Source organism: Antennarius striatus, chromosome 12 (assembly GCF_040054535.1).
Source record: "Antennarius striatus isolate MH-2024 chromosome 12, ASM4005453v1, whole genome shotgun sequence".
Taxonomy (NCBI): Eukaryota; Metazoa; Chordata; class Actinopteri; order Lophiiformes; family Antennariidae; genus Antennarius; species Antennarius striatus.
In genome coordinates this window covers 17,174,090-17,244,933 of record NC_090787.1, presented here as the reverse complement: position 1 = coordinate 17,244,933, position 70,844 = coordinate 17,174,090, and the positions used below count along the sequence as shown (strand labels likewise).

General features: G+C 43.6%; 3 protein-coding genes across 19 annotated transcripts in view; all 3 read right to left on the bottom strand.

Annotated features, from left to right (window-relative positions):
- phf11 (PHD finger protein 11) overlaps positions 1-2,707 on the bottom strand; it is a 6,072-nt gene extending 3,365 nt beyond the window's left edge. The window contains exons 1-9 of the mRNA XM_068328419.1: positions 2,703-2,707; positions 1,972-2,185; positions 1,128-1,232; positions 901-1,034; positions 764-792; positions 609-685; positions 254-266; positions 100-179; positions 1-15 (exon numbers count right to left, since the gene is read on the bottom strand). The exon at positions 1-15 is cut by the window's left edge and continues 8 nt beyond it. Of these exons, the coding sequence (XP_068184520.1) occupies positions 1-15; positions 100-179; positions 254-266; positions 609-685; positions 764-792; positions 901-1,034; positions 1,128-1,232; positions 1,972-2,185; positions 2,703-2,707 (672 nt within the window). The remainder of the gene's footprint in view (positions 16-99; positions 180-253; positions 267-608; positions 686-763; positions 793-900; positions 1,035-1,127; positions 1,233-1,971; positions 2,186-2,702) is intronic.
- Positions 2,708-3,036: 329 nt separating this feature from the next.
- mcf2lb (mcf.2 cell line derived transforming sequence-like b) lies at positions 3,037-30,593 on the bottom strand. 8 transcript variants are annotated; one of them, XM_068329831.1, is made up of 34 exons: positions 30,186-30,593; positions 21,765-21,848; positions 20,484-20,598; positions 16,627-16,717; positions 14,344-14,463; positions 14,138-14,254; positions 13,725-13,874; positions 13,501-13,625; positions 12,106-12,220; positions 11,907-12,026; positions 10,932-11,123; positions 10,645-10,836; positions 10,255-10,414; positions 10,037-10,098; positions 9,778-9,863; positions 9,547-9,613; positions 9,344-9,459; positions 9,085-9,154; positions 8,903-8,995; positions 8,727-8,819; positions 8,497-8,622; positions 8,166-8,387; positions 7,970-8,062; positions 7,445-7,523; positions 7,216-7,288; positions 6,975-7,081; positions 6,749-6,841; positions 6,359-6,418; positions 5,895-5,960; positions 5,662-5,739; positions 5,203-5,312; positions 4,294-4,406; positions 4,111-4,214; positions 3,037-4,026 (listed from the first exon to the last, which is right to left on the bottom strand). In XM_068329831.1, exons 1-34 carry the CDS (start codon positions 30,334-30,336, stop codon positions 3,947-3,949), a joined length of 3,723 nt encoding a protein of 1,240 aa, XP_068185932.1. In that variant the 5' UTR covers positions 30,337-30,593; the 3' UTR covers positions 3,037-3,946. The 8 variants fall into 8 exon arrangements, with proteins under 8 accessions (XP_068185932.1, XP_068185933.1, XP_068185928.1 ...); XM_068329832.1 differs by lacking the exon at positions 30,186-30,593 and adding an exon at positions 29,616-29,732; XM_068329827.1 differs by lacking the exon at positions 30,186-30,593 and adding an exon at positions 27,025-27,513.
- A 4,355-nt stretch (positions 30,594-34,948) lies between these two features.
- LOC137604802 (phospholipid-transporting ATPase IH-like) lies at positions 34,949-64,551 on the bottom strand. 10 transcript variants are annotated; one of them, XM_068328882.1, is made up of 31 exons: positions 63,635-64,549; positions 55,833-55,955; positions 55,484-55,573; positions 54,272-54,352; positions 53,510-53,617; positions 51,146-51,274; positions 50,261-50,364; positions 50,101-50,151; positions 49,914-49,978; positions 49,749-49,830; positions 49,500-49,650; positions 49,204-49,401; positions 48,934-49,107; positions 48,283-48,449; positions 48,113-48,184; positions 47,565-47,638; positions 47,338-47,441; positions 46,583-46,764; positions 46,018-46,251; positions 45,463-45,640; positions 45,279-45,381; positions 44,513-44,658; positions 44,027-44,086; positions 43,238-43,365; positions 43,004-43,139; positions 42,445-42,468; positions 40,880-40,945; positions 40,582-40,685; positions 40,317-40,482; positions 38,568-38,797; positions 37,795-37,934 (listed from the first exon to the last, which is right to left on the bottom strand). In XM_068328882.1, exons 1-30 carry the CDS (start codon positions 63,671-63,673, stop codon positions 38,612-38,614), a joined length of 3,525 nt encoding a protein of 1,174 aa, XP_068184983.1. In that variant the 5' UTR covers positions 63,674-64,549; the 3' UTR covers positions 37,795-37,934; positions 38,568-38,611. The 10 variants fall into 10 exon arrangements, 9 of the variants coding, with proteins under 9 accessions (XP_068184980.1, XP_068184981.1, XP_068184984.1 ...); XM_068328886.1 differs by lacking the exon at positions 38,568-38,797 and adding an exon at positions 39,467-39,578 and having other exon boundaries at positions 37,801-37,934; positions 63,635-64,550; XR_011037668.1 differs by having other exon boundaries at positions 37,873-37,934; positions 38,531-38,797.
- Positions 64,552-70,844: the final 6,293 nt, after the last annotated feature.

The following is a 70,844-nucleotide window of genomic DNA, read 5'->3' as shown; positions in this document are numbered from 1 at the left end:
GGAGCTTAGCCGTCTCTGTTAGAAAAGGAGGAACAGAAAAAGTCACATCGGTAAAACGTTGAACGAAATGTAAAAACCTGTGGAAACCTGCCGATGTACCTTTCGAGATAAACGCCTGAAGCTGCCGGACGCGCTGGAGTCGCTGCTGTTCCCGGATAGCATCTCTGCTGTGGAGTCACCTGCCAGGAAAGGAGACCTTCAGTCTCCATGACAACGGATGCAAGTAAAGTACGATGCTCAGAGCTGAACTCACCACAGGCCTTCTTCTTAAGTGATGAAGGAACAGGTTCGTAACGATAAATTCTAGAAACACAAAACGCAATGCTTAGAGAAAATCACAGCTAAAGGTTCTAAATCAGATATGAAATGTGAACATACTTACAAGAGAATAAAATTAGATTAACGCCATAATTCCCTATGTCTTCTCACAAGCAGGACGATACACCTCATGAAAATAAAACATGGATATCAGGACTTTGTGGATACGGTTTAGGACCAAACAAAAACCTTCTATATTTGGAATTTTATAGCTCAGCTCCAGCTTCAGAAAGATTGAAACACTTGCCACCATCATAAAAACTACTTCCAGATAGTCCCATCAGACAAACCTTAGACAGTCCGGCTTCACTGGGACGCTCAGAGGAAGAGGAGGAGGACGCACATCCGTCCGCAAAGGTGCTGTTTTCTGAAAGTGAAGAGGAAACAGTGAACACAGAAGGTGGGACGCAGTAACAACTATTAACAGGAAGACAGAGACTTTTACCTCGTGGAATGTGATGGAGACAGAACAGCCTGCAGTAAGAAAACATGATGACATTTTGGCTTCAGCTACGGCAACGCAACAGTTAGTTACGACAACAATTACACGAGACACACAGCAAACAATTACACTAGACCGACTTGTAGGTCCCCATGACTGGATCCTCGACGATCACGGCTCCGTCTTGGACAGCACAGGGGTAGTGGTAGGACTTTTTGCATCGTCCAACTTCACATCCAGCAGTAGCGCCTCTCTTCTTACATTTAGAACATTTCTTAAAGCACAAAAAAGTTTTTTTTAAATTTCTGAACACAGATTCCAGCAGACAATTTATGGATTAGGCCCATTCCTAATCACTCATATTTACCAGTTTGCTTCCTCGTTTCACCTCTTCCACAACGTCCTCCACAGCAAACCCAAACAGATCATCAAACTGTGGAGAATTCTGACAGCAAATACCAGAGGAAAACAGCTGGAGAAGAGAAACAAAGATGAATTCTGGACAGTATTAAACAATCAAAAGACATCCAAGGAAACTATGATGCAAACAGCACAATTTATGCAATGAATGAAATCAGCTGACAGGATCTATTGACTCTAATGTTCAACATGAACCTGTGTGTAACTGCACCGCATGAAGCGTCATGTTTGGTGTGAACACAGCATTATTATTAATTATCACTATTATTAATTATTATTATCACAGAGGAATGTAGATCTCTGTACATTGATGAGTGACAACTTGCATTGGTTTTTCTTACTATTTCCATGTGCAGCCTGTGAATTTATCCCCACCTCATCATTGTAGAGAATATTTAATGAATGACCTTTCGTTAGTTTGTCCACTAAATATCTGCGCAACCGTTTCTGATAGAAAGACGAAACAAAAAGCAAATTACTCTGGCAGCAAAGGGGATGAAAATGAGACGATGACCTTAACCTTTAGACAACTGGGTCAAGGTCAAATTTCTACTTTTGTACACTCAGGAAACATGTAAGATATAAAGAGGAGGGAGGCCAGTGTGAATAAGACCGTAGATCAAAGCTAGTGCTTTGATCACTGACAGCATGTCAGAGCACTAGCTTTGATCTTTGACCTATGCAAGTAGGTCAGGGTAAAATTTTGAATTCAGTGGTGTCGCGGGAAGTTGCAGCCTGTGACTTCCTTGTTTCTAACTGTTGTCATGGGAGATGAAGACGGAACTATTTACCAGACAGTTCTGATGGGCTGTGACCTGCTTCTTAGTCGACAAGGTTCCGGTTAGTTTTGTCTCCTCGGACCGCTGACAAAGGACACAGAAGACCTTGTAATCGTAACTCATATCTGGACTAATGGTCTTGCAGTATCGGGATGGTCTTCTCCTCCGCACGGCCAGCCACTTCCGGCTTTCCCCCTGGACGTGGTTGCCAGGTTTTGAAAATATCCTGCATTATGAGATATGGACGTCATCATACGTAGCTAACGGATAAGATCGATTTTTTTAAAAATGGTTTTATAATTGTGTGTTATTGTTTCGACTCAAAACAGATTAAAATAGTCACTCTTGTAAACAACACGTTCAGAAAACAGCAGATCTATCTATTGACTAAAATCATTGACAAGGACATTTTTACCCACAGACGGAGGGTTTATACTAACGTGGCAACCCAGTTGGTCAGTTTCACTTTCATTTCTACTCAAAGGATTTTATCAGGCCTTCTTTTACCCAGATGTCTGATTTAACAACTTATTTTAATGTCAGGAATACACAGTCTACTCCAGCCAGAGAGAAAAACATTAGTAATGAGTGATAGGAGTGATATAAACAAAAGACATGTGAGGATTGTTAGGATAATCATAATATCCTGTTTACTTTCTATTCTGTCAGTCTTGTTATTAGGACAAACACGTGGTCAATATTTTGTGAATTGCATAATTTTGATATACTGTAACCTAACCTACCACATTGTGTAAAACTGAAGGAGAATCAACTGGCTGTGTGTGTTTTGTGATAGGTGATGCTGTCTCATGTCTCATCCACATGTGCTGTATAGCCTACTATGGTTGGGGGCTCGCTGTTCAAGCTGCAGAGACAACCAGATCAGTTTCCATAACATCAGTTGTATGTGCGATCGTCATCCAATAAATGTTTGACTTCGAGGCCCAAAGTCTCATAGTGATTCTCTTGGAGATGCTAAGAAACAAAAACCACCGTCCTTTAACAGTATCCCATAGTGCAAAGTGGTATAAAGTCTTCATTTACTGTCAAAAAAGACCCAAGAGATGCTGATTGAATTATCACAACTTATTTATGTAAAAAAGAGTCACAATGTTGTGACATCACCATATACAATATAGCATTTCAATTAAGAAACATGAGGACAGACAATATTAATGAACAATATCTACAATCTGAACATGAGCCATCTGAAAGGAATTAGAATTATACAGTAATCTCTTATTATTCACATTTTTTTTTACCAGTAAGGTACACAAATACAGACTGATTGCTGCCACAGACCTCAACAGACAAAAGCTCATATCTCAAAATCTGGGCTGCTAGAAAATAAAGATTATAGATGACAGGCTGTAGAAGAAATAGAGCAAGAAAATATGACAGGAGCAAATTAAAAATTGACTATACATTTTCTGTTTCTTACAAATAAATAGAAATGTGTAAAGGGGAAAAGGAAGAGATATAGTGCGATGAGACAGTAAACATTCATTCAAGCTGAATAACGTGCATATTTATGTCTTCTTATTTTATTTACAGCTAAAGCTACCGAGTAAATACGTTCAGGTAAACACAAAAACCAGTCGTCCACATACGATAGATGATCTTTATGAGGGTTTGATGTCACCTTAAAGTGATGCATTAACTTAGATCAGTCCTGCTGGTCCATTCATACATCTGGGACACGGAAGATCCTCCGTCTGTGAGGAGAATCCCTTCACTGTGTTGTGACAAGTTTCTGCATTCAACCTCTTCACTGTACAATTGTGCAATTGCGTGAGCAAATCTATACAATGTGCACATGTATGACACATTATGCATGTGAATAATTTTATCTACTGGAAAAATACGGCTTTCTGTGGAAAGGGGCAACACATTCATTTCAATACGGACGTTGACAACACAGCACAACGAGTCACGTGATGCTAGCATCCCGGTGAGCAGTCTGGTGATGGAGAAAGCGCAGGAGACTTCAGGGTTTGATGTCAGAGAAGCTTGGGTAGGTCTCGCTGCAGCTGGACGACGTGCTGAGGTTTCCAGATCCACTGCCTTCTATTGTGAACATGTAGGAGTGTTAATGTGAGGTGTGGTTATCTGTTTGTGTGTCACAAATACGAGCCGGGATCATTTCAATACCTGAGCTGGTGAGAGACTGGTAAGACGCAGACTTTCCAATGAGTGTGGTGAGATTCACAGCTGCAATCCAGCCCTCTTTGGAAGAACTCAGGTTCCGCACAAGCCTGCACCACCACACAAGATCGACTTTGTCAGGGATCACTGCTGTAATGTTTTACAGTTGGTGTGGGGATGTTTTCTCACCAGTGTCCATCACCCTCCTCCTTCACCAGCTGCACCACGTCTCCACTCTTCACTGAGAGCTCTTGATCGCCGCTCCGCTCACTGTCAGCCGTCGCGGTGTATTTACCAGCACACTGTTCAAAACCAAGCAGGGAAACACGCAAAAGTGAAAAAATATGTACTGTACAAATACAATTTTACAAGGTGATATGCTGCCTCTGTGTGGTCAAAAGGTATTAGGAACTCTGAAACCTTACACAAGTCATTTATGTCAAGTTTAACAGTTTTAGACCCAACACTGACCCCTGCAGTACTCCACCCACCATGTCTAGTCCTTCTTATGTCTCCCCTCCCAAATAGCTCTTAATCCATTCTAGTACTGTCCACCTAAATCCAAATCTTTCCAATTTTTCAATTAAAATTCCAAAGTTAATTGTATCAAAAGCTTTAATAAGGTCGACAAAGATTCCAATGGAGTGCATCTTTTCATCACTAGCATCAATGATGGTTTCCATTGTTTCTGTTATAGTGCTAAGGCAGTGGAATAATTGTTCCTGAAACTGTATTGGCTGCTATTAAGAAGAGTATGCTCTATCTATTTATTTTAGCTTATTTATCTATTTATTTATTTAGTTTAGTTGTTTATTTATTTAGTTTATTTATTCAGTTTATTATTAAACTATTGTGGAACTGCTGAAAATTATATTGAGTTGACCCCTGCTTAACCACGAAATGTGTGGCGAATAAAACAACTTTGTTTTAGTTGCTCTGGAATTATTATTAACTTACTCGTCATTATAACCCCTTGAAGCCAAACCCTGATGCAAACAGGAAGCCAAGGTTCACCCCTAAATGTTTATGGTTTCATTGTAGAGATTGTTGCCCCCACTTTACGAATGATTTAGGTTCAGTCACGCTGATGTAACTCACCAACTTCTTGCTGGGATCATCCTCCGGGTCGGAGTTTAGAGGCTCCTCGGCGCTGGAATAGTCGTCCTGTTCCTCTGACGCGTCCATCGACAGCGAGGCCTTGTTCCATCCTGGGGGAGACAGACAGCTTACAGAAACAGTCTCCTCCTGCTGCTTTTCAACAGTTTAAAAGAGGGGGGAAAAAAGGAAAGGATCATCCCAGGAATCCCAACATCAAACCACCTGTTCAACATCTACTCCCGAAAAACTGAGTGAGACAAAGAGACCTGCATGCACCTCCATCAATTTCAGTAAACAAAGGAAAAGTGGGAAGCAAAGATTTCTCCATCGGCGTGTGTTTTTTTCTGTGATTTATCATTTGGTGTGGAGATTGTGGAAGCAAACACGGAGAAAGACAGTATAGTTTGTGGTAGTGACACATTAACACACAGCCAGCGTGAGCTGCTAGTGCCAGTGTACCTCTCCTCTTTGTCTGTAAGAGACTAGATGTGCTGAGCCACCGGGCCCTGCTCAGGTAGAGGGGCGGTGGGCCTGCATCTGAGGGATAGGAGGCAGCAGAAATACAGCTAGTCACGCAGAGCTACAGACACTCAAACTCATCTGTTTTAGAGACCGAGGCTGAGCTCAAACGTCACGGATGAGCTATTCACTGGACAGCAAGAATATTGCGTCGCTGTGGAGACAGTAACTACCTTTGAAGCCGAACGGAGTTGGATCGCTCTGGCGTTTCGTCCTGTGATCGGGGCTGGTGGGAGACCCTTTGAGGAATTTTTTTAAAAAATGAAGAGGTTAGGTATTTTTTAATGAGACATGTAGGATTTAAATATGTTCAATCACACTCTGAACTAACAGCTGGATCAGAGAGGTGACGACAGACGACACAGATGTAGACAAACGGCTACGATGGGGGAGTTGTTGGGGTGTTGGGATGATTTCATGTCAATACATTCACTCTGACATGTCACGAGGAGAAAAGCAGCCATGGTGGCTGAATTCCATTTAGTGGCTTCATCCTTGAGTTGTGATGGTGCCTCAACACTAGGACACCACTAATAGATAATACTTTTTAATGTTTTTGATAACGATTGTGCTTTTTCCTCTATGAAAAGTCAGAGCATTGGGCTGAACTCTATCGGGGGTTTAGAGCTGTGTGTACCTGGTGACGGGAGGAAGGTCATGGGTAATGTAAACCTTTTATCATCAGTAGTTGGGGACTCTGTGAAGGGAAGCATGCAGTGTTGAACTACCGACCAACTCTGGCATATTTCAGGTAGTTTCTAACGTCATGTGTTAATGGGTGGTTAGAAATGCCCGTTTCTGGGCTCATCTGTTCCTAATGTTAAGATAGGACCTGGACTGTTTCTTCACTAAGCCAACAACTTTTATGAGTTTTTACCATACGGATGTGAGAGGTTTCTAATGTAAAAAAAAATACTGAGAAAAAATAGGGGGAAAGACTTTTCAAAATTGTGATGAATACATTTAGTCATTTCATAACACTGGAGAAGTAGTGAAGTTAGATATGAAACTGATGGTCTGCAGTTACCTTTCTGCGTTTTGAGGTTACTGAAGCCCTGTAACGTAAAACGCTTTTTAGTGACAGCAGCCCCGTCTGAGGTAGGACTAGTCACAGCCTCATCTGGCCCAGAAAAGCAGGAAGATGGGACAAAAAAGAAGGAAGGAAGAGGGTAAGTTTAGTGTCATGGACGGAGAGGAGGAAGTTATTACAGGTGTACAAGCAGTGAAGTTTGTATTAAAGTCTCCATACTTACATTTCCCTGTGTACTTTGGTGATGTGGTGTAACTGACATCAGGGATGAGGGGATCAGCTCTCCTCTCCTGCTCCTCCTTTAAGCTCCTCTGACCAGACTTGAACGGACTGTGAATGGAAAAAAAAAAAAAAAAGCAGTACATGAGAAGCTTCAAAAAAGCCTCTGGAAACACTTTGATCATCAACAGAAATGTCAAAGATGAAAGTGATAATTTAAATTTAAATTTGTTGTGAAGATCTACCTGAGACTGACCGCTCCGACGGCCACTGGGGGGAACTGGAAAACTGGCTCTGGCGCCCTCTGCTGGCTGGCCTCTGAAACACAGATGGACAGTTCAGAATATTCATGACTAAACATTAGATTATTCTTTCTCGATCATTTCTAAAAAAGAAAAGAAAAAAGTAGCACTGCACATGCTGGGTGTGGGCATTAAATTAGAACTGGTTCTGGATTACTTCCTCTCTTTGTACCTCTGCACGCCTCCAGCTGGGTTGTCAGAACCTTCCTGATCTCGTTCACCCACGTCGTTTTCACTTCAGCTGCAGGCGCCTGAAAGGGTTGACAAATATTGAAAAATTCATTCTAACTGTAAATAGCTTTAAAACTGTTACCTCAAGGGTTATTCTTATACAAAACATCTATTTTATTGCATAATCTAAAAGGCAGATTAGTGGATTCACTGACTGTTAAATTTGCATTTTGCAGTTGTGTTACTTGAAGACTTTATGGAGCTAATGTGACTTGGTATTTTGCTATATTGCTTTTTTTTTTTTTATTGATCAAATTAAAGAAACCATTGGAAATGAACAGTGAAAAAACATGGGTTGAATTTTCACTTATCAAACTTGACTTAAATCTGCATTTATTGGACTTAATCTCAGTATTCAGCCTGAGATTAGCAGAAAAGACTGTACAGCACAGAGAAATCACTCTTTAGCTACAAAGACAATATGAGTCACTGCAGTTTTATTCATTCAGCAGAAGACTTAATGTACCTGAACAATATAAACCTCTTCTCTGGAGTTGCACCAGATTTCAAACTTCTTGTTGTCGCCTTTTGCGTTCTCAGTAATGCCGACAGCGCTCATCTGTTGTCGAAAAAGCTTAATGAATACAAACAGATCAGCAGAGAGGAAGTACAAAAGACAAAAGCTGCAGACGTGTCAGCATTGCAGGAGTTAAGGCGCTCACACTCAGAGACTGTTTGAAGCTGTATGAGGGGGCTTTCTCGTAGCCCTCCCCCTGCTCCTCCCTCCTCTTGCAGAAGAGGAGGGCCTTCTCATGGAGGAAGAGGTGCCTCTGCATGGGCTTGAAACGAGCCAGATCCTTGACCTTGGCGTGACCTTTCTTGTGCTCCGTCCACACGCTGAACGACCCTTGCATGAGCAGCTTCCCCAGCTCACTCAGGTTACCCTGAGACAGAGCAGGAGAGTCAAAGACGCTGGAAGAGCTCCTCTAGCGCCTACAGCACGGTGCCATTCATGTTAGTCATCTATAGGAAGCATCCTGTTTCATGTCTCACCTCATATCCTGTAATGGCTATGAGATGCATGGAGTCGTTGACAGCCTTCAGTATGCCTAGGATGGAGCTCAGCGCCTCCTGGAGGTCATCTGCTCCCTCACAGCTCTTACTGTACTTCAACATTTCCTGCAGGCAACCACATAATAAACATGAAGCTTGTGATAAAAAGAAAAGAAGAGAAATTGCACATAAAAGTCACTCCAGTTGATTTAAGACCAAAACAAAAGTACCTTCAAAAGCAGCTGATATTTGGTGATCCTCTGAACAGGCTTCAGCAGGTAGGAATCTAAACCCAGTTTATGCTCCAGCTTTTTCTGACATTCCTGATAGAAATAAAAGAAATGGTTTCAAATTAAATCCAGCACCAAATATTTACTTAAAAATGTGAATGTGTGACTGTTTTTACCTGGAAGAAGGCACAGTCGGAGCACTGTCTCCAAAGGCTTTCGGAGCGAGGCTTGTTGTGACAATACTTCTCGTAGATCTGCAGGTCTGTCATCTTGAAGAAACAAATGAAAAACCATTGGTGTTCCAGAAATATCATCAGCAACACCAGATCATCACATGAAAACCTCATCGTTCGCTCACCCTCTGTAGGAAACACCTCCCAACCAGCTCCGGACAGTCGGTGTACTGCTCCATCTCCCTCAGAAAGGTCCTGAAAGCAGCAAAAATCACGCTGTTAATGACGAAGATAAAGAATAAGAGACAAAGATGGTCATTTAATGAACATTTGTTGGTGCTGGAGCTTATCAGTGGCAAACGCTGGTTGTCAGAGGGGTAAGGGGGGAAATAAAAAAGGCTTGAGGTACACTGTAAGGCTAACAGCATGTCAACTCTACTTTACCTCCTGTGGAAGTGGTAGATTTCCGGCATGTTGCCAAACAGAACCTCCTTTTTATTCTGTAGAGGAGCAGGTATGAGGTGGAACATCGCTGGATTATCCATCTCAGAGGCGTATCCCTGCAAACAGAGGAAAATGAAACATGTCATTCTGGATATTTATGAAAGAGAAGGATATGTATGAACATCGAGGATCGAATAAAACACCTGCAACACGCAGAGTAGCTCCTCCACGTAGGCTCGCTCCGTTTCCAGGAGCTCGTTCATGACGTGTCTGCAGGCGCAGAGAATATGACAGATCAGTTTGATGATGTGGGTAAAACGCACAGGTAATGGAATCAGAGGCACCGCTCCACAGATAAAGCAGTGACTGTTTTCACACAGAACATCTGCTGTGTAATGTGATTATAGATGAAAGGGTGATGACTGATCCCTCACCTCCGGAGCACTGCCAGGTTCTCCTCCTCCTCCGACAGGGAGGCATGTCGGCTGTTACCGTGTCCGTTCTGTGATTGGTTGTTTGCCTGAATGAAATAAAATAAAATAAAATAAAATAAAATAAAATTAAATTAAATTAAATTAAATTAAATTAAATTAAATTAAATTAAATTAAATTAAATTAAATTAAATTAAATTAAATTAAATATATGTGATAAGAACGCTGGTTCAACATGATATATGTATATACTCCACTCACTTTGTCGTAGTCGTTCCCAGAGTCGGAGTCGGAGGCGTTTTTCTCTTGCTGTGTTCGGTGGGCTGTAGGGGGGGGTGAGGAAAAACACAAACACAAGGTTTGGTTTCCATCCATTGTCTATTCTACTCATAATGTGTATAAAGAACTGAGAACATATAATCCTCTAGAAGAGTCTGGAGTTGGGTGGAATACGTGTTCCAGGATGTTTGGGGACATACCGGGTGAGTTTAGGGGCGACTTGATGAACGCTTCGGGTCTGGGGGCGACGGGCTGCACCGGTCGGGTCTGTTTGGCTGCTAGTTTCCTCAGGCTGACCTGCCTCTTGGTGAACATGTCCAGCATGGACGCCTGCTTCTGGAACACCTTCTCCACATGCTCCTGCATTCATCAGAGGGTCCCCCAATATAAGGTTGTCATAGCAACTCAATACACATATCATTTAAATAGAGACTTCTCAATATTTCAAAAGAACAAAAGGATTAAGAGCTTAGCGATTACTCAGATGTAGTGTTACACTTTAGTTCCTTGAAAATATTATTCAAAAATTTAATTTAAATATTAAATTTAATAAATATGAATATTATTTACTTATTTATTATTTATCTCACCCTGAACTGCTGGTTGAGCACCGCTTCATACTGGGTCCAGATGGTATCCAGGTCCGTCAGCTGGTTGGGTCCAGCTTTGTCCAGATAACGCTCCAGCTCCTGCAGGGCGAGCTCCGCTCCGTCGTGGGACAAACATTTGTCGACTGGCTGAGAGGCCAGCAGGTATATCCCATCATCCACCCATTTAGAGGCCTGAGAACGACAGTGGAGGGAGGAGGGGGCTGTGAATTAGGACTTTGATGTTAATCATTATTTTTCAATGGGAGTGTGTGTGTGTGTTGTCCTACACTGTCCAGGCAGCGGTGCAGCGCCATGGCCTTGAGGAGGTGCTCCTTCTTGTTCCTCAGGTCACTGCTCACGTTCTCACTGACTGCCCTGATCTCGATGCATTTGGGCTGAATGGAGTCCTCGGCGTAGTGGGAGTTCTGGATCAGCTGCTCGCCCTCCAGGGCCAATGACGAGGCTCTGTTCAGCACCTCCTGTGGACCAGTAAGGAGAGACGGTGATTGACTAACAACTGCTCTCCAACCCTGGATGAAACCTTCATCCTGCTGGCTTTTCAATACCTTGAAGACACTTTGTCCATTGTGGTTATCATTGGCATCCATGTTTAACAGAATCTGATATATGTTTCAAATCTCTATGGAATCACAACTAAAATGTGAGGAATGATGACCCTTTGATAAACTGGCGACTTGTCCAAGGTGTACCCCACCTCCCGCCTCATGTCAGCTGAAAGAGGCTCCAGCGTAAACCACTGACCCAAATTTGATTAGGGCAGCTGAAGGCGAGATGGTTACTAATTGTTTTCAAGAAAACAAATGAATGAATGAATGAATGCATGAATGAATGAATGAATGAATGAATGAATGAATGAATGAATGAATGAATGAACCAATCATGTATTTTCTTTCATCTCTGGATCCAGGCATGTTTTTTTCATATTGCAGAACAGACGGACCTGACAGAGTAGAATTCTTAAGTACGTATTATAAATGTGGTTAAAATAATCACTTTAATCTGTGTTACTGATGATTCATTGATGTCTCTTTCATCCCACCTAATGCACTGAATGACCTAATACATAATTATTTTTTTTAAAAATGACAATAAGCTCGCTTTTTAGTGTCCTGTTGAGAAAAATCAAACATGTAAAGTCTGAGCCACAACTACAGACAGTGCTATGATTGCATGTAAAACATAAAAGTACTACATCTATCCATGCCACAGTTTAATGATGGGGCTTCGGGGGTGTTACTCACACAGACTTTCTCCTCATAGATGGTGAGGTCACAGAGGATATGGTCAGCGTGGGTTGGGCTGATTCCCACTTCAGAGAAGGTCACCAGTTTGTCTGACACCTGATCCAGCAGAGCCCTGACCTGCAGCAGACCAGTCACAGCCTGAATAGAAGTTACGTGGCCTCTAGTGCGCGGATTTCAGCCGATCTACCGGCCTCACCTCTCTGTAGTTGTGCTCAAAGTGACGCAGCTGGAGACACTGCTCCAGTTTGGTCTGATGCCGCACCCAGAACTCATCAAACGCCCTTTCCGTCTCGTCCAGCTGAGACAGCAGCCTGGAATGAGAGGGGAAGACCGGGTTAAAAAACAACCAGCTGAGCTGACCAGAGGCAGGGAGGGAAGGAGGAACACGGCCTGGGGACGCTGGCTGAGAGGGTTGAGTGCATCCACGTAGGGTTAACACCTACTGATATGAATCAGCACCACTTAAATCCTGTACATAATTACAAACACTGTCAGAAGAGACAGCCGCATGTAAATCATCATCATCTGCTGACAACAACTACAACATCTCTTGCTCTTAACCTTTGGTGCAGGAAGGAAATCAGTCTAGAATCATAGATCCTGTACCATGCGTTGAATTACAATGATAGATTATAATTTATTGATTTACTAATCAATTTGTTTGAAGAATAATGCATGGAAATTATAAATATGCTTAAAAAAACAATCAGCAGCAAGAACCAAAGTAGTCAGAGACCGAAACATCGTGCGACTTACCCAGTCAGGGCACCCTGAAAGTAGTACCTTACTAGTGCATAGCTTTGACCTTTCAGGGTAGATCAAAGCAATGCACTAGCTTTGACCATAGATCAAAGCTAGTGCATATGTAGATCAAAGCATATGTCGAATAAAGACCACAGATCAAAGCACTAGTTTTTATCTCCGTTACTCACAAAGGCGTTCTCCCTCGTCTTTCTACTTTGTCCGGTTCCCGAGTGTACAAAAGTTGAAATTTCACCTTGGCCTACTTTTCTCAAGGTCAAGGTCATCATCTCATTTCCGTCCCCTTTGCCGCCTGAGTAATTTTGTGTTTTTTGTTTCATCTTTCTATCTGTAACGGTTGCAAAGATATTTGGTGGATTCACAAACGAACCTTGACAATCACAATACATCACCGCTTTGACGTGGGATGTAATTACAGTGATAAGTATATAAGTTTATTTCAATAATTCATGTTTCTATTGAGCATGAGATAATCAACAGCATGCCTCATCTCTCATCTCTCAACTGCGACACTATCATGAAAGTGGTCTGGTTTGTTATGGAGGTGTGAACAGTCACCAGATCATGTGCTATCATTGTGGTCATGTATGACGGCAGGAACCTGTGTGTGTGTGTGTGTGTGTGTGTGTGTGTGTGTGTGTGTGTGTGTGTGTGTGTGTGTGTGTGTGTGTGTGTGTGTGTGTGTGTGTGTGTGTGTGTGTGTGTGTGTGTGTGTGTGTGTGTGTGTGTGAGTGAGGAACCATCTTGACTTCCATCTGTTTGTGCTCATGGTGAAGTTGGTCTTCTAGAGACTTAATCTTGCAGGCTCATCGGGGGCACCGGTTCTAACCTTTGCACTGTGGCCATGTTTTCCATTTCGTCCTGGTTCATGTTGTGGTCTGGGTCTCTCACTATGGGCTCATTGATGGTCTCCAGCAGCCTGTCCCCCTGACCCAGAGCCACCAGCAGGTCCTCCTGCAGGCATATGGAGGGATAGTTCAGTACACAAACATCATTTACTATGTATAGAGACATACAGAGAAATAAACCACATCACGTTTTTAAAGGTTCTACCTTCATTTTGTCTTTCTTGCTGATGTGCGCGCTCAGCAGGAGGGTCGTGGCCTGGATGTCATTGGGCAGTTCAGTTTCGGCCAGCTCCGTCCCGAACGACTGCAGGGTTTGTGCTGTTTTCTTCACCATCAGTGCAAAGCTTTCGATAGCCTGATGCACAAGAGACTTTTTAGAGATGCCGGAGACAATCATGAATTCACTAAAACGTTTTTTAATGGAGGGTAACAGACAGTACGGCCACTGCTTTAGAAGTATCTTAATGTTATGGGGATGTTTTCATGAAATATTAAACTGAGTTTATCATTAATAGTTATTAAGGAATTAAATAAAAGTTGTTATTTTCATACAGCTGTAACCATTTCCACGTGAACGCAGTGGTGTGTTTTTCTATCCGTGTAGCGTTCGGTACATACTGTGCGGTGAGAGATCCACTTGTCGTTGCAGTATTCCTGCGTTCCTCCCAGTTCCTGGGTCAGCTGTGTGCGGTCAATGTAGGAGTGTAGCTCCGTTACTGAGCTCAGCATGATCACCTGAGAGAGTCCCACGCATGTGATGTCATCACAAAATAACAACCATCATCACTGACAACACTTCCAGAGGAGGGAGTGACGGTACGCACCGGCACCTTCATCTTGAATTCATCCTTGTTGAACTTGAAGAGGATGTCAGAGAGAGTGCGCTGCAGGAGGGTGGTGGGTCTCAGGACCAGAACCAGCTGGAGGTTCCCTGGGAAGGAGCCCTGGAAGAGGGAGAAGACGGAGACTGTCACCTCCACATCACAGCAGACAGGATTCTCCTCTGTCAATTCTCCTTGAGCAGGAAATCTGTTTGTTTCTCTGTGTCCTACATGAAAACTGACACTCAGACACATTCAAGCTTCTACTGAGAGTAGAGGAGAGAGGGTAACTTGGGGGCTGAAAGGCATCGACACGTGTTAGGAACAAAATCTATAATTTACAGATGAGGAATTACAAGGACTTGCTCTTCCAGCTCACCTAGTAATAATTAGCACAAAATAGTGTTTAGTGTGCATCTTCAGCAAATAGGACAAAATTAAATGCCAAATAAAACAAGGCAGTCAGAGACTACAACATCCGGCGACCTACCCTGAAAGTAGGTCAGGGTACTCTGAAAAGTAGTACCTGACTAGTGCATAGCTTAGTGCAAATGGAAAAGGACACTGTATGTAAGATGATAGATCAAAGCTAGTGCATAGGTATATTTATAGGTATTTGATCTATGGTCTTACACTGGCCTTCTCCCTTGTCTTCCTATCTTATCCGACTCCTGAGTGTACAAAAGATCAAATCTGACCTTGACTTACTTTTGTCAAAGCAAGGTCATCATCTCATTTTCATCCCCTTTGCTGCCTGAGTAATCTGTAACGGTTGCGAAGATATTTGGTGGACTAACGGACGGACGGACGAACACACGAACACTAACGATTACAATAAATCACTGCTTTGAAGCGGGGTGTAACCAATACTGCCATCAAAGCAGACGGGCAATGGATGATGGGATTTGTGGTAAAACCACTCACTGCAGTTCATTTCTCTGTGTCATGACCAACTTTTGTTGTCCCAAAATGATAAAAACACCATGACGCACACTGTTGCCCTGGGAAACAAGCCCCTTCAGGATGATGGACATCACCACTGTTATTTAATTTGAGTCACTCTTACATACAGTACACTGTCTTTTCATTAATATGCATTCATTCGCCAAATATGCAGCTAAAAATAGTCCTAAACTGTTTAATTTCAATTTGAGTTTGGCTTAATCCAACAAACAAGGTGTAGAAGCCAGAAAGTTCAAACGCTGTCCTTGGATCTGTGTCTGCTGTTCGGTGGTGATTATGGTCTGTAGTTCAGTGGTGGGTTGAGAGATTAGATGGGCAAACACACAAAGCGTGGAAGAGGAGCCAGATAAATGAAACGGGAGGAGGGTACACGCTGGAGGGACCCGGCAGAAACTGCACAATGAATTAGGATCAGTCTGAAAGGATCCAGATTAAACTTGACCATGCAGAGCACTGGAAGGGGGCTATGTGCACACGCACGCACGCACACACACCAATGCTCACAGATACAGACACAGAAAAAGACAAAGGAAGCCTGAATACAATGCAATGGAGTTAATAAACTAGTCTTCACTACAAAAACACAGCAGCAGCTTGTAAAGGGCTTGTAACCCGGCTGAGTCATCACAAACAGGATATTACTGCAGGGATGACTGACTGCTGTCCCACCACCAGCCTGTCAGCCTCTAAACATCCCCCTCATGGGATTAATAAAGCCTGATTTAATTTGAAATGAGCGATGTGGTCTCCAACCACTGGCGGTGATAATAGACTCTCATTGGGTTTTTTTTTGTATCGCTCCCTGCTTTGGATGATCGCTCCACTGCTTCCACTTATTCATGATCATCTGCTCAACCTGAAAAAATACACGCTAGTTTATGTAGAAATGTCATTTTCAATTGCTTCATCGTGTTTGTGTCGTAGAACACGTCTAAACTCTCCAGTGTTTAAACATGTCTGCTACACCGGCTCTACCCCAGCTGCTCATTGTCTTAGCTCGAGAAAAGCCATATGCTGAGAGGGTGTGTGTGAAGGGAGTGAGTCTCCTTCCAACACACACACAAACAAACACACTCATCATCACCTCCTAGCAGAAAACATGAAGATAAACACATAAGCAATATGGTTCCCTGAAGAGAGAGGCACACTGTAAAAAATGAACTAAATGAATCAAACCAAAGAGGCTGGTGCACATAGCATTAGTTATCCACTAATGAAGCAGACAGTAGGTTGATGTTGCCTTGGCTGTTCCTGGTGGCTAGACGTTGTTTCTCCATGGTAAATGTTAATGCTGGTGTCACACCTCTGGCCTGACGAACTCACCGCGATGCGAAGCAGGGTTCCCTTGACGGCCGCCCATCGGTCTTGACGACGATCAATCACTAAGATGAAACCGACATCTGTTGAGGACAAACTGGAACAAAGATGTAACATTAGTGAAACATGAAGAAGAAGAAGGAAAAAAAAAAGCATCGACAGAAACTACAAAAACCACAGACTGGAGGAACAGATAACGTGACCAGTTGTAAAAACTTCTGAAGGATGAGAAATCCTAAAAAAAATCAGAAAGCATACATGCAGCTTTCAGTCTGCAGTGAGCTGGTAGAGACTCAAACTGAATATTCAGCTCTTTGTTTTCTCACATAGCTGATCCACACAAGGAGACACTGACAAGATAATTCAGATCTGGCTCCACACAAACCAGCGTTCAGTGGCAGATCTAACTGTGAATACTTGAGAATGTGAAGCACCTCTAGATGCCCACGATCACCATCCGAACCCTTCATGCACAAACCTCCAAGTAATCCCTGAGGATTTGCTTTTGCATCCACTGCCCTGAAATCAGTAAAGACGTAAACAAGAGGAGTCCTCCAACAGCAAAGGAAGAATAAAAACCAGTTGGTGAGGTGTCGTAGATCCCAACATGTTTTGGTTGAAAGCTTTCAAACCATAAAAGCACCAAAGCACTTTGTGCGTCCTCCCTACAAAGCATCCATCAGTCCCCCCCACCCCCCCAGTGACACTCAGGGAGCTGCAGAGACATGAGCCTATCCCCGGGTAGCAGCACAGAGATAAGCAGCTTCAGCAGCCAGTCAGTTTCTATGGGGGAAGGGCTGCTGAAACACGAGGGCTTCATTTGAACAGAGCGGGGAACCCATACCTGTCTCCTATTGTCTCTCACACACACATTTACTCTAACAGAAACAAATCATTCTGTTGTCATGCACTTTAGATAGATAGACAGACAGACAGACAGACAGACAGACAGACAGACAGACAGACAGACAGACAGACAGACAGACAGACAGACAGACAGACAGACAGACAGACAGACAGACAGACAGACAGATAGATAGAATGCAGCATTAACAGGACTTACGGTATATACTAAACTATAACTAAAATAAAGTTATAAAATTAAAATGTAAACGGTATAAAATGAAATTAAAATATAAACAGCATAAAATTAAATTAAATCCATTCAACCGCGTGCTAACCTCGTGCTAACCTCGCCATCCCCCACCTCCCCCCCGCTCCTCCTGAGAGAGTCATTGTACCCCCTGATGGCACGGGGCACGAAGGAGGACCTCAGCCTCTCTGTGGAGGCGCTGTGTGACAGAAGTCTGCCGCTGAAGGTGCTTCTCTGCTGGGAGAAGGTGGTGTGTGTGTGTGTGTGTGGGGGGGGGTGGCTGGTGTTGTTCATGATAGCCTTAACTTTAGACATGGTCCTGCTCTCCAGAAGCGTCTCCACAGAGTCCAGGCTCAGCCCGACCACTGAGCCCGCTCTACGGATGAGTCTGTTAAGACGGTCCATATCTCTTTTCCTGGTCCCCCCACCCCAACACACAATGGCGTATGACAGCACACTGGAGACTACGGACTGATAGAACATGAGAAGGAGCTTAAGACAGATGTTGAAGGAGGCCAGCCTCCTCAGGAAGTACATCCTGCTCTGCCCCTTCTTGTACAAACAGTCCGATTTGAGTGACCAGTCCAGTCTGCTGTCTAGTCGAGTCCCAGGTACTTCTAGTTTTCTACCACCTCCACCTCACTGCCTTCGATGATCACTGGCTGTGGAGAAGGGGGTGCCCACCGGAAATCCAGCACCATCTCCTATGTCTTGGTGACGTTGAGCTGGAGCTGGTTCTGTTGGCACCACTCCACGAAGTCAGCCACCAATGCCCTGTACCCCCCCTCATCACCCTCCCGGATACATGCCACTATCGCGGTGTCATCGGAGTACTTCTGTATGTGGCATGTATCCGAGTTGTGCTTGAAGTCTGATGTGTAGAGGGTGAAGAGAATGGGGGAGAGAACGGTCCCCTGTGGCGCCCCCGTGCTGCTGGTCACCATAGAAGACAAACAGTCCCCCATACGGACGTACTGGGGTCTGTCCGTTAGTTAGTCCGTGATCCAGCTCATGAGGTAGGGGTCCACAGCCATGGAGGTCAGTTTATCCTCCAGGATCCTCGGCTGGATGGTGTTGAAGGCGCTCGAAAAGTCAAAGAAGAGCACTCTGACGGCACAGCCCCCGGCGTCCAGGTAGGAGAGCACGCGGTGGAGGAGGTACAAGACAGCGTCGTCAACCCCAACCTTGGCCTGATAGGCGAAGTGGAGAGGGTCCATAGCACCCTGCACCTGTGGACGCATGAGCTCCAGGACCAGTCGCTCTAGGGTCTTCATTACGTGGGAGGTAAGAGCGACCGGTCGGTGGTCGTTGAGCTCAGTAGGGCGTCTTTTCTTGGGTACAGGGACGATGCAGGAGGTCTTCCACAGTGACGGGACCCTCCCCAGCCACAGACTGAGGTTGAACAATTGCTGCCGGGGGTCCCCCAGTTCCGAAGCACAGGCTCGGAGGAGTCTTGGGGAGACCTTATCTGGTCCAGCCGCCTTACAGGGACGGAGCCTCCTCAGTGTTGTCGTCACCAGGTCTGCAGTGATGACGGTCTCCGTCGTGGTGGGAGCAGGAGGTCATAGCGAAGTTGGAAGTCCAGTGGTTGAGGTGGGGCCGTTGAGCTTCGCTGTTCTTGGAGTGGGCTCGGGAGAAGTAGCAGGGGTGGAAGGACAGGAAGCACAGGAGGAGGGAGCATCAGTGGAGGGCCAGGTGAGGCCTGGGACGAGGAGCCGGGAGTGGTGGGGGAGCTGAACTGATTGAAAAAGCTGTTTAGTTCATTCGCTCGTTCACTATTCCCCTCCACAGGGCTGCGCCCTTTCCCGTGTCCGGTGATGGTTCTCATCCCATTCCAGACCTCCTGCACCTGACTGCACCCCAGTTGCTTCTCCAGCTTTCTCCCGTACGCCTCCTTGGCCTCCTTGGCCTCCCTCAGGCAGAGTCTCACTTCCTGCTGGGCCTTCCTCATCTCCTCCTGGTTCTTGCTCCTGAACGCCTGCTTCTTCCTGTTCAGGACGGCCTTTACTTCCTTTGTTACCCAGTGTTTGTTGTTGGGGTAACACCTGACTGTCCTGACAGGGGCCACGGTGTCCACACAGAAGTTCATGTAATCTGTAAAACACTGAGCTGCCCCCTCAATAAAATAAAAGTATAAAAGAAAAGACCAAATTTTTCAGTCCAGTAAAGTATGAAAAATTATTTATGAAGAAAATAAACAAAAAAATATTTAAAGACCTTTTGATATTTCTCATTGAGGAACCTGTTAAAAAAACTAGTTTAAACCTGGACAGATGCACAGGAGATTGACACAAAAACAATCAGAATGTATTCAAATAATTAAAAGACTGATTGCACTTTGTCTCTGTGCAGAATATTTATCCTGGGTTATTATTGGTAATGTTCTCAGTGATGGAATCACAGCTTCTACCTGGTGCACAAATCTTCTGCAGCCCACAGCTGTAGTCAGTAATAGAGTTTAAATAACTTCTGCCATCTACTGGCAGACATCTGTAAGTCCCAGTCTCCACTGTCAGCCACACACACTTCTTTACGTCCTTTCCTCTACTGTTGTAAATTTCTTTGTATGTCTTGGGGAAGAAAAAGGGAAGAGCTGCAAACTCCACTCAATCATGTCTTAAGAGTAGATGGTGTTTAAAGGCCATAAATAACGTTAAGGAAAAGTCACTGAGAAGAAAACTAATAAAATAAGGAATAAGAAAAGCATGTAGAGGCGGTTACACACATTATGTCTCATATTTCAAGTCTGTGTGGAGTTCTGTCACCTCACCTGGGCACACTCGTCAGGTAGGTTAATACGTTGTGAAACTCCCTCTCTGTGATCTCTCCGAATGCAGGGAATTCTGGGAACACGATGATGGGGCTGCCGTTGTCTCCTCTGCCTCCTAGAGGAAAAAAAACAAACATGTATTTGGAATAGAAAAGAAAAGGAAATGGGGATGCTTCACATCAGCACAGCGTTCAAATTCAGAACAATTACCACTTCGGCGTGTAGAGCTGTAACACTCTGAACAGCTGCCAGTTTGCACCAAACAGGCTCTTATTTCCATAGCAACCACTTGATTGTTTGCCATTACTGTAACTGCAGGTCATATTTACTGTCTTGAAATATAATTCCATGTTACATCTGTATTTATAGACCCAATGAAGATAAAGTTAAAAAAGGTCATGAAGCCCACAGACACAACTGTTCCATAAACAAATGGTGAGGTGATTCGTTGCCATGTCAACCAGGACACAGTGACTGGCTGCTGAAACAAAAGTGTGTTCACACTGTGCGAGACAACAGAGATACCATCAGCCAGACTACAATGGAAGACCGTCCACGTCCTACCAAAATTTCTGCAAAGTCATGACACAGTTTTGCTTCATCATGAATGCTTGAGAAGCTGTGGGCACAATATGTGTGTGGGTGTGTGTGTGTGTGTGTGTGAACTCCCCACACACACACACACACACACACACACTCTCTCTCTCTCTCCGTCTGTGGAGCAGCTGCTCTGTCAGTGCATGTGACTGGAATATTAATCTGTCTGCCTTTTCTTCTCTCATCACTATAGCAACACAAAATGCACAGTCATGGTTTTGACGTGTCTTAGATTTTCTCTGCAAAACGGTTCGCAGCTACAGCCTGCCTCATGATTGGACAATCAGAGCAGCTCACCAGTGATAGAATATAAATATCTGCACATCTTAGAGCAAAAGGCCTCAAATTTAAAGAAAATGGAGCGGCTGTAAGTCAAGCATATATCAGGGAATAATAGCAACAAAAAGGTTTATCTGATCTGAAACCTGACAAATGATGAAGAGGAAGAAGAGAGGTGACATTTGCATGGCAAATTATAAGTCCTAGCGTATTAAAAATAGTCACATTAACTATGCAAATGTCAAAATAGATGTAATTACTAACACGACGGAGAAGAGAACACGATTGGTGGTGTGCCAGTGAGGAGAAAACTGACGGATGACAGACGAAGATAAAAACAGATCAAAATAGACAAAGATGCCCTCAAGTAACGCAAACACAGACAGTGAGAAATGGAAACATCACCTGAAAGGAAGGCGAACTGCTTCCTGAGGTCAGGGGTGATGTCAGCAGCGCAGAGGGGACTGCTGTCCAGCTGCATGATTTCATCTGGACAAGAGACAGAGAGGCAAATATTAAAAACAGCCATGATGTACAGAATGGGGGGGGGGGGGTGATTGGAGGACTCCCGTCATGTGGGTAAACTCGTGTGAAAGTCATTACTCCAGGAAATGTAACTGGAGTTTCGGCACCAGATACAACAAAAACAGCGTTTTTATTGTGGTTCACTTGGTTAAACAGGAAACACAAATCCAGATCAGTTAGCAAAATGAAGAGAAGCCAGCTTACACTGCAACACAGCTGATATATATATATATATATATATATATATATATATATATATATATATATATATATATATATATATATATATATATATATATATATATATATATATATATATATATATATAGTAAAAAATATGAAAACAGAAATTGATTGGTGCAACCAAACATGAAGCAAATCAATACAGCAAACCTATAAAAAATTAATCAAATTCTAATGCTGTAGATTTTGTCCCACATTTCCTCTAAAATTAATAATTTCACATTTTTAAGACGTGGATGGAATTTAACATTAACATGAAGCCCTGCTGGTGTGAGAGTGTCAACAGTGACACTGCTTCTCTAGGGGGTTGGTCATCTTTAAATGTTAGCGTCACAGGATGAATTCATACACACAAACACACTTTTTTTTTGTCTTTACCCACGAGGTGGATTTTGTCTCACCTGTTTGATGTTTTTATAAACTAAACAGCCGGACTTCAGTTTTAAACAAAAAGTCACAGTGAGAGACGCGACTGAATTCAGGTCAGATCGATCCTTGGGGCATTTTGGTTTGCACACATTTGAATTAAAATATCTTCTGTCAGTAGAACAATACTGGTCAAAAACAAACCTGCAAAACAAATTGTGCAACTACCAGCATCTGCCTGGAAGAAATAATTACATATTAATATCTGGTTCCATGCAAATGAACCTCTTTGTTGTGGAAGCACAGAAACTGGGTTTCAGGACAGACCTGAAACAAAAGTGAGTTAATAACTGCTCCAGCCCTCTGTTACTCTATCATTACCAAGAGAACTATAGCTCTTCTGTGTGTAAAATTAAGAAAACGCATTATCTTGGAAATCAACTATCTTCCAACCACGACTAAATAATGATCCTTAAATAGTTTTGACAGATATGGAAATAAAGGTAATAATGGTGATGAACATGACAAGGAGAGGCATGTATGGAGAATATTTAAAGATGAAGCATTCGCAGTTAATGAAAAACGACGGTGAGTCAAAGTCACAGAAAAAACAATATTGACTTTTCATCTTGGCTTTAGTTGTGTTTGCGCAGTTTTCCTGAGGCAAATCAGACAGAATTACGATGACACTGACACGCTAGAAAGGGAAAGAGTTGTTGATAAGTCAGTGTCTCTCTGGATTAAAACATACTTTTGCTGCATTATTCTAGGTTTAAGGTTCAGCTCATATTTTAATGTTTGTACTACAATTATAAATACTACTCAGTTTGCCCCCCCCTGGGCTGAATGTGGTAAGTTAGTGACCTCTCACAATCTGGAAGAGTTAAAATACAGCATAAAGACAACATGTAGAGTCTCTGGCATCACCCTCCATTCATCCTGATTACTGAGACTCTAACTCCTCCCAAAGTGATTACAGTACATAGAAACAAGAAACACCGACATGATGAATGCACCAAGTTTGATCCAACACGTTTCCCTTACCCTGTGACATCATCGGGTCCAGACCCAGACCAGATCTATCCGCTACAGCAGCCTGTCCTCATTCTCCCAACGTGACAGAAATAACATCCGTCACAGTGAAAGCTCTCCTTCCCCTTTCAGCTGTCCTGATCGTCTGATCCGCTTCGAGCCATCCTCAAATCAAGGAGGTTTGCTCTGACTGTTGGTTTGGTGATGACACCTGTCAGCTGACGTGACCTGGCGTGGCTCACGTCAGCGTGCACACACTCTGGGATGGGGATGCGGTAGGACTGGTCCCTGAGTAAAAGACACCCACTCTGTGTCGATGACCGTCAAAGTTCCCATCAGGCAAAGCGACTTTTCTGGGGGGATATTTCTAACTTTGGATTCACAGGAGTAATACTACAATGGTTGATTTATTTCACCTTCTGAAATCCTGAGATCTCAATCCAATGTGGAGCAACTTTCGTTGCTAATTTTCCTGTTGACCTGAGCGTCCTAAGATTCAATGAAACACACATGGTTCACGTGTTTCAACGTTGGTTGGTGACAGAAATTATATTCTCTTTGGCAAAATTACACCTACGCTGACTTGAAGCTGGTTGTAGTTGCTTACCGACTAGATCATTGTTCTGGGACTCCTTTTTTCATTGCAGAACATCTCAAAAGGCTGGTGCAAGCCTGTAAGTGATTCATGTCTATTGACATTTCATTTGTTAGGCAATAGAAATAAGAGTAGACAAACTAACTCAACAAGTTAGCTAATAGTTCCTGGAGCATAAAATGAAATTTAAGGACAAGCTTATCTCAAGTCAAGATAGCAACAAGCAGCGATGATTTAGAGGCTATTTATCTGCCAGCCTGTCATCCATGTCCTGCTTCTAATCTTTAGGATTATGAAACAGTTAGGATGTGTGAATTAGGAGGTGAGACGCCCTGGGAGAATCTAACCTTTGCCAGGGTAAGGCATGGGGAACGTGTGTTCTGATGGAATCAGATGGATTTCTTCTGTCTTTGTGGACAGCAGGAGAAAGAGGCTGACGCAAGGGTTGAGGTGTTATTCAATTACACACATCGGTTACCGCAATCTGTTTCCTCCACCGGTAACACTTCTCCGTGATAAGCCAGAGGTTTGCTCTCGTTCACCTGTTAGATAAATAAAACGCCCACTGGATAAACACCATCGATGGTGAAACTGTTCCCGTCTGTTCTGCAGGAGACGGAACTGAACAAAATCAATTTCTTTTTTTTTCTTTTTTTGTTCTTACCAGGAAATATTCAACGTGTTCACCTCCTCTGCACACATCTCTGAACCAATGATCGATATCTACAGAAATCATATGAGAAACGACTTCTATGTCCTCTTTTCTTTCAATTTGACCTCAAGGGTGGGCGTGCAAAAAAAAAAAAAAAGAAGAGAAAAAAAAAAAAGAAGAAACAGCTTTTCTGTGCTTCTAAAGTGGAAAAGTGGAAAATGAAAGAAGATAAATGAACGTGTGTGTGTGTGTGTGATGTTTGTAACTTGGTAAAGCTGTGTTTTCAGGATGATAATGGCCGCTCATCGCCTTAGGACACAAAGCTGCGACTGTCTTTGCCATCTGGAGGCGGATCACAGACGAGATCCTGATGGAATCAAGTTCACACAGAAACCTGTCAGTTTCCAGCATCTGACCCGTCCTGAGTCAAACAGCCACACCTAGCCCCCAGCAGCTCCCACACATATCAGATCCAACCCGACCCCCTCCCCAACACACACACACACACACACACACACACACACACACACACACACACACACACACACACAGGACGGCAATAGCTGCACTTTGTTTCCAGAAAGAGGGCTTGTGTTACTGAAAACTCCCCCCCCCACACCCTCACCCCCCAGAAGATTCGAGTTTCGTCCACTTTCTGGTCGCATTTTCTCCTCCCTGTTTTTTTCCTGACTTTGTTACTTCCTGTCAGACTTACGGCCCCCGTTCACACACTGTTATGCAATTCTCAGCAAACCCCGAGGCCCCGAGAGACTTCAAGGATGAGACATTTTCAGACACTTCAGGATTTGTCCCAGCAGTGAAACCACCTTTTTTCCCCCTCATCTGCAAGTATTCATGATGTTTTAAGGACCTTAACATAAGACAGAGACCTAAACCTTAGGAGAAATATTATAATATCCTGTTATCACGGTTGTCTGTATTTATTAACACACACACACACACACACACACACACACACACACACACACACACACACACACACACACACACACACACACACACAAACACACCCAACAGACAACAAGAAATTGTGTTAAAATGAGTCCATTATTTCTTGTTCTGACTTTACTGATATTTTTCCATTTTTATAGTTGAAGATAAAATGTTTTTGACCTTACAATTTAAAAAAAAATTATGTGAGTGATTCTCATGGGTATGTGATGGACAGATTAACCCTGACTTGTACATCCACACACACACACACACAAACATGAACACACACACTGCCTGCTGGCCGAGGCGCTCAAGTTCTCTCAAAGGCTTATCGTGGATAGATTAGTGTGCACTCCTGCTCACGTTTGTAGGTGACAAGTCAAACGTTAGTGGGTCAATGTGACACGCCTCGAGTGCCGGTCACTACTGACATGGATTAAATTATATCCCGGTTCATCAGGCCAGAGAGATTAGAAAAGAACCAAAAGAAATCGTATGAAACAAGCTGGTTATTAGCTTTGTTCAAAAAGGTCCAGCTCAGTGTTGGGTGACGTAGGGGAAGCCAGGGATTAAGGACACCCGCAAACAGAGAAATGGGGGAGGCCAACTCTGGCAGATAAGGGGTTTACAGTCATGATCATGGAGGGGGGAGACAAAGAAAAGCACAGAAACAACACAAACACTTGTAATTAGCGCTTAGCAGCGACAGACGAGTCTTAATATGATGAAGGAGGCCGAAGGGTGACAGGGTTCACATGAGGATTATAAATGTTAAAGGTGAGATCTAACAACTGGTCTTCATGCAAAACTAGTTATATCATGATAAATAGTACACACTTAGTGCATATAATAAAAACAAATGGACTGAGGTAATTAAAAACAAAAAACAGTGAAGTATAAATTTTAATTTTAATTTATTTTAAATTAAAATTAAAATTAAAATTAAAAGTCAGTTTTGAACAATACAGGTGGAAAATGCACATTAATAAATTCCAAATTTTATTTATGATTTTATTTAGAAAAGGCTCTGGATGAAGCTGCACAGCCAAACTGATTCATGATGAAAACATATAGAATATTTTGTCCATCCCAGAGCAGAGCAGAGCTCGGGGTCAAAGTGAGGAGGACAGGTGGATGATCCACCACCAACATAACGACCAGTAGTTAATCTAATCTAATCTAATCTAATCTAATGGAATAGAACGGTAAGTCTCCACAAAAACAATGAGGTGACGGAAAGACTGGAACAAAATCAGAAGATAAGGATGAGAGGACGTGATGTGAGTCGTGACTCCTACCGCTCAGCCACTGGCAGCAGCGACACAACCTGTAGTAGCTCTGCATCTCCTCCACAGAGATCCTCACCAGACCCCCACGCTCCTCCACTGGCCACAAACACACATCCATCCCTCCTTCCATCTCTTCATCTTCACTCCGGTCATCCAGCTCTTTTCTGCTTCCTCCTTCCCTTCGCTCACCACTAATAAAAGCAGAACCTTTGTGTTTTCGGACCACAATCCAGTCCATCTCTTCTCTGTCTGACGATTCATCAGCTGCTGAACTCGGCTCTGAATCCACTTCCATATAGACCCCAGAGTCCAACTCCAGCTCCAAATCCTCTTCCATCATAAAACGTGAGTCTGTGGTCTCTTCTCCTCCCATCCTATTGTTGCCGTCTACTTCTTCTTCTCCCTTCTTCTTCTTCAGCAGCTTCCCACCACTAACAGGTTCCGTGTGTTTCATTCTCCACCTTTCACCAAACTTCCCATTCAGCCCTTCCCCTCGGTCAGGCTGCAGGACGTCACTCAGTAACTGCGGGGACTTCCTATTTGTAACCTGAGGTTACCGAACATGTAGACAAAAGATACAGTGTGGAGCACCACCCTCACCGCTCCACCAGCTTCCCTATACCCCCCCTAAAAGGACTATTACCTGACCCCTCCTGTTTGAACAGCAATCCATCCAACCTGTAACGTCCGCTCTGGCTGTCAATAAATGTTTTGCATGTTCATGTTGTGTTCATGTTGTGTTCATGTTGTGTTATTGTGCTCAGGTAGGAGCTGCATCTCCCGGCCCTTTGATCGCTGCTCATTTACTTACTGATCGACGAAGCTCTGCGGCCTCATCTGCCTTATCTCAGTGCACCCAAAGTACAAAGCCTCCATTCTGACCGACCCATTCAAACACTGCATCCCCTTTTAACCATTCACAGACTAAATCCATTCAAAGCCAGTATTCTAACTCAAAAAAAGACCCTCTTTTTTAAAAACTTAGTGAAAGACTCAATTCTGCTGAGACCTCTCAGTGTCTCTCAGCAGAATGTTCCTGTTTAGATCGCATCTCAACTAAGTTGTATAAAAAGATAGAACTGAGCCAAAACAAACTCATAGACACCAGTCTGTCTTTAATTCGGCCGTTTTCTGAAGTGCAGTGCGCTAAAAGCTCAGGACAACACTTGTTGGTTGTGTTAAGTGTGCGTGCGCGCTTTTATGTTTGTGTGCATGGATGTAAAGTTTTGCATCTGATTGGTCAGTTAGTTTTTTCAACACACATATTTGCATTTGCGTCCGAGGGCGTGCATGAGGTTATCAGTGTCGTAAACCCTGAGAGATAAACCTGAGAGCCATTAGGCTGCAGGAGCAGAGCTCAGAGGGAACGAGGGGTTCAAACAAAGACTGAGACAAATTTAGAGGCACCGCTTCAATGGGCTTTCACATAAAGACAGAAACACAACTCAGAGCAGCCATTAGTCTCAGTGGGCACAAAAAGACAGAATATATGTTCCTCAAGAAGATGTAAGATAGAAACCATTCATTTCCAAAAAGTCTTTTATGGAACTGACGGTTACTTTCTGCCCATTTAAAAAGACTTCAACCAGTTTTATTGATCAGGGTTTAATTAATAGTGAAAAGAAGGAAAAGCAAAATAAAACCATGAAGCTTTTTGTTGCTGCTGTGCAGAATCGCTAAAATAACTTATCTTGTCTCCCCGGCATCATTTGAGTTTGAAGAGTACACGTATGAAAATGAGACACCTCTGAGGGCGTGGAGTTTGAAGGAGGTGACTTTACTGAAGTCTGCTTGAGCTCAGGGCTGTAGTAGTCGCTCCAAGCGTACCATAGAGGAATATCTGTGTGTGTGTGTGTGTGTGTGTGTGTGTGTGTGTGTGTGTGTGTGTGTGTGTGTGTGTGTGTGTGTGTGTGTGTGTGTGTGCTGCACATTGACAAGAAAAGTAAAAAGTAAACAGAATAAAAGCAAAATTTCACAATTCCTTCTGTTCCTTTTGCAGAGCAACTCTTATCAACGCAAAATCAGCTTCACGCGGGGCTAACTTTAATTTTATTACTTTTAACCAGTCCTTACTGCTCGTTCGTGTCAAGGGTTTTATTTACTTAATATAGCAAACATGTAATGCATAATGACCTTTGATCCATCATTGCAGTCACAGCTGATATGATTCACCGTTGGAGCACCAGAAACTAAAGTAATTCACTGCATAAATGTGAGATAAGTCTCTAGAACGCAAAGTGCATCACCATCTATGGTGGGGATGTGTTGGGTAACCTGGACCTGTGTGCAAGTGTTGTTTATGCTGACATATACATAAAGGAACGACAAGTGTCTGCCGTCCAGACAAACTTCAGGGACGTCTCTTATAGTCAAACCACCCAGACAGTTAAGCAACACTCAGCAGCAACACTCATGTGTACATACAACAGATAACGGTCACATCTGCAGAGAATATACAGTTTATACCAGAGGACTTCTCTACTGAAATATGAGGCGTCACAAAAAAAAACCCCCATCATATTATCCAACGCCTTTAGGAAACAGAATCACAAAAAAAGTTACCATGGAGATAAAGACACCATCTCTGTCTCCTGACTCACTTGGCTTAAGCGGGCCCATCAGCATCCCTCTATCCCATGGAGAGGGGGGCTTCCTCATAGCTTTCCTCCCCACACTTTCCTCCCTGAGTGAAGAAAATGTCTTTTCCATGCTGCTGTTGAAAAAAAAAACCCAACCAGCTCGAAAATGCAGCAGCTCTAATCAACAATCCTCACCGCTCCTCCAGCTACTCGTCCGTCGCAAAGTCACTGCTGTGTGCTGCAATTTTAACATTTGCTCATGATTTTGTTTCCAAAAAAATATCCAGAAGCTGTTGAAGCCTCACAGGCATGGACACGCAAAAACACACACAAACAGACCCGCAGGGGAGCGAGGGGAACCCAAAGGAAGCACTGTCTGAGAGACTCTGGGCATGATGCCCTGCACATGACACACACACACACACACACACACACACACACACATACACACACACACACACACACACACACACACACACACACACACACACACACACACACACACACACACACACACACACACACACACACACACACACACACACACACAAGCACACTGAACTCTCATCGCTCCGTCTCTTTCACTCTTACCATCCCAGTCTCTCCAGGAGTTCTTGCGGCTGCCGGGGCTGAAAGGGAAAGGGGGTCCAGAGATGTCCAGGTTCTGGATCAGATTCCCGAGCCGGTTCAAGATCCTGTAGGACACTTCACTGCCCTCCCGCAGAAAGTCGTGCAGAGACATGGCTGTCGTTGTAAAAAGTCAGACCTTTGCTGCACGCTGGGGCAAAAATGTTGAAGCGTAGCAGCTCATTCAGCATCAGTGTGGCCTTCTCTTACATGCATCCTGCAGGGGGGTGGGGTGGGGTGGGGGCTACATACAGAAAAGACTGAGTCCTCTGCAGAGCCACATTGGGGACCAGAGGAAAATGCAGAGCTAGTAAAATGAAGAAAAGCTGAATCACGGTCAGCACAACTGCAGCAGCTGAGAATGGGCCCAGATTCTAGCCCTATACAAACACACACACACCCTCACACACACATGGCTCATCACTAAAACAACCAGCAGCGCAGAGCGGTACAGGTTTACAGGGAGGAATGAGAGGAGGAGGAGGAAGAGGGTGGAGGGGAGGAAGAGGGCAGCCGGCGGAGCAAATCCCCGTCTGCTGCTCATGCTAATTATATTCCTCCTTCTCCTCAACTAATCTGCCGTTTCTCCCGTTCTTTCTTCCTCCCCAGATTCCTTCATGCAGACATGCATTCAATTCCCCCAGTGAAGCTGGAGAGTATGCATAAAGGCAATGAAAGGCGTCATTTAAAATACGTCAGCAGTAAAACTTTTAATGTCAGTTTATAGGCTTGGAATGGAGACGAGAGAGGGGTCGTACTCTCACACATACTGATGAGGCGACCGCACCATCATCCATCTACCATCACACTCCATCACTCTGCCCCCCCCCCCCTCCACTCCTATCTTGCGTTAATAAGGTCTGACCCTCTCTTTGAAGCATCACCCACCTCCTGCGTGTCACTTCATTTTGTAGTCCTGGTTACACACACACACACTAACCCTAAACACACACACACACATACGTATTGAAGCTCATTTGAACGTCACTCTGGATCTGGATTTGGCTACTTTTATTTTTCTGAGTGGCTGCAGAAACGTGACCGACTGGATCCATCTGTCTGTACACCTGCTCCGCCTCGGAGGGATCAACAACACAGCAGTTTGAGGACCGCCTCTCACACCACGTTAATGATAAAGCCCTACGTACACACCGATGATATCTGATTTACAAAGTCCTCACAAACCTCTGCCTCTCTCTCTCTGGCTCAGCACCAAATAAAGCACTTTTCATGCAGACAAAAACAACATATGTCATTATATTGCACCATAAATTAAAGCACCGGCTCCATGAGACACATTCCTGCTGGGAAAGCTGAGACCGGTGACTCACTGAACTGGATGTGTCTCTTTGCATCAGCTGGAAGTAGGTCGAACGCCCAGCTGACATGCTCAGAGAGGATTTCAGTGACACGGCCACCCCTAGTTATTATTTTATCACCTTATTATCTGGTGGAAATGAAATGTTTTGCAGGTTTGCATTGTCCTGAGAGGAACAGCACACTCTCGGTGGTCGTCCACAGAGAGTATACAGGTCAAAGGTTTCGTGGTTGGGCGAGGCTGACGTTCATGGCTCCCAGACATTGAACTGTGATGATTCCTGATTCATTCAGTTGAGCTACACAGTTCATATTTATAATTTTGGCTGAAATACGTCAGAATCTAGTGGAGAGATGGCCTTGAAATTGAATGAGTAGAGACAGACTAATTCTGGCTAGCATCGTCCTGTACCTGAGTGGATCAAATCACCAATAATGTTTCAAGCACAGAGAACCAGGGTTAAAATAAAAATAATAATAATAAGAAAAAGAAAAGAAAGACAGGGTGTGTTTTCATTCTGCTCACCAAAGACACATTTCCCTGCTCCGTTTTACCTGATTTTTAGTTCAAGGGAACTCAATGGTTTCTCAGATCAGTCAGTGCTGTTCCCTTTTCAGCCCTGTTTGACTTTGTTTCCCCTGAATCTCACTCTCCCTTCCTCTCTGCTGTCTTCTGTGATCAGCGTTGGAGTTTCCCCCCCTGAGCCGATTACGGCGTTCATCCTCCTGCCACAGCAGCGCAGCCAACGATTGGCATGTCTGAATCTATCCTTTAACACGTCATGTGATGCACGTGACAAAGAAATGACTTGTTTTCATCATCTGAATCAGATGGAGCTAATGTTGCTCCTTCATAGCAGCAGTTTGATCAGTGCTTTTCATTATTGTGTGGACACGAACCATATGCCCTCCTGACTGTGTGTGTGTGTGTGTGTGTGTCTGTGTTTCTGTGTGTGTGCGCGTGTGTGAAAACGGATCAAAAGCAAACAGGAGCAGACATCACAAGTGTGATCCAATCATGTTAATGACATTAGTTTGATAAAGGAACATGTAAATGAATCAAAATCTGCAGGTGCGACATGAAGGCGGCAGCCGTCTTTTTCTACCACAGTGTCATGAATTTGCTTTGGAATCAGGAAGAAAAGAGTTAAAAATGATTCTCTGAAGTAGCTCTGATCACAAAAAACCTGAAATGCTGTGAAAACACACACAACACACAAAGACAGAAAGGCTCAGGCTGGATGTGACGACCAGAAACCGGCTTTCACAGGCATGAACCACAACACATTAACACTGCTGTGGTCTCAGGCACAAAGTCACTCAAAGACATGCTTCATCCTGCATTTTCATATCATAAAACACTTACCCTTACTTTTAGTAGGTGTGAATTTATTAAGGTTCACCAGTATTGTCTCCTATAGGGGCTGTTTACACATGATTATTAACATAAATCAATCTTTTTTTGCACAAACATGCAGAATCTACTGCAATCCTGTCAGATCGCTGAGTGTGCTGATGTCACCCACCTATGCTCCGAGTGACCGTCCTCAGCCTCTCCAGCAGCTCCCCCAGGGCCATCTCTTCCGTCTTCATCCACAGCATCATCCTCCAGAGGGACGGTGGGAGACCCGCTGCCCAGCCAAAACACACTTTCACAGGTAGAAGAGACAGCTTGCCTGCTTTTTTTTCCCTGAACGGCACTTCAGGAGAACAGATTACGATGAAGAAGATGGAGAAAGCGGGGGACACGGTGGCGATGACAAGCCCAGGCGAGCAGAAGGGGATGATGGGAATGCAAAGCAGGGAAAAACTAGCCCTGCGTGGGATTACCTGGCTGTTGTCTCGTGCAACACACACACACACACACATACACACACACACACACACACACACACTAGAAGAGAGGAATCAGAGAGAAAGGGAATGCTGGAGTCCGGGGATGCTTGTCAGAAATGGATGCTTGCGAGTGTGAAGAGGATGCTGCAGAGGCGGGCGAGGGGGTGATGCTGCTGAAGCTGCTACGGCTGTGACGGTCACAGCCGCACACACTCGTCCTCCACAGACGGATGCTGAGGACGCCGGCGGTGGAGATGGGGAGCAGCTGGAGAGAGAGGCACATGCATACTTCAGCTTCATCACACAGGAAGGATGCTGCAAAACCTGGACCACTGAGAGGGGGAGGGGAATGGCAAGGTTGCAGTTTCACACAACAACTGATCCAATAGCGACACCTAGTGTAGGGGACGGGATATAACAGCCCTTCAGTGAGCAGGCTCTGAAACATTATAACACAGCTAGTTATGCATCATTATTGTCCTGCATTTTTAGCTTATTAAACGTCTTGGTGACTATGTAAATTAAGAAAACTAAATTTAGTTACACATTCACAAACAAATCATTACTTTTTTTTAACAGATAAAAGTTTACGCCCCCTTTTGCAACTATTATCTACTGTCTAACTATAACTATGGAATATTAAAACCATGAAATGACTATTGGAAGAGTCAGACATGAAGCAGTGCAATGAAAAGTAGCTGTAATTAGTGTGGATCTATAATAATTTTATAATTCTATAATAATTTTAAAGACAGAAGTGTGTCCGTAAGAAGTCTCACAGTATTTTGAGTGTCCGAACTGCAGATCATTGAATTCTAAAACTGTCAGGAAATTATCTTCTTTCAGCATGCTCTACTAATAGGCACAATAAAAAAAACTATGTGTACCGGACAATTTAATTCTGACTTTCAGTATTTAAGACCCACATGTGAAGTTCAAGCGTCTATCCTGCGACGCGCCACAGTGGATGAAGCGGTAGAAAATGAATGAATAAATGAATGAATGAAAACAAAGCTCTTACTATAGTATTTTTTGCACTTTAAAGGCGTACTGGACTATAAGGTGCACCTTCAACGAATGGCCTATTTAAAACCTTTTTCATATATAAGGCGCACTAGATTACAGGTGCATCTGATTATAAGGCGCACCTTCAATGAATGACCTTTTAAAAAAACTGTTTTTGATATACAAGGCGCACTGGATTATAAGGCGCACTGTCGGTTTTTGAGAAAATTAAAGGCTTTTAGGTGCACCTTATAGTGCAGAAAATACTGTAATAATTCAGCCTTGATCTGTCCTTTCAAGATGAAAGCAAATCAGTTCCCGCCTCATCCCTCTGCCTAGGCTGCAAGAGATTCCCTGGTTCTGCACCTGAAGTCCGATCGCCTCCTTCCCATTCCGAAGGACATCTATGCAAAAATTTAACTGAAAAACACGAAGAGCTTATTTAAAATTCTGAAAACACAAGAATCAGCTGATCACAGGTTCTGAAGGGCGCTGGTGGTGAACGAGGGATCAGAGCTCCGTGAGACAGAAGAAGGTGGAATTCACAGTAAACACACAGGACAGCTGTTTTCACTCTCTTTATTACAAGCAGAATGACAATACAGTGCTTTGCCTTCATTTGCTACAGACAGGCTGGCAAAAAAGTCAACAGGTCAACTTTTAAAATTCTGTATCCAAAAAAAATCCAGTAAATTCTCAAAACCTGTTTAGTAATACAAACAGTGCTGCACTGATATAATATGAAGCGTGCTGTTCGGAGCACACGAGTCGACACGTTCAGCTCAGGAATGACAGGAAAGGGACCCGCTGTTGTGCTGATGGACTGGACTAAAAAAGCAGTTTGACATTCTGATCAGCAGAAGGCTGGTGCGATAAACCCATCAGAGAACGAGGCTGACACGTAAAGACAGTCCATTCATAGTTAAATTATTTGGTCACTTCTTACTCACCCACTTTAGTCTACTTAGAAAAATAACTAGTGAGGAGGAGTGAACTCTTATAAATCCCCATTGACAGATTTTCTTCAAGGGGAAAAAAACTGATCGGTTGTAGGACAAAGTGCAGCGTGTAGACTTATTGATAAATCTGTAATGAATCATATAATTTATATGTTACTTTTATTTTGGTTAGAAATTTGAACGTACAATCTAACAGAGTTAAAATAGAGTTTTTTTTATCTCTGGGATATAAAAGTAGCGAAAGAAAGAATGGACAAAAACAAAACAAAACATGGAGCTGCGCTGGACTCGGCTGACAACTGTGTGTGAAGAATTACTACAAAGAGTTACCCAACACCCTATTGAAGTAAAATAGACCTTATATTATATTATTATGGTAGGATCGGTGTGTGTGTGTGTGTGTGTGTGTGTGTGTGTGTTTGACGTGTCTGGAGACGTTATGGCAACAGCACAGTGAGGTGGGACACTGCATAACAAGCACCGAGGCTCTTTACTGATCTACTGAGGTCAGGACGTTGAAGCCCAAAGTCCTAGTGGGGGTGTGTGTGTGTGTGTGTGGGGGGGGGGGTTTCTGAGTGACAACTGAAATAGACAAATCCAGACCTCAGACCAAACTCATAAAAAATCTTTGAAAGAAATAGACACTAAAAACCTTTTAGTAAATATATACATGTTGGCAGATGGTAATGTCTATGAAAATAAACTGTATAAACATACAAAAATGCTTCAGAATCTGACATTCAAGACTTCCAGAGTCGGTCACTTGCTGTGCAACATGACAGATATGCTTTGGACAAAAGAGGATTTCAGACGCTTTAGAAATGTGTACAGAGGCTCGTCCACGGTTAAGCTACAATCGTCAGCCGGAGGACATGATGGACAAGTCAGTTCAACATTCTAGTGGTTTGATTGTGACATCGCCGATTCAAGTCTCCTTCCTGCTCACAGACTATATATATATACAGTATATATATATATATATATATATATATATATATATATATATATATATATACATACACACACACACACATATATATATATAAACACACATACCCCTTCTTGCTACAATAGATATAAAAGTTTAAGTTACATCCATACACCAAAAGTGACCGCAATCAATACTTTCACGACAAATGCAGAAATACTCGTGGTTTTAATGCAACACGGAGAAAAAAAACCCTGTAAGAACGTGACGACGTGACATCAACATTCTTACGTTTGCATAACACAAAAGCGTGGCAGCAGGACGCACAAGCGGGACGCGACAGTGAGGAACGGGTGAGCCATTTAGGACATCTATAGAGGCTCCATCGGCGTCGGGTCGCTGCGGTCGCCCCGGACGACGTGGAGCCGGATCTGGGCACAGTGTGCTCGTCGTGGTCAGGATGAAGGAAAGGGTGTTGTGGTGATGCGGTTTGGTGATGAGCGATTTCGGATGAAGGAGGAAGAGAATCGACACACGCATGCGGTTTCCGACGTGCTACGTGAGCGGGAACCGAGCGGACACAATCGTGAGGCTCAAAAGGATGAGCCAGGATGAGGTGTCATAAACACTCCGCAGACATGTTTTAACCACCCAGGAAATATAATCCACTGACTGTGGGTTTGTCTGATTTAAGGCAGGGTGGCTAGAATTCAGCGCATCGTTCAGACGTCCCCCCCCCCCTCCACGTCTCCCTCCTTCCAGCTGATGGGAGTGTGTGAGAGTGTAAGGCTTTTTGTAACACACTTGCGTCTTCAACACACGTCCTCCTTTGGCTCCTAGCCTGCTGCTGTGTGGTTTAGTGTAAGGCAGTCGTGTCACGTACAAAAACACACAATAACAGGCATATTCATGCATACAAAGTCGCGCAAAACATGCACACGCACGCACACATAAAGGGCTGAGCCTGACAGCTGCCCCTTACTTGGCTGGACCACAAACTATACTTTAAATGTATGGAGGAATAGTCGGTGATGCGAGACGGAAACAACCCAACTGTTTGTCGTGAAAGTGGAACGTGTGAAACCACGGTTCCGTCTTTTGAAATCCTTTTTTCAAGTAAGAGTTTGGTTGCCAACGTTCATGAGAATAAGACAGAAAAAAAAAAAAAAGATGTCACCAAAGTATGAGGGTGAGGCATCAGGGCAATAAATTCTAAAGGGTTAGCCCAGATAATGCACATGGTGAACTCAGCAAGGAGCCGCACGCGTGTGAACATGCTTCCATCTCGCTCTAGAAAATTCTTCAATCCTTGAGATGCAGCTCTTGGTTTGCACATTGTGGGACGCACCGTTAAGTTTCATCCACATGCAAGAGTTTCAAAGTGTGTGCTCATGTTCACACGGACGTCTCCGGTCCTGGAGCGTAGTAGGCGAACCCCGCCCCTGAGAGTCGGAGCATGTAGGGGCTGAGCGAGCACAAGTCTGCTGCCCTGCCTTCAGCCAAGTGGGCCAGCAGCTTGTGGGAAAGGGTTTCGGACCCACGCAGCGTCAGCATCTCCACGGCGCCGAGGTGGAGGTGAGAGGAGTCCGTGCTCGTGCCTTTGTAGGCTCGACGAGGTGACAGCGCGGTCAGCCTGACCCCGCCGCCCCGCGGGGGCGCTTCATCGTCCTACAGAAAGACAAAGGATGCGTCACCACAAGAAGATCTAAAACAGACAGAACACAGAGTTGGTCATCCATCGCAGCATGCAGATCAAACCCCAGAACTAGTGTTTGAGAAGAGGAGACAGGGTTACATCCAGAGGGTTTAATATTAGTTTACATGTTTAGCTTTAACAGGACGGATTATATGTCCAGAAACAAACGGGAGAATAAACTAATAAACAGATTTATGGACAGATTTATCAGATTAACGATGGAAAAACCCTCTGAACATTTAGATCATCTGTTAATAGCCCTCACATGTAGCATGCTTGTGAATTAAAAAGAAAATTCAGCTGCTGTCCCACATCTGACCAGCAGGTGGCATCAGTGTTCCAGAATACAGTATCTTACAATGTTTTGTCTGTGAAAACCACACCAGGTCTGTGTGTGTAAAGGACTTAAAGTAGAGACAGGACACATTTCATTCTCTTCCCACATGATTAGTGTCGCATGCGTTGGAAACCAGCGAAGCAGAAATTATGTTTGGGAAACACAAAAATCTCCTTCACACGCAGGAAAAGGAGAACAACAACAGCGCAGCAGGAAGCATCACAGCGGCACCTGATTCCCCACAGCCAGAGCCTCTGTATGCTGTTACCATGCTGACCCCAGCCCAACTTGGTGGGGGGTAGGGGGGGCAATCTAGGAACTGCTGGGCGGGCTGCTGGGGTTGTGTGACATCATGGAGTCATAGGTCTTAGCCGCTTTGCTTCCACTGCCTCCCTCACAGGTCCTACACGGGCGGAGCAGGTTCCTCTCATTGTTACCCCCTCCGCCGGCTGTTCCAGGAGCCACACAGGCCCCCGGGGCCCCTGTTTTCCTTACCTTCTGTGGAACATGTTAAAGGGTTAAAGGGGGTAATGAAATAGCCCCGTCTGCCTCATGTGTCCAGTGGTCGTCTCCTACAGCGGTCTAGCATTAAATATAATACGGATGATTTATGGGTTTATATCATCAGACGATTATTAAATGAACTGTTGTGATTATTTTACTGCAAAGAATGTCATAAAAAAGAGAAAATTGCCCATTTAAGTTTCCCATAGTCCTGAATTGATGTGTTCAAATGTCTTATTTTACTCATAACTGCTTAAAAAAGACTTCATGAAATCACTTATTGATCGATCAACTTTTCCCTCCAGCTCAAAAACATCATGACAAACGACAGACGAATGTTTTACATGAACGACATCTCCAAATCTGTTTTTGACAATCTTAAAAAACCATGGTCCTACAGGTCCTTAAATAATTAACAAGACAAGATGACGACGCGACAGACAAAAACCTGCGGTGTACATGCAACTTAAAATACACAACACATATTTAAAAAGCTGACTTCACAAATGTAGGGAAAGGAAAATGTAACTTTCCCCTGCAAGCCAAACATCATCATTCAGAGCATCCTGGGGGTTAGTTTCACATCAGGTGAGGTGCAGACAGTGACGGGTGGTTTAGACATGCTGCCATGCGTTGAAAGATAAGGGCTAAAAAGGGAGTCACCTCTTCCCGCTCGTCCCTCCTCACTCTGGACCAATCAGAAACTCATTCTGCTGGAGGACTGAGAAAGCATGAAGATGGTGGATGGTTCCACAGTAAGGCACGGACGAGTGGACTGCAGTTATCCCCAAAGAGAGAGGTGCACAGCGTGGAGGGGAGGGGAGGAGAGAGGGGAGCAAAAAGAGAAGGGAAGAGAAGAGAAGAGAAGAGAAGAGAAGAGAAGAGAAGAGAAGAGAAGAGAAGAGAAGAGAAGAGAAGAGAAGAGAAGAGAAGAGAAGAGAAGAGAAGAGAAGGTTGTCATGTAGGGGGTGGAAAGAAAAAAAGAGATGGGGGGGGGGTGGAGAAAGGACCATTGGAGGATTTGTGAATTTTTCCATTAGGTGCAGCGAGAAGGGAGAAAAGAGAAGAAAGCACAGCAGGAAGAAATCTGTCAGACCTTTCACTCATTCTTCTGTTCACACTGAGGCTGGCTTCACAGGAAGGTGAGGCTCAGCCGGAGGAAACAGAAAAGTCGTTCTACAGCTCACAGCTATTAGGGAACCTATGGTAGTCCAGGGTGATTGATGGAGTGGAACAGGCTGGAAGCCTCCACTCCAGTTCATTACAGTCAAATATTAAATGTCAGACGGGTTCAAAAAGAATTCTACTTGACATCAGGAAAATTTCAGGTCGTTGAATGAAACACACTTTTCTTAAAAAAAGGAGGAAGTATTAGAGTTGGGTTATTGGTTTTAGCAAAGCAATGGGTTCACACCATCACAGCCATTACATAAATTTAAAAAAAAATCTAAAACCTGCTAACAATCTAAGGAGGTTTTCACGCTCACACTGGGACGTGATGCTGCTGTCTTACCTGTGCGCGTTCAGTGGCGGTGGGACACATCGCCCTGCAGAGGACCTTCTTGATGACATCTGGCAGCAGGCTGACCGTAATGAGCAGGATGATGCTGAGCCAGGCCGGACCGCTGGACAGCATCTGCATGAACACGTAGTACATCCTCTGGTAGTTCAAGAAGGGCCTGAGCAGCGACAGGAAAGCAGATTTGATTCTTTTTTTGGTCAAAAAATGTCCAAAATCAAACACACCAAAGTTCAAAGGGCAAAAGCGGAAATTCTACCAAATGATGCCTCCCCAGAGAAGAGAGAAAATAACGTAGAAAAGCAGAGAACCCCAGATGACAAAGTGATTGATCCAGGTCCAGTGGTGTGTGTCCAAGGCAAGCTGAAACAAAGAGAACACACACACTGGTGTAAACACTCCACCGCTCGTTCAGTCGATGCTTCAGCCTCGGGGGTTCAGCGCCGTGCAAACTGAGCGACCAGTCGATTGCTTATGTAACAGCTGGTTAGGGTGAGCGACACAAGCTCATCCAGGCGTTTGGACAGAGGGGACGGTGTGTGTCCCTGCTCACATACCTTCAGTGTAACAGTGAACACCAGCACAGTGAAGACTAGAGTCCCAAAGGTCCAGTTTCCAAACATCTGAAAGGCAACAGAGAGACGACGCGGGTTAGCCGTGACATCGATCACACAACACGTTCACCCTGCATCCGTGGATTAGTGAACAGCCTCTGGATTATTATATTATTGAACAAGAGTTGCCGACAGACCACTGACAGGAAAATTCGAAGAAGCCTTTCCTTCCTCTAATTTTTGTAGGAATCAATACACTGGTTTATTCTACTGTTATTACTGCGATCTAACAGAATCCAAAAGATGACGCGCTTTCCTCCGGGTTAACAAGCCTCACAGGTAGTTCACGTGGGACAGATGGGAGAGATGACACAAGACAAATGTCATTATGAAGAAAATGAAAAACAGAAACTATTCTGGATCCACTTGAAAGTCAAACTTTTTCTTTCCTGCCACACATCCAACTTTTGTCCTTTTTGTGCTTTCCTGCTTTCAGAAACACAAACAACCCGGAGACATAACCCCAGGGGATCACACGACACGTTGGAGCCTCGATCTTATGAATGTTTACATGTTTAGCATCATGGGTTTTTTTTTTACATATGAATGTAAAGAGATTCATGAAAACACTGACACGATCAGCTCCATCCCAAATGTTCAGTTTTATTTAAGACCAATTGTTTTTGGTTTTTTTAAGAGAGACAACTATTGTTTTTTGTTTGCGTTTTTAAATTATATAGAAAATGATATTACATGCAAAAATGATAATGACAGGCTTAATTATATGGGCAAAAAAAGGGGAGCAGGGGGCTTCCTCTTAAGCTTTGGGGCCAATTAGAGGATGATTTGACTTCACCTCTTGACTTGCACATTTTCCCCACCTGCTGAAATGCTACAAAGGTTTAGACAGACATCAGGATGAACAGATGGAGGGAGAGCTGGGGGGGGCAGAAAATGAAAGAGGAAGGAGGGTGGAGGGGGGGAAGAAACACGGTAGCTTAAGTTATAACCACATCTGGTTATTAATCCTTCAGGGATGAGAAACACGGGCGAGAATTTCCATTTTTAATCCGTTTGTTGTTGTTGTTGTTGTCGTTGTTTGTCACCAGTACACGTGTCATAAACTGCGTTCAACCCCTGGATGCAGAGAAATAAAAAAACCCATCCAACTCCAAAGAGTTGAGACACACAAATGCAAACACAGACACACACACACACGTACAAATACATCAGACAAAAAAACAAAGTGATGTTGAATCTTAATCTATAGAACAGAATTCCAGCGGTACTCTATTTACTACCACAACAAAACACACAGGAGATGTGAGGGAGCGTCTACTGCTTCTATGTCAGTGAGGTTTGTTAGGCTCAGGTACTCAAGGCTACACAGATTAGCAGGATGATGGAGCAGCGAGAAACTACACATTCAGATGGAAGGTGCGGGGGATGACGTGGAGCGAGAAGAGGATGAAACTAGATGAAATGGTCGATCTGGGAACTCAAAGGGTACGACAGAGACTAAAAAAAAGCATGAGAGACAGAGAGAGCTGAGAGGGAGACAGGCTTACCATCTGTGTGTTGGTGGTCATAAGCTGAGGAAGAAGAAGAAGGAGGAGGAGGAGGAGGAGGAGGAGGAGGAGAAGGAGCAAAATAAAGAGAGGAAGCAGAGAGAGAAGGAGGGGAAAGAAAAGAGAAAAAGGAATCAGGACAAAGGGTAAAATGAATTTCAGGATGTTTCAACTTAAAAAACAGACCAAAGGCAGTCAAAAACAGTTGACGTGATTGGAAATTAACGATACAGAGAAAAGATGCCGTTGCGTTTGTCGATGTGAATGGAGATCCGATGTCGGGCTGACCTACAGGGCACCGAGGACAGAAGCCTTTACTGTTAAAGATCCATCATGAAAAGAAGACGTGAGCCCACATTCATCTAAAGAGAACTTAAACTGGTCTTGAATGAGAATCCGATGGAGATGGATGAATGTTTTGGGCGGAGAGCGTCAAAAAAACCTTGGAGTCCATCATCTTCAAACTCCTCAATCATAATTAAACTGTTCTATTTCTGCTGCTTCCACATAAGGACAGATATTTTTACTGCCTGCTGACACGTGGTCGGCTGAGGCTCACCTGGCCGTTGCTGGTGAAGGTGGTGTTGTCAAACAGAAAGTAGGCACCAAAGAAGAAGATAACCGCGTCAAACACACCCAGGCATGTCCAATAGAGAAACACAGGCCAGCGGAGGAGGGAGTTCTTCGCTATGTCTCTACAAAAAAGAACAAGTGAACAAAACTTAGAGTACAAGTGTCTGAATTTGTCTCAAAATACAAACATCGGAAGCTTTGACGTTTTCTTCGCCTTCACCTATACAAGGAGGGCTCCCTCTTGAGCGTCTCCATGCTGACATGCTGCTCAACCAGGCTGTAGAGGAGGATGGGGAGCGAAGTGAAGCTGATGTTGTATAATGTCAGATAGGCGGTGTCGTATAAGGGCTGCAGGAAGACGAAAAAGAGACCGACGACATCAGACATCTGGAAATTAAGAAGCACTTTCAAAAATATTTTAGTTTTAGACCTTCAAGTCAGTCAGAAAAGCGAATTATCTCCATGTAGACGTTATCTATCATGATTCATGGCAAAATCTACTTTCATTTAGAGTTGTGCTTCTGGTTATTTGATTATATTCCATTTTTTAGCTCTGCTTTTTTTTTTTCTTTTTTTTTGGTTTCAAACAACTCCTGAGGGGAAAAAGAAAACATATCTGTTCCCCCTGCTGCTCGATGTTCAACTCGGCTGCTGTGCAGGCACTATGAAGTTGGTTTATTAAAGTTTTCTGCTCCAGCTTGAAAGAAGATCGATGAGGGGTGGGGGGGGGTTTGTGAACTGTAAAATCAGAGCAGTGAGGTGAAGGAGGTGAAATACTGGCTGCCGCAGAGCCGGGAAATAAATCTCTGCTGCCTCTGTGAAGACACCCTTTCCCTTTACAGTCATTTGATCCATTGCTAACATGGAGATAGATAGATTAGTGCAGCTTTAAAAATAAACATAAAAAGCGTTAATTTACTATATGAAGCTAGTTTTCCTCATAACAGCATGCAGATTCGCAGTAATCCACATCCTACACTGTGTGCTTGCAGATATAGTAAGTTCTTACCTGCTGGGAGAACCCGCAGAAGAACTGATACAGGAACTGAGGAAAGATGAAGCATACATTCTGGAAAGATTTAAGAGGAGGAAAAAAAAAGTAAAAAGAAAAAGTGAAGGTTGGTGACAAGAGCATGTGAAGAGATTTGAAGAATCTAAAAATGCTACTATCTACACATTTCTGTTTATGCAGAGATTGTGTGCTATAAGCTGGCTGAGTGGGCAGCAGAGAGCCGGCCTGCCAAAAAGGAAATAAATGAATCGGTTGGCTGCTTGACGGCTCGCTGAAGAAGAAGCCGCCCACACTGATCATCCTAGTCATGAATCCGGGGACAGAATGTTGCACCAAGGGATTCATGAATCCAGTAATCTGTCAGAGTAGCTTCAAAAATCTGCTTCTTTGTAAACCGAATGTCTCACTGGGTATTACGGTAAAGAGATTAAAGTGTGTGAGCTGGTGCGGCGCACGAGGCATCCATCGTGTGTGTGTGTGTACCTTATAGAAGAAGTACTGAACAAGTTCTGCTATACGGATGTAGTAGTAGTGGCCGTGAACTAGAAGAATCTTCTTCAGGTGTTTGAACTTCGGGATGGCGTAGTCGCTGTTCCTGGCTGCATGTCGGCCTTCTTTACCCATAATGCCTGCAGGGGGGGAAAAAAACAAGTTGGTTGCATATAATGAAGAATAAAGCTCAACCTCCTGGCTCATCACTATGCGCAAAAAGAAATCATTGTTTTACTGGGTGGACTGAGCTAGTATTTCAAAGGTAAGTTTAATATTTTATTTAATAGGCTACTGTTTGATTCAGTTTTAAAAACACTGTAATCATATTTGCTGTTGTATTGATTCTTGATAATAACAAGTTAGTGACAAAATGTTAAACGTTTTCTATCAAGAACCGCTGAGAAAATCTGAAGTTCTTGATTGCGAAGTAAAGATGTAGTAAAGATGGAGTGTGTTCACGTCACTTCTGTCTGTCTTTTCATGCTTTATCATTGTTTATGTAACTTATATGTGATTACTTACGAACAGGTTAAGTATGCATGTATATTGGTTGATAAAAATTAGCTTGTTTTCATAATTTAGGAGATTTGGGGCTGCTTTTACAAATCTGGAATGGATTAAAACGATTTTAGTTACTTTAAATGGGAAAAATTCGTTTGACTTGTGAGTTGTGTGACTTACGAGCTCAGTCACGGAACGGATTAATCTCCTATCTCAAGGTATGACTGTATTTGCATATGTATAAAAATGAACTCACCGATGCCCACATGTGCTTCCAGGATCATGCTGACATCGTTGGCTCCGTCGCCGATAGCGAGGGTTATGGGGTGTTCCTTGGAAGCCTTAATAAGCTTCACAATCTGCAGAAAGCCAAAAACCTTCAGTCTCCACCAGTCTGACATTCAGGAGTGTGTCTGTGTGAGTGTGTGAGGCCGTGTCACCTGGGCTTTCTGCAGCGGCGCCATGCGGCAGCAGAGCACGGCGCTGCAGTTCCGACAGATCTCCAGGAAGATGTCTCTGTAGTTTCCGCTTCCTGCGCCCTCCTGGTTGGGCTTTAGTATGGCGGACAGAGTCGCCCCGTCGATGATCAGCCCAAAGTCGAGGCAGTCCACTGATAATCTGGAACAAAACGACCCATAATCCATGAAACGATCCAGCTTTCCATCCAATCAATTATAAATCAATCAGGAGCTGATTGAATCAAATGACGCTGAGTGCCAAAAATATTCAGCGATAGTGTGTGTAAACACACTGATCAGGTGACCGACTGGTAAGTTGAATGATGTGTTGATTCCAGCATCTCAAAACTGATTACTGGCAAGATTAAAAAGTTAAAAAGAAAATCATCTTGGATTATGAGTTCATATTGAATAACATTAAAAATTTTTTTTAAAAAAAGCCCCCCTCAAACAACAGCAGATCAAACAATAAAGAAACATACAAAACAATCCTTTTGCCCCAGTATATTTCAGATAGACACATGCGTGTTCCAGTACCCAGAAATAGAGCGGTGTCTGAGGACGGTCCTGTTCAGCTCAAACAGGACGTCGTGCAGACTCTGCTCCTCGGTGCGCTTCTTGGTCAGCTCCAGGATCTGGGTGCTGCGACGGAAAAGCTTGCTGGCGTAACAGGTGGCGGCCGCCGTCTCCATCTTGTCCCCCGTGAGGACCCAAACTTTCATCCCTGCCTTGTGCAGAGACTCGATGGTGTCTGCCGCCTTCTCCTGGAGCCTGTGCATCCATAAAGTCAATACCCGTTTCAGCCCCCAGTAACAACAGCCGTCACAAGACCCCCCCCCCCCCTCCATCCCTCTGTCCTTGACAATCAGGGAGTCGAGCTGTCAGACAGCTAACGGATCTGTTAAGGAAAACTACCTCTGCAGGCTAATAATGGAATAAAACTGGAGAACACACACCCTTCATATTTGAAATGAGCAGAAAACAAAAGAGGAATTGACCTATCAGAGCTCCACGTTACGAATAATTAAAATAGGACCTCTTGACTTCAACCCCCTCATATTTGCATCTTTTCCCTTGTTCTCCCGTCTCCGCGGGGACCAACCTGTCCTCCACCGCCGTAGCTCCCAGGAGAACAAAGTCCCTCTCGATGATGTCATAGGCCAGAGCCAGCCTCTGTTCCCTGTCCTGCAGGGCCAGCTTGGCTTCAGTCAGGTGATGACACGCTTCCTCGTATTCAGCCTGAGTCAGCCTTTTGTAAGCGACGCACAGAGTCCTCAGCCCCTCCTGCGCCGCCGGTCAGGAAAACAGAAAAGCAGTGGAGTCGCATATACCATCGGGGAATTCTAATCTACGATCCGACGTTTGCTGACTAACACTTGACACGCATTTTTACAGTTAAAGCACAAGAAAACAGTTTTTTAACACATTAAAAATGTATTTGCAGTCACGTTTTTGGCCACCTGACAATTTTTTTTAGTTTCTAGAGTTCCTTAGGGAGCATTCTCCTCAGCTGCTGAATGCTTCACTCTGCCCACCAGCGATCACTAACTCCGTGTCTGACACCTGGTGCCGAGCCAAAACAGAACCATTACGGCCTGTAAAACCAAAGCCATTAGCAGAGGAAGAGCTGGGCGCAGCAGAGCTGGGCAATAAATAGCAGGTAAAACAATCAACTCTTCCCACATAATATACTGACTTTTATATTGAGCTGCTGTAAAGAGATAATTCATATTTAACACCTGAACCTTTTATGGACTCAAGAGTTTTGCTGGATCTAATCTCAGGTCACTGACGCTGTTCCTTTACCACAAAATCCTTCCACATCATGTAGAAACACCAGTCACGCTTCACACTTACAACAGCGTTCTGTTCCACTCGAGCTTTCACCTGCTCCACCTTCCCAGACACCACCCGGGGAAAGATGGAGGAGTCGGCACCTTTACAAAACAGCAGGTAGTCACCTGAGATCCAAAACACACGCAGAGAAATAAAACGAGTTAACTTCTGTTAAGTTAATCTCTTGAACTAAAAGGTCTCAACCACAGCTCCGTTTTTGATGTGTTCCACTGCTGTGTGCGTCTCACCAGAGCTCGACTTGACGATGACGCTCATCCTCCTCCTGACGGAGTCGAAGTTCAGAACGTGGAGCAGCTCGAACCTGTCAGAGAGACAAGACTCGGTTCCTTTTCTTAACTTGATCATTTCTGTCTCTGGTTTTAATTCTTCTTTGTGGTTTTACAAATGAATTAAATCGTCTGACTTCAGACGAGACTGGCGCTCCTGAAAGTACTCGTCCTACTGATGATTCATCCGAACAAAAGATTCAGGTGAACTACAAATGGTAAGACAGAGTGAACAGAATACTGTTGAACAGTCTTAAAATAGCTCTCTATTGACGGACCACAGCAGAGGCTTGTGGAGAGAGAAGGTCATTCATTAATCCATTCCACACAGATCAAAGTATGAAACCATCTCCTCCATGATTACGTGAAATCCATCTTTCATTCTCACAGAGGAGACGCATCTGTGAGAGAACGACGGTTTCCCTCCCGACCGACCACAGCTCCGTCCACTGAGCCCCTCCTGGTTAACCTCTGGTTTTGTAATCAGAGTAAAACCTTAACGGACCAACCTTTCAATCTCATCGTCTTTGTTGAGGATCTCCATGTGGTTGTCTCTGAGTCTCAGGTAGGTGTAACCAAGCCTGGAAGTTAGAGTGTTCAGATCAACACATCAAAAACGCTTCTCTATCGCTTTAAAAGGGTATTCTCGCAAACCGTGTGTGTTTAAGTGACTTTTCACCTTTTCATTCCCTCGACCAGCGCGATCTCATCCGGTGAAGAGGAGATGTAGAAGGAGGTGGGCCGGCCCTGGTGGATGCCCCTCTTGATGCCGTCCACCGTCTCCTCCTCCTTCACCTGCACCGTGTGGCACAGACACAGCGCCCGGAAAAACAGGTCCTCGTGTTCCTGCAGGCAAAAACCCGAAAATTAAAATGAACGCTCAGAACCTGCTTTGCTTTTCGTTCTGATGTTTTCTTTTATTTGATATTTGGTTCAAGTCATTGCTGTAAACTATATTTTCCTGAATAAAATAGCAACAGAACAGACAGAATATCAATGAAATCAATTTTTTTTTCTTATGTTTTATTTCTCTCTCTCTGCCGCTCTTGCTGACGATGCAATTCCACCTATACTAAAATGAGACAAATCGCCGTCGCCATTGTTAGAAATGCAAGTCATCAGTTTTTTCTTTGAACTGTGGGACACGGCAAACAATTATGACTCATAAAGAACACGACAAGGTCTCTACAACTGTCCTGTGGCTTAGTCACGCTCTAAGTTAAAACATGTTAAAGCATTCTTCACCCTCACCTCTATTCTTTAGCAGAGTCTATTAGGGTTGATTAAGGAATCGGTTTGCTTTGTCAAACACACACACACACACACTTACTCTCCTGAATCCTCCGGGTGAAGAATCAATCATGTCTATGCTGGAGGCGGCGCTCAGGATTTGTCCGTTGCAGATGGCGTGTGGGATGTAAACGTTCCCGTCGACACAGCACTCGATAAACTCCATGTTGTTCTCGGTCAGAGTGCCCGTCTTATCGGTAAACACGTACTCCACCTGGGAGATAAAGGGGTGGGATAAACGCGTGTGTGTGTGTGCACATTGTCTGAAAGACACCGCTCCGAGCTCATGTGTGTGTGTGTGTGTGTGTACCTGTCCCAGCTCTTCATTCAGGTCCGAGGTGTTCACCTGAGCTCCCTCCCCGAGTTCTTCATCAAACATTTCCTCATCCCAAGTGATGAAATAGGAGCCCAGAAATTTCTGCATCTCCACGGTGACGTACATGGACACTGGGATGATGTAGTTAAACAAGACCATGAAGGCCAGGAAGTCTGTGAAGGCCCGGATCACCTGAGGGATGGTCAGAGGTGAGGGTTTAGAGAAAAGGAGTGTGAGACAGAGTGTTTTTAAGTACACACACACACACACACACACACGCACACACACACCACGTGGCGCTGGCGCTCGTTCTCGGTCCTGTGGTTGTACCAGGGCTCGTCCCGGTCAGGAGACCACTGCCAGGCGTACTTCAGAACGGTGTTGATGACAGCTTTACTGATCAGGATGCACAGATAAACCACCAGAAAGGCGTTCATTGACCTGTGGAGGGCAAAGATCAGGAAGAGGAAACAGGAAATGAACAAACCCATAAAAAAAAAACGTGATCTAAACAAAGCGATGGAAGTATTTCTTCATACTTTTCCACAGCTGAGCGCTTCTGAGATTTAGACTGGTAGTTAAGCGCCATCTTGGTCTCCATCCCAGTGTAAACTGCAACAGCTGCGTGGAGGAAGAACACAGTAAACAAATCTGAATCAACAATATTTAATAGATAATTAACATGTCAGTCGACATGTTTCTACCGTAGATATGACCGGTGTTCTTCAGAGTGGCTCCTCTGAGCAGCAGGTTCTCAGCTCCAAGCGGTCTGCAGGAAAAAAAAAGAACAGAATGCTTTGAATGTCTTTGTTTTTAGAACACACAGAAAAAAATATGATAAAGTACTTTTATTTTAAAAAAAATTTCACTCTACATTACAAGGATGCTCACCTCGCTACAGGCTCCTCATTGTCCTTGTAAATATTGATGCGTCCAACAAATCTGTGAAAAATAAAGAAAAGTCACAGTAAACTACAATCAAGGGAAGTGACAAAAGAGGATCTGCTTTCTCCCAGGACGGAGCGTTTCAATGATGGGGCGTCTCGCTCACTTGTAGAGGTCAGGCTGCGGTTGTTCACATTCAATAGTGGCGTGCAGCGAATCCACCTCCTGCTCCGTACGAAAGGCCATGGTGTCTGGTACGGCGTAATAGGTCTGAGGCGGAGAGGTGGAGAAAAGAGGAGCAGACAACAGAAGAAAATGTCATCCAGTCACTAATGAGAGCGGGGTTCATCCGACGCCTCCGATCAGCTTCCAGCGTATTTTCTAATTGAGTGACGACGCCAGGGGGTGACCTGCTCCGCAGGTCAGCGGAAGAGAGCATGCTGGGATAGCGAGCACATCAGGTGATGCCCCGTAGGCATGAGGATGAAGCGTTTTACACTACGCTGTCAGACGTACAGTACAGACAGACATGCAGGCGTGTGTGTATGTGTGTGTGTGTGTGTGTGTGTGTGTGTGTGGCTCAGCCATGCATTTGCTCATGTGAGTGATATCAGAACGGGAAGCGAGATGTGTGTCCGTGAGTCCCTTACAAAAACACACGTGTGTTTATTCTCTCTATTCTGGTTCATTTGTATATTATTCTTTTTTTTTTTTTGAATGAATGTCAGAGATTATTAATGAATGAATGAATGCATCACATTTCAATTATGAAAAGAATCAAAAGCTGCAGCTATAAATAGATAAAGCCTTCGATTAATTATCTGGAGGGATCAGTTAGTTAATTCAGTGATGGTCTTTGTTTGGAACGACAGTGAAGGAGATAACATTAAAAGGCAATTTAAAAACTATAATAAGCTAAAAAAAAAAAAACTTCCATGTTATCCATGTTATTTCCAAATTAACACTCATAGTGTAAAGGAGATTCTAATCATTTTTCTGTTTTATATGAAGTATGAAGTCCAGTCGATTCATGCACGCGTCATCCCGGCACCTTGTGACTGGACTCCCCATCCAGGCTGGCGGTGGTGACGTAGCAGGTCCCATCCTGGCGACTGGAGGACAAAAAAATGAGGTCACACGGGAAAGTCTCGTCCTCCTTCACCACGACGATATCGCCAACCTGTAAAACACAAGACAATCACGCATCCCATAACGGCTCTCTCACACATCAATTACAAATGTGGAGCAGTTGGGTTTTTTTTTGACGAGAGGTTCACGTGACAACAGAGAGACAAAAGAGACAGACCTGCGGGTAAATCGTCTGCTCATCCTCTAACGTTCTTTTTATCCCTGGTTTTTTTTTTCCAAAGGATTGTGAAGTTGCATAACAGATTATGTGAGCCGAGCAGCTTAAGCTCTGATAAATCCTCATCTCCACGGTGACCGTACACATGACACACGCTCTCTGATTTTTGCATGATTAATATATTCATCATTATTCCGGCTCCCGCTCTAATCCTCTCTCTTTGATGTACTCTAGGGAGAAACCTGGGGACAGAAAAAACGCTGAGAAGACGGAGAAAAACGAGACGGAGAGACGGGAAGAAAAGAGGAAGCAAGAGAAGGTATACGAAAGGCAAGACAAGAGAATCTCTGTGTCATGAGATTAAGAGCTGCTCCGACCGGGCGCCCGTATTAAAACCTTGTTCTAAGCTGACCATTAACATCACTCAGTCTCTGTACGCTCGACAGGAGCAGACACCAGGGAAATTAGATGCACCCCTCCATCACGGCGGTGAAACCAGATTGATATACATGCCCTATTTATACGTCTCCACCAGAGGCTCTGAGCTCACATTATGCAGAAACACCTCTGTCTCCACTCCGGCTAAAAGATCATTTAAGGTTACAGCAAAGTCCCAGCACCAGGAAGTCACTTCAATGTTTTTCAAAAGACAGAAAACCAAACTCACGGCTCCTGAAGGGTCGTGAAAATACACCCGACTGGGAGAGCCGGTGCAGAATCAGGGTTTCCACGACCAAAATAAATGTTCTGCGCAAAACTTTTATTACTCATACGAGTCAAGACTCAGAGGAAACCACAGGAGACAATATATTATACATGACCTACAAACTGGATGGATTTATTGATCTGCTGAGCTGCGGGGGTGACAGGAAACCGTTCAACTACAGGATTAGAAGGATTGAACTTGTGAGGTTATAGATGTATGAATTATGTTACACCTGTGCTTCACTTTCAACCGCATCGTCAGGATTTTATAAAAATCAGCATGAAAAACAACAACAACAACAACAACAACAACACATTGTCAACCACCCCCATAAAAATAAGAAATACCAAATCCAACACGAATGGACCCTGAAAGTCACGCCCTTTGCAGACAAAACACGATAAACTGTTACGTAACGTTTCGTTCAAGAGACCTTGTGATCAAAAAGCTATTCGAAACCACACAGCTACCCCCCGGGAGGCGTGTTCATTACAGGATTTTCCGCACCGTAAGGCGCATTCAATGAATGGCCTATACTCAAAAGTTTTTCATGTATAAGGCGCACTGTCGGTTTTTGAGAAAATTAAAAGCTTTTAGGTGCGCCTTAAAGTGCGGAAAATACTGTACTTACAATCCAGTTTATAGTCAGAAAACTTCTGCGACTAAAAAAAACCAGAAACAATGGATAAAAACAAACCGAGGCCCGTCTGAGTTTGAACCGTCGTTGTCTGAAGTCACATGTAATCCGATCTTTGCGTCGCCTCGAGTCACAAACGCGACAAAAGAAGAACTCTGTGCGTTGGGTTGCAGCACAGCTGAACAAAATAAGGATTCACTTTGTTTGAATAAATGACAGGACGGTAAAAACGTTGGCGCTCGTGATGTAACGTCTGCATTATCTGACGATCCTCGCGTGTGAAATCTGAACGCAACGCGGAGTCACACTCGGCAGCTATAAATACGACGGCAGCCAGTTACGGAATGCTAATAACACTGAACGCCCTTGCCAAAAAAAGAAAGAAAAAAAAAAGACCCACCCACCCCCCTCACCCCCCCATGAATAGAATCAAATCTATTTCATCAGAATGACATAAGCGAACATTGAGGGATGATGACAGGAGCGTCCGAGTTTATGTAACACATCGACACTGTTCGTTTTGCTCGGGACTCTGGCGGCGCGCCGGGCACGCTCTGATTGTTCCTCTACTACAGTTTTAGGGCCACGTAATTGGAGAGGAAGTCGAGAAGCGAGTGTGAACGGAAGGAAGCGACTGCGGAGAATGGAAAAATGAGAGGGAGGGCGGGAGGAAGAGCGTGATGGAAAAGGTGAGGTCTGCAGCGGTCCCGTCTGCCGCTGCTCCGTGGCCTCAGGTGCTGCGCTGCTCTAATGACGCCGTTCTTACCCGGAGTTTGTGACTCTGCGTCCCCACCACCCTCCCCTGCTGCACCACGTCCACCGGACACTCGTTTATGGAGCAGTCGGCCTTGTGTCTGAGCCAGTCTTCATAGCCCTGACAGAGAAAACAAGAAAAAACACAACCGTGAGGTGGAGTGGGGGGGGAAAGGGCGAGAAAAACCCAAACCTTTGTGGAAACATATTCTGTAGATCACTGTGCAGAGAGAAGTGGGACAAACACACACACACACACACACACACACACACACAGAGGTGAAAGTCATTCCCTGTAATTAATTAACGTTGTGTTCCGTGGGCCTTAGTGACCCGTTTCCTGCCTTTTCTAGCCAACATGTCGTGTTTTAGATTTATGCCCCGCTTAAAGCATCGGCTTCCTTAGCCAGAAAACAGTTCCATCTATCACTGGTGGGACCCCCCCCCCCAACCGCCCCCAATCCCTCAGTAGTGGGGATGGGACGGATGGGGATGCGGCTCCCAGGGGAGCATGGGGATCCTGAGCGGGGGAGCGATTAACAAAGGAGATATTCATGATCATATTTCTCACATCACCAGACATATTCAATGGCATGTCCTTCCGCTGAGAGAGGAATGCGTGCATGTCGATAACAGAGCAGCTGATTGGGAAGGAGTGTGTGTTCGTGTGTGTGTGTGTGTGTGTGCAGTAGAGAGGGGGAGGTTGAAATATTTCCTGGAAAATGCCAGCATATTTGTGCGTGTGTGTGTGTGTGTGTGTGCGTGTGTGTCCTACCTGTTTTATGGCGGTGACAGTGATAACAAAGAACAGGGGCAGGCCGCTGGTGACTGGGCTGGTGGGGGTGTCGATGATGAGCTGCAGAGGAGAGAGAGAACCAGCGGGAGGGAGAGGATGAAAAGGGAGACAATGGGAAGAAGATGCAAGGTAATGGAATCCTGACAGAAGAGGAAAAGAGCACCAATCTGGTAAAAAAAACAAAAAAACGAGGCATCGAATCACGTTTCACTTCCTCCTTCTGCACTTGAATGTACGGCACACGTAACGTATATCCTGCGATCACTTTTTGTAATGCATTCTCTCCTGTTTTTTGACTCAGTGCATGCACAGATGTAGAAAAAAACAGCCACACAGAATCTCCTTAGACGAACAGCAAACCAGAGTGTACACACCTCCGCTACAGTGCTCAGTTTGTTCCATTAAGAGGGTGTAGTATTTAACATGTGACTGATAAAACACGCTAAATAAACTCCAGACTGCGGCTAAGCCACGTCCTGGTCTACTGAAACTACCGGTATCCTGGTTGGTATGGCTGTATCCTTACCTGATTATTCAACTATGAGTCCAACACAAGAAAAAAACAACTCTGAACCAAAAAAAATAAAAAAATACAGCTTCATATCAGGATAATATAATGTTCACAAATTCAAATTATGGTAATCGCTTAGGTCAGACACAGGTGCCGGATTTGAATGCTAATCTTTTGAGTAATTGCTCTTATTTTGTAATCACGGAACAATAAAAGCTGAGGCTAAACTCTCATCAGCTTTTCCTTTGATTGGCCAGTGTTCACAAGTGCTTAAATTACAGCACTTTGTTTTTAATCAAGGGTTAAAAAAAAAGGCTTTAAGGACCCAAAAGGTTCTAAAATGTGCATCTCTATAATCAAATAGGTTTGATATGATTGCATGTGCAGTCAAAGTGGGTTTTTTTTCCCCCTTGCCTTATTATTTAAATTTCATAATAAGTGGAGAAGAAAATTTCATCAAGTAAACTATCTGACCTCTACTTTTACAACTTCCATCAAAATGTAGCTGTTGAAATGTTTTCACCAGGTTTAACTTGTTTTTTTCTCCCTGCTTTACAAATGGTTTCCAGCAGGTAGTTGTGAGAGACATATTCCTTTTTATATTTTATTTTTAATTGCTCAGCTGAGAGAATATTTCCCTCGCGCTTCAGCTCTTCTTATAACTTTGATGAAATTCTCACCTGGACCAGAAAAATGACCAAGAAGTAAAAGTTGGCAACTCTTCTGAACTGCTCAAACAAATTCTTGGGGATGAAGTTCCAGAAGGTGTACTGTGGGACAGAGTGACAGCAGCAGGAGTTATTACCACACATGTGAAAAATAAAATAAAAGTGAGACAAGAACATCATCAACCCGGCAGGACAGACGGACAATTTGTCCAAGAAATTAAAATTATTTTTTAAAAAAGGACACTGAAACATGGACCCAAAAACATCCAACAAACCTGTCTGAATATGAAACCACAGAAGATGAAGATGCATGGAGATGAATAACGTTACGGCACGGAATTCAGAGCTGTGGGATGCTCACCTTGGAGGACACAATGCGGTTGTCAGGGTAACGCTGAGGGATGTAAGCCTCAGCTCCTGGAGGGGGTTCTTTATGCCCGATGTACACCGTCCTACTGTCCACCCAGATCTCCTCCCCCACACACTGAGACACAAAGAGTAAAACAGGTATTATGTATTCGCTAACAAGCAGTATTAATATTAATATTACATACAAGATTCTTCTATAAATATACTAATCTGAAGTTCAGACTGCGTCCTCTGACACTAATTCCACTCCACCACGAGCTCGCTGCAGGGAAATTATAGTGGATCATTCTTTATTTCTGATGAATTACAAATAAACTTGTTTTGGAAAAAAAAAAAGCCCCTCGAACCTGATTAAATATTAACCTTAAAACCTGTCGGACAACTTCAGTCACGAGTCTCTCCGGGGATCAGCTGAGTCACACCAGTGTTGGCTCGTAATTCACCGTTTCACTTCTTACTACAACGCCCACCTACAGTTTGCTCAACACTCCGTCCTACGACTGTCTTCTGCACACATCCAAACAACACCCACCTACTGCTGGACATCAATGCCTCTACACCAGAATAAAGCAAGTTGGAGTGTTTACAATCCTCCACTTCAGGTCATTTTTAACCCATAGATCATCTAAGAAGATCCGTGGGGAATAACAAGAGTGCATTCTGGGAGTTTAGCGCAGCAAAATTTAGTTTCAAGGTGTCCTTCATTACACGCTGCTGTGGGAAGAGGGTTCAGAGAAGAAATGAGAGACACAACATTCAGTTGTTTCTTTCCATCTGGCCTCTCACGTGGCGTTCGAATGCTTTGGCCTGAGTGGGAAGAACAAGCGTCACCTTTAAAACAGACCACGTCAATGTTGGTGATTAGCAGAACAGTTCCAGGACGAGTCCTTCAGTGGAAAGTGGCAATTGACTGCTAAAAAGGTTGTGCACATTGTGACAGAGACACAATCTCCTATTACCCAAGTCCTTTAAATTCTCTACTGTAACCTCATGGATTAGAACCAGTGAGCTTTAAACAGTTTTAACCAGGGTTTTGAACCAGTTCATGGAACAAAAACGAAACCAAGACTTAATATTTTTTAATGTTCTGGAGCAGAATCGGTTATTCAAAATGATATTAACCGGTTAATACCCTTTTTTTTTTTTGGTCCTGAAAAAAATATTTGACCTTATGTTTCACTTCCTGTCTTTAACTCAATGCAGGACGAGAGAAGAGAGAAGCTGATGCAAATCACCAGCAGTCAAGACAGGAACATCAATTCTTGGGTGGAACATAAAACCAGAAACCTTATAATGCTGTTTCTGGTCGGAATGAACCTATTGGTAAAAAATTATGACTCAAAGCCCTGGTTTTCACTGTATGACCTCTCGTGATCTAATTTCAAATGACAGAGAAGAATTTCTCCAGTGTCATGTGACATTAAAAAAAAATCTGCGTCAAGATGGTAACATGTGATAGCAAAAAGTAGAGTCACACGTCTAAAGTTAAGCACAGTGATCAACGGGTGCCTGGTGGTGAAATAAAGATAGACATGGAGCCAGTCGGCTTGAGACGTCCTCCAAACATCGAGGGGGCGATACGACCCACAGACGGACGCTGAGGTGGGGGCAGCGGCTCGAAGGTGGTGGAGCTGGAGCTGCTGACGTGCGACTAGATAACGAAACCTTTCAGACTGTGTTTCAGTAAAAACAACGTGACAAGCCGGGACAAACACTTCTCCTTCCTGGAGTTTTAAAGAATGTTTCTATAAAACCTACAAAAGCCTCCATCACAAATTCATAGTAGAAGCAGAAAAACACACATTCCATGTACGTTCTTGTAATTGGGTAATTGTAAATGTAATCGGGTAGAGAATGGGGCATCTGTGAGAACGTCACTGCTGGGACATGACTGGGACAGAGTGTTTGGCGTTGCAGAAGCGGGACAGTCACCACACTAGTTGTCAGGGTTCTGGAATGTTCACCATTCTACAGTAGTGCAACTCTGCCAGCGTTACGTTGCCAGAGCGACGACGGATCACCTGTTTCCTGGTCAATCAATCGTAATAACTCAGTATCAGGACGGACAACGGGTTTGTATCTGCGGCATCAGCGCAGAGTAACTTACGGTGATCATGAGACACGAATAAGCAAAGACATGTGTGTTATCGACCCAAACTGATCTAAAAATAAACAGTGGTAAATTTTAAATTCCTTCCGTATATTTTCAAAGTTTCCTCCTTATTCCTCAACTCCCTGACGCCGTCACTCATCCATCAGATTCCTCTCTGCAGAGCTTTCCTTTGTTCTTCCTTCTCCTGACAGAAAACATTAAACTCTGACTGTAGGAGATGAGAGAGAGGGAGACATTGCATTGTGGTGAGTAGTTATCTGATCATTAATCCTGGCTGATCCACTGTTCCCTCCTCACTCTACGCTCCATCGGACGGAGCTGGGGGGGCTGGTAGGTCGTAGGACACGGAGGCTTTGTCTCTACTAACAACAGCCTACACGCAGCGAGGCTGGCTGTCCGTCACCATCCATCACCAACGAGGTCTAGATGGATTCTACTGGGACGATCCCAGCGCTACAACTCCATTCTGTCCTGTAAACTCTTCCTGAACTGTTGAAAATCAAGAACAGTTTTGTTTTTATAATAAGGCTATTTTTAAAAGTTTAAACATTTTTCTTTTTTGTACGCATTCGTATTGCTGAGACGCCTTCCTCTTGATATAACGATGGTAGGGTTATTACAGAGGTGTAATAAAAGGTACAGACGATTAAGTAGCCTGATTAAATGTCACGCTCCCCCTCTGTCGTCCTGACATGCTGCGCCTCAGAGGTGTGCATCATGTCCAGGAGGTTTTCCCTCATTAACTCACGGATCAAATGTCTCTGACTGGCTCTCCGTAAATGAACCACTCATTTTACCTGGACTGACGATGTAAGAGCAGAAACAGAAACACGTGTTAGAACGAGTTGGTCTTCAGCCCATCGATTCAACAGTCATCACGAGCTAATAATAGATCCACTGACTGTGGGCTGGAGATGAGCTGCGAAAGCTACTGGGTTCATATATAAGATAAGATCAGATAAGATCAGATCAGATCAGATAAGACAAGATTAGATAAGATGAGATGACATAAGAATGAGATAAACTTTATTGATCCCACAAAGGGAAACAATCAAAAAACATAGCGAACGCATCTGACCTTCATTAAATGCTCTAATAATGAAGTAAATTATTTAAATGACAATTCAAAAAAGCGACACACATTATATTATCCCCAACCAGCAATTTGACAAGAATTTATAAGGCGTCGGGTAAATAAACAGAGGTGGTTTACTTCTAGATATTATCCTCCAGATCTTTGCTGTGGTTTTATTTATTTGGTTCAGCAAGGAATTTTTAGATTCTCTCAGAGGGCGGTCCATTTTTGGAACAAAGACCAAACATCAAAAGCAGCAGTGAGGAGAAAAGGAACAAACTAAGACGAGGTGTAGATGGAGCTCAAAAGGGAAAGAACTGCCATCTGGTTAATCATTATCATTGATCGCTGATCATTATATATTCAATTTGTATGAAAATGTCAAAATTATGAAACAGGCTCTACGTAAGCGAAGTACTGACTGGAAATTTAAAGTAACATTAAAATAAAAGTTTCCCCAGTAGATCAGTGGCGGTCATCACATGAACACCTCACCTTCACGGAATGACTCCATGACAACGACCGCCCCAATACACACACGCACACACACACACACACACACACACACACACACACGCACACACACACACACACACACTGGTGATTATTATTAGACCGATATTGAGGATATAACAGTAATTCAGTAATGACAATTTTAACCAGAATTAAAACTTGAATATATTTAAAATGTATTTCAAAAAGTATTTAGAATCACTAGAAACGGTCAAATAACATATTCTTCTGGAAGTAGAAACTTTTCCACACGACATGTTTGACGGGTGTGTGTGCGTGCACGTTTGTTTGCCCTATATGTGGCTGCGCAGTGCACTGGCGTCGCGCCCGGAGTGTCCCCTGCCTCACGACCCGACGCCGCTGGGATAGGCTCCAGTAACCCCACGACAGCGGAAGAAGTGGGTCCTGATGATGAATGAATGAATGAATGAACGTCTGTATGGAACAACTCTTAATGTGAGTTTCATGACAAGGTTCACTAGTGCTCGTGCGATACCGCTGACACACACACACACACACACACACACACACACACACACACACACACACACACACACACACACACACACACACACACACACACACACACAGACCAAACCCTGCTTGTTTAATGGAATTAATTGAGATAAAATTAGTTTAAAATGACAGAACGCGGATCCTCCTGTTGCCCCGGCTTCCTCTCCCACTTGGTTTGCCCCGATCCAACTGTTACATAAGTCTTTAATCCAGCTGTGGTTTCTCTCCACCCCCCCACCCCCCCAGTATCTGACCGGACCACCTAACGCTGTCTCACAATGAAACCTGTTTCAGGGGCACAAAGTACCAAAGACACAAGAACCCCTCTGAGCCGGCTGCTTATCCTGATACACACACAGGCCGGGGGGGTTTCACCCAAACACCAGTCTTGAGAGTGTTTTTTTCATTTCACATCTCTTTGCCAGGACCCATCGCTGAAGGGGGGGGGGGGGGGGCAGACAGGAATAGACGGATCTTAGCTGTGAGACTTAATGGAAAGAGCTCCCGTGGTAAACACTAATCTAAGAGGTTGTGTTCTGCTTTTCAGCACCAACCGGGGGGGGGGTCAAAGGGCTGTAAAAGTGTTAGAAACCTTTCTGCAGCCCTTTAGCACGAGGAGACCTGCTGGCACCCTTTTCAAAAGGAGACCTTTCTGCTTTATCTGCTGATGGGAGAGAATCACAGTCACACGTTCACGGATAGACATGAAGGAGGGTGGTGATACAGGGGGGGGGGGGGCGCCATGCTGATGGGAGCGCTGCTTTACAAATAACACATTCTAAATACGCAATATAACATGACGAACACACACCGTCCTTCTTCTGCAGGGTCGTGACCTCATGCAGCTCTCATGCCGGGCCGAGACGTCCCCCCACGTCTATTATTATTACAGAACAAAAAGACACTGGAGAAAAAAAAACAATACATGCACACACACACACACACACACACACACACACACACACACACACACACACACACACACACACACACACACACACACACACACACACACACACACCCCATTGTGTCTTTTCTGCATGTGGGCTTACACATTCTTTTATCAGAGCCGAGAGAGGAAAAAAAGTGAAATAGATTTAGGTTGTTACGCAACAAAGCGTCCCACTTTGACTTCAGACTGTAAAACATCAAGACATCAGAACGGATCTGAATAACTATTCATAGAAACGGGTAACGTGTAAACTTTACTTTCACATCGCTGCTGCATGAAAGAGAATGTTTGAATTAAAATAGAAAAAGACAAAGATCCTTGTGAGCATCTTGAACTGCATCACACAACTGTTCCTTTTGTACTTTTATTACTCGTCTCCTTTCTCGAAAAATTCATTGATGGCTCAATGGCTGCTACATTTCCAGCATTTCAGTAAGTATGGGATGCATTTTGAATGCAAACGACCAAAGAAACAACCAGCTACTGACAGAATAAGCCAATGGAAGGAGATATAACGGAGGAAGACATAAAGTGAGAAGCTCATAAACTTAGAGTACATCAGAAGTGCATGTTGCCACGGTTGCAGAAGCTGCTGCATACTAATAATGCTTTTATCTTTTCTTTTTTTTTTTTTTGGAATGGCAAAATGATCATCTTGTGGGATGTGACCTTGACATGAATTTGCTGCTCTCTGGTCAGACAAGAAGCGCGAACACCTCCTCGGTGACACGACGATCACCTTGTACAATGTAGTGTTCGTTCTCCCATGTAGCCTCATTAAGGAGCAGCTGTTGGAATATTATAGAGGTTAATAGAGGGTAATACACGTGTAATATAAGACCAGATATACATCAGCCATCCAACCAATTATACATCAATATCCAGATAACCGAACTGATGATTAATTTACTGTCTTTGTTATGATCTCGTAAAAGTATAGGAGAGAGAAAAAAGGTTAACAATCGCGTGTGTTCACCGTTGTTAAATTCTAGGAATAGTCAAGATGAACACTTATCACGAATAGAAACAGGAATAGCAGGAATAAAAATGGTATCAGGCTGCTCTGCATCACGTGCAGAGAGAACAGAACTTATTACTGTGAAAAGCCTTCAGAAACAAATGGAAAACAAAAGAATTTAAATGAGGTGAACTTAAGTTTAATGATTAGACTGACAGATAAATTAAAATAAATGAGTGTGCTAAAGTAAGCCTGTAGGGCAACAGCTTACCAAAAAGGAACGACTAGAGTTAAGTTTTGAACTGCAAACTTTACTTTAAGGTGTGACGGTCTCCTGAATTACTGCAAAAATAGAAAATATAGTCTCTTTATTCATAACTTTAGTGTGGACTAGAGACACGTACACCATGCAGTGTGTGGTTAAAAAAAACCCAAACATTTAAATTCGACCAGAACATTCCACATGTTGAGTTGCATTCTCCCCAGCATGAACGTAAAACTTTTCTACTGAAGTTGTGTATTAAAAAAAAAAATGCGGAGCTTCCTTTCCTTTTTAAACCATATGGAGAATTTATGGAAGTGTGCTGACCCTCCACAACAATGACGTGATCAGTGATCCTTCACTGATCCTCTCTGGTGGAACTGATTTCCCCTGAGAATAGCCCTGCTGGGGGCATTCGTCAAGACCTCTACACACTGTCACCCACCTGCACACACACACACGCTATAAAGCATGGAATCATGCACACACACACACACTTACAGCATGCACCTGAGCCAGTCTGACGGTCAGGGCTTGATTTGCTCCAGAGGTGCCTCGGCCGGGGCGGATGAGCAGAACCAGGCCGGTCACAGTTTGTCCTCTCTCTCTCTAATTCAACCACCAGCCAGCTGCTTCCTGTTCTTACCAGAAGATGAGACTGTGGTGTGTCTGACCAGAACAACTGCTAATGTGATCACAGCTCATCTAATTTTGTTTTAATGTGGACATTTCCTGCTAACAGATGGATCAGTGATCAGGCTGTACGCAGACGGCACGCCGCTCTTCAAACCTTCTTCCGCTGAGGGAAAACAGCATCTTTTAGAGCCCACCTGCACAGTTTTATCTACCTCCCATCAGCATAGAAGTGAGTGCAAGTCAGGGTAGGAATCTAGTGGGGGAGCTCTGCAGTGTGGCCTGGTGAGGATTTATTTCCTCTGCAGAACAGGACTAGGAGAAACAAACCAGGTTAAGGTTTAGTATGCACACACGCTGCAACTCACTACAGCAACATAATTAGGCCAGCCAAGTTCATTTCTATTCTACACATTCAACCAGCCGTCAATGCATCTGTAGCCACTGGCACATTCTCCATTCAGCCCCATCACAAACACTATAAAGCCACCAGTTCAGCCCCCCCCCCCCCCCCCCCCCACGAAGAGTGCATTTGAACTCACTGGAAGGCAGATTAATGTAATTTAATTCCCCAACATGCGCACTAAGGCAAATGTGCAGAAATGCACCTTTAACATAAAAGTGTGCAGCTCCAGTTGTGACAGTGTGTGTGTGTGTGTGTGTGTGTGTGTGTGTGTGTGTGTGTGTGTGTGTGTGTGTGTGTGTGTGTGTGTGTGTGTGTGTGTGTGTGTGTGTGTGTGTGTTGTGTTGTGGGGTGGGGGGGGGGGCTTACATATCTGCTGATGATGTTCCGGAGGAGGCTGAAATCCATCTTTTTTTAGACGGAGCTCCAGCGGCGGCTTGACGTTCGGATGTTCCTCGGGTCGCGGGTAATCGCTACCTGACGCGGATCCGTCCACAGGCGTCCATCGTTGGCCGCTATCTCTGGTGCCGAGAGGCAGCAGCGGGTCTCTCAGGCGGCTGTTCTGATTTTCACGGCATCCCCTGGAAGAACCACGCAGCGCGCTGTCGGCGACACTTCACGTGGAAAACGCTCCGACTCCCCGCGTTTCATAGACGGCCTTTTTTTTAAAATTACTGCTGAAATGTTGGATGCATGGAGGAGACGGGTCCCTCGTGGAGGATGTCCGCGTCCCCGCGCTCTCTTCTTGCGGTTCTTTCGGTGTTGCGGCGACGCGAAACGACCACAGGATCCAGACGTCAGATGACCGGGACGCGCATGCGCGCTGCGCTTTCGCTCGACCGGGAGATTATTCCCTGGTCCTGACCGCACATGGGAGAAACTGTGGAGACAAACTTAAAACAAGAAAAAGAACTTCATAACCAAGGTTATAGTGGGTTTGGTTAAAAAGAAAACTAGTAACAGGGTTAACTAGCTATCCTCCTTCACCACACACAATTTGATCCAGATAACAATCCATACCTGAGAGAATAAAATATAAATTTGTCATTGGTCTGCACTGTGCATCTAACACCGGTGTATGACAGTGTTGAACATGTTGTTACTGCGAGGAAGGTGTTTAAATTGAATTTAAACTATGCGGACTAAGTAGGCGCTATAGAATGTTAATGCTGCCTCTAAGGTGGAGATTCTCTGCACGTCATGTTTGACTTTGAAATTAAAATTGTTGTATAAAAAGAAAAATATTTTACATACTGATTACTTTTTATGAAATACTACACTTAAAAGTAACCCATAACACACACACACACACGCACGCACACACACAATTCTTCCTATGTAATAGTAATGCTATTAATAAACCACTTTCTCATTCTAACCCTAACCCAAATTCCAAAGTCTTTACTTTAGTAAAAATAAATCTCCAAGAAGATTTCTCCACCTAAAAACTGCACAGTTGTTCTCATGAATTGCTGTTGTTTAAACCATAAATTATTAATACAATATTTATTAGCTATAAATAAAGCCTGTAAACAGTAACAAAGTGGTACTGCATTTACGTTTTATTGGAATACTGCTGCATGCATACTGTTAATGTACTGATCAGATTTGTTTAGCAAAATATGTTGACATATTTTTTTTATTTGTTTTCATGAAGGTCTTTTTGGCAAAGATAAAATCATTTTAACTTAGTTAAAAGATACATTCAATTAAAAGATCTGTAGAAATAATAAGCAAAGAGCAAACCTTCCAATCAAAGCCCACTGTGTGTGTGTGTGTGTGTGTGTGTGTGTGTGTGTGTGTGTGTGTGTGTGTTGTGTAAAACAGCTCATGTTTCCTGTGGCTACACAACACCAATCCTGCCTTTCATGTCAGTTATAGTCACTCACAAAACCCGAGTGCACTCATGAGCAAACCTAAAATTAGCTGCGTCTCTATCTAAGGGATCCACTGACAGCAGGAGGCGGGGTGTGACGTATGCCCCAGTCGTTTCATTTTAGCTTTCAATTATCACAGGCGCTATTAATAATGCATAGGGACTCAGCTCTTTCTGCTCTGACCTAGTAATTCTTTATGCTGCTGTTTACCTCCCTCAAGACCCCGGGGCACTTAGTGTCTAATGATGATGTGCCTCAGTGGACAGATTACAATATGCTCTTTGTTTATGGGATGTCCTAATTATATGCATGTTGTGTTTTATGTCATGTTCATAGTCACAGAGGAAGAGGAGCTGTTATTATCTTTTAGTTATTTTGTCAAACCTATAAAAGGCACAACAGTAATCACAAATCGCTTGAGCAGTGACGCCCATTTGGATATGAATTAACTGTATTGTAATGAGACCCCCCCAAAAAGAGCGGTGTTTTTGGTTTGCAGCTTCTCAGACTGGATGCAGTAGAATTGTGTAGGATTGAATCTACACCAAGGACTTCTCCAACCAGGAACTTAAACATCTGTGTAACAAAACTGTTCTGTTAAAGTGCTGAGAATGAAATCAAATATGATTTTCTTTTTGAGAAAAAAAATCTAAAATCTGAATCTCTGTTTTTGGAAATAAGGCTCAAACATGAGAATCTAACTTTCTCTGCATAAGTTTGTTTGGAACATGTGGGGCTAACATGTACACAAGGTGACAGCTGCATCCATTCTGACCCAATACATTTTTTTGTCAGAGGGCCCCTGAGTGGTGTACCATAAAACACATTGTTGGAGGAACAGTCACATGAAGTCAGGTCACACGAATTTCATGGTCCAGAATGAAATGCATGATTTATGACGTGTAAGACACAACAACAGGGCACAGAACAGCGTACACACAGCTGACTAGTCTACACTGACTAGACTGATGTAGACAACGTACATTATGTAAACGATGCTGAGAAATGTAACAGGTGACCATGTAAAAAGGTAGGAATGATTATTATTTGGTGTCAGTTTGCCCCCCAGTGTGGGTTAAAATACAACGGCCTCAGGGGTGACTGGGGATGTCTCTGGACCCCAGCCCACACACCTTTCCCAGCATTCAGTCTGTTTGTTTGCATCCCTTCCTCCTCCTTGTTCTAAAGACACACTTTGCTATTAAAAATAGCTGGAGACACGAAAAGTGTCAGATCCACAAATATATTGGTTCTTTGTGCTCCTTTGTTTTTTTTGTATTCATCCCATTTCTCATGAGACAAAGGCAGTATGAGTGGGCGTGCATAAGTGTGTCTGTGTGTATTCATGTGTGTGTCTGTGTGTATTGAGACTGCGTCATTATATTCCTTCAACAAATCCACCTGACATCCTGACACGGTCACATTTTTTGTTTCAGTCTTGCTTTCATTTCAAATGTGTTTCAATGAGCTTCAACTGGAAGAGGATATTTTTTTGCTTTCCAGTGACACCGATGTTATGTTTCCGCTCAGAGATGTGCTCAATTAAAACAGGTGGTAAAAAGATATAGGGCCACCCTGACATAGAAAATAAACTCATCTTCATGTGTTCATGTTGTGACGTGTTGGTTTCCAGGTTTGTGTGTCTACGACAGTGTCATGTATCCACCATGACTCCTCGTGTGTTTATTGTCGAAAACCAGTGTTCACATGTTTGTAGTAGATCCTAACGCTAAAACTTAGCAGATGAAGAGTCAGAGAGAGCAGCAGGAGATGATTCTTCTGAAATCATGTAATAGTGTGTAACGGTGAGTGGGTAACAGTGTAATAGCTTGTAATGATGGCAATAGAGTGTGATAGTGGATAATCGATAAGTCAAACGCTGTGCAAGTTTAAAACATACATGTGGATTTATGTTTATGGATGTACATCTTGAGGAATATTGAACTGTAAAATTGATGATATGGTCATGGTTGTATACAAGAGATAACTGAACACATTTTTTTATTAATTTCATTGTTTTGGGTTTATCATAGTAGAAAGAAAATGCGTTAGGACAATTGTTTATTTCATTGTTTTTAAGTGTTGTAGAAAACGAAACAATGTTATAATGATTGTTTAATCTTTTCACAGGTTTTTGTTTTTTTGCATTATGAAAACCTGTTTAGATGCAATCATTTATGTTTACATTAAGAATGTCTAGATCTGCATATGTGAAGATGGATTGGTTTGGTCTGCGACCGGATGGGAAAGATTCATGAAGAGGAGGAGGAGAGCAAAGACGACAAAGAAGTTGGCAAGCATCGTGTGGACGGATGAAAACTAATAAAATATACACCTGGATTAAGAAACACGGCATCGCTCGTGTGGTGATTTTAATCGCCCTTTTTCTGGAGTGTAACATTCACAGATGTTTCATTCATTCATTCATTCATAAAATTAGCATGTTTTAAGTGTAGCATGTTTGTTTTTTATGTTTGTGTAGCTGGAACAGTGTTGTCTTAGTGATAACATGTCCACCATGACTGGTTTGGTTATCCTGACCAGTCTTCACACATTTCATGATTGATCCTGGAGCTTCATCTGCAGACCTGTATGGAATTAAAAAATACTCATTTTTTCCCCAAATTCAGAGCATATTATTAGAACAGAAAAAAAATGACATTATTCATCCCTCAGAATCAAGTAAAACTAAAAATATCTTTCAATCTGCTGCTACGTGCAGTAAAACTCAGAGAAGAGTGAACAAAAGGACTGATAATGTTTATTTTTACATTCTAAAATCAGAACCCTAAAATGGAATACAGGGTATTGCTAAGAAATGTATGCGCTTTTTAGCAGCTGATAACTAAATTATTTATGGTTTGTTTTTTCTCAGATTAAACGCATTGAAGTCAATGATGGCAGTCAGAATAAACTTTGAAAAAAGGGAACTACAGTACTAGTTAAAGTGTAAAAATGAAATGTAATTTCAAACACAATTCAGACTTCCAGATGGAAACAATCAGACACTCAGTGGAGGGAAAATCAAGATGTAATAGAAACAGGAAATACACAACTCTGCTACAAAATAAAGCAGGAAGTGACATCATACCAGGGGCCTGTGACATTCAGTTGTCAATTCTTCTGATAAAGAACCATACATTGAGGGGTAACAACCCCCTCAGCAGGAGTAGGCGTCTGTTAATGATCAGGGTCGCCCAGTTACACATTTCCTATCCTCCACAGGGTTGGGACAGGTTTTCTGTCAGCCGCAGGTTAAAAACTGTTGTTTTTTTACACCTGAGAACAGAAATAACAAGGCAGACACACAAACGATGTTCTCTCTCAGTCGGTAAGATGAACCTGTTATCTTAATAATAAGTACGACTCATTAACACACACCTGATGCTGTACATGAACTGATTCTTCTAACTGGGGAGTGTGTGTTTAGGTATCCGTGTGTGTGTGTGTGTGTGTGTTTAGGTCTATCGGCAGGTTTACGGCTCGGGTGCATCAGATCTTGGCTCGTAATGATCAGACGCCTTGAGGTGTGGACGATGGGATGACGAATAGTGGGAGGTCAAGAAGGTTTGTGGAGGTTAAAGGTCAACATACAGGGAGCAAGGCAGCGTGAAAAGGAGGCTGCAAAGATGACCTAAAGATAATCGAGTCTTCAAGGTCTTCATCATCACTCACTCACTTTTTCTTCTCCATGTCTTCTTGGAGGGAGGTAATTATATTCTCCTGTCACACAGGAGGCTCAGTGAGGCACCGGGTCACCCGTGATCCTGATTGAGGTCTCCAACACTCACACACACACCTTCACACACATGCACGTGTCGTTTCGTGCGGTCGTTCATCAAGTCACAACGAGGTCACACAAAGAAGCGACACATACTGTATTTACTTCTGTCTACTTTCTGTCTTTCCGGATGTCCAGTGGTCGGACTAGATGCCATTTTATTCAATATTTTGTGCTAACTTAAGATAAAGAAATTACATCATACATCACATTTAGATAGATAGATAGATAGATAGATAGATAGATAGATAGATAGATAGATAGATAGATAGATAGATAGATAGATAGATAGATAGATAGATAGATAGATAGATAGATAGATAGATAGATAGATAGATAGATAGATAGATAGATAGATAGATAGATAGATAGATAGATAGATAGACAGACAGTCTGTTAACATGATTAAATATTCACTTGCATTACTTCAGGGTTCTTGTCTTCCCTCTCTCCTGTATTTGGCCCCAATTTTTCATCAGTTATGTCTTCACTGATGTCTTCACTGGCAATGCATCATGGGAAGAATCCTCTAGAATGTCTGATCTAATCCTGGCCATCTTCAGGAGAAATATCTGCACACCACACATTCATGATGTGCAGCATTGAGGGATGCATGTCTGAATATTGATGTGATCGTTGAAGCTGGAAGTTGGTCTGAACGCTCAAACACGCCTCAGGCAGAGAGGGAGAGTCCTGCTCCCATCAGAGACCACAGTCTTCCTCTCCTTTATCTTCTTTGATCCTTATTTCTAAAAAAACAATAAAAAATCGGAATCTGAGTGATGAGTTGATGGATTTTTTTCATAACTGAGGTGATTTAATGCATTTCGATTGAGTTTCGGAAATAAATTCACTCAGTTCACATGTACATATATTCCTTTTTCAGTTTTTCAGTATTTTCAGTTTTTAAAATGCAATTTTGTGAATTTGGCTTGTTTTAACCCCCCCCCCCCGAATGTAAATTAAAAAAAAGAAAAAGAAAAGAATAAGAACAACACCAACTTAACACAATTCACAAAACCACACCCTCGAACTCATATATCCTGCAAAATGAATCCTTGCAACCAAAATTACATAAAGCATGATCAAAATCATTGTTTGTACAACAAGGCAAACAAGTGATTTAGATTATATTTTAGTGAAACCCACTTTTTAGTTTTTAAAAAAAAAGTTATTTTATACACTGTTATAATAAAAAAACAAAACAACTCCCTCATTGAGGAAGAAACTCCGGACAGGACCCAGGCTCTGGAGGGAGGTCATCCGCCTTGACCTGTTGGTTGGAAAAGAGAAATACACTGGGGAGAGAGATCGGTCAAGTAAAAGACAGAGGAAGAGAGAGAGAGTGGCAGATAGGTCAGTTTGAGTTCATTACTGCCCTGTCGCTGAATTGGCGAAGTGACAGAAGCTCCAGAGTATCTCCCTTTAACGGGAGAGACGTAGAAAAATACCCTCAGCAGCCTAGGCCTATAGCAGCATATCTAGTGGAGTGTGTGTTATTTCAATTGTAGGCTCTATCAAAAAGGAGGGTTTTTAGTCTACTCTTAAATAAGCTGAGGGTGTCTGCCCCCCGGGCCGAGGCTGGGAGATCGTTCCAGAATAAAGGGGCCAGATGGATGAAGCTTCTGCCTCCTGTTCTACTCTTAAAAACCCGACAGGTCACCAGAAATCCTGCATCCTCGGATCGAAGGGCCCTGGGTGGGTGATACACTTCAATAAGATCTTCAATGTAAGATGGAGTCTTACAGTGGAGAGCTTTGTATGTAATCATAAGGAGTTTGAATTGTATTCTATAATTAATCGGGAGCCAATGAAGTGGGACAGGAGAGATGTGCTCTCTCCTCCCAGTTCGAGTCAGTAAGCGGGCAGCTGCATTCTGAACTAACTGTAGAGTCCTAATAGAGGAGCTAGAACACCCCGA

What these genes read in the sequence shown, in the direction of transcription:
- mcf2lb (XM_068329827.1), bottom strand. Translation starts at nt 27,469, where the DNA reads ATGAAACACACGGAACCTGTTAGTGGTGGGAAGCTGCTGAAGAAGAAG. An exon ending in TACCTGACGAGTGTGCCCAG is followed by an intron (nt 16,718 to 20,483) that starts GTGAGGTGACAG and finishes TCTTTGTTCCAG; the next exon opens with TTTGTCCTCAACAGATGTCG. An exon ending in CTGGGAACGACTACGACAAA is followed by an intron (nt 9,864 to 10,036) that starts GTGAGTGGAGTA and finishes TATTTCATTCAG; the next exon opens with GCAAACAACCAATCACAGAA.
- LOC137604802 (XM_068328879.1), bottom strand. Translation starts at nt 63,673, where the DNA reads ATGGATTTCAGCCTCCTCCGGAACATCATCAGCAGATAT. An exon ending in AATGAGGAGCCTGTAGCGAG is followed by an intron (nt 49,979 to 50,100) that starts GTGAGCATCCTT and finishes TTTTTCCTGCAG; the next exon opens with ACCGCTTGGAGCTGAGAACC. An exon ending in CCTTCACCAGCAACGGCCAG is followed by an intron (nt 42,469 to 43,003) that starts GTGAGCCTCAGC and finishes CTTCTTCCTCAG; the next exon opens with CTTATGACCACCAACACACA.